The following is a 72,089-nucleotide window of genomic DNA, read 5'->3' on the forward strand; positions in this document are numbered from 1 at the left end:
TTAATAGAAATTTCTTTCATAAGTGTAGGTTTTGTTAGATTGAGACTTTAAATTGTTCTAGTTGTTGATTAAACCATGAAATAAATAATTCTAGAGTTCTCATTATATTGAAATTATTCGTTTACACAACTCATGTAAAATGTGTCGTGCCGTAAAAGATACTCGAGCGCATTGCACACTCGAAATACAATAGAGTCGCCATTGAATTGTATTTATTTTAAGAGAAATAGAAAATATAAATAAAATCTAAAGGGAAGAGAAAAATGGTAAGGAAGTCGGTTATGCAAGTGGAAGATATTAACATCCTTTACATTTGTTGTACTCAACGGGAACCATTTTGATTATTTTTTGCATGGATGAGTGTTATTATCTAAAGGTTACTTACGATTGATTTTAATAAAGGGGAAATAATTTTATAATTAATGTGCTCGCCAAGGATTCAAACCCTCGTGCCTACGAATTCTCATAGTGCAATGAGAAAATCAGAGTTTCGTAGTTCGTGGTTGAAAACTACGTATCTGTTGGTTGTTTTTATGCAACAATGTTATAATCTTATCCTAAAAGTGTTTTTACGTTAGCTGGTTCGATCCTAGTTCAAATGCTTTAAGCTTTTAGTCTGACTGCTAAGGAATAGATTATAGCAGTTCTTTTATGAAAATAAATTATTGTTTAGACAAAGAATTGAAAAGGTGATGAATATGGTGAAGGTGTTGTGAAGATGTTATTTGAACCAAGATTGTATTGTTTGAACCCGTAGAGTGGTGTCTGAGCCATGAGTGTGGTATATTAACCAATAAATGGTGATTAACTAATGCATAGTTGTAGGGTTTTGCCTAGATTAGGGGATCAAGACCTATAAGAAAGGTGGTTTTCCTAAGCTCTAGGACTCACAAGGCAAACATGCATAAGATGGTATGCCTAAGCTCTGTGACTCACAAGGCAAACATGCATGAGAAAAGGGTTTGCCTAAGCTCTGGGACTCACAAGGAAAACATACATGAGATGGCTTGCCTAAGCTCTGGGACTCACAAGGCAAACATGCATGAGATGGTTTTCCTAAGCTCTGGGACTCACAAGGTAGACATGCATGAGAAAAGGGTTTGTCTAAACTTTGGGACTCACAAGGCAAACATGCATGAGATGGCTTGCATAAGCTCTTGGACTCATAAGGAAATCATGTATAAGATGGTCTGCCTAAACTCTAGGACTCACAAGGAAAACATGCATGAGATGGCTTGCATAAGCTTTAGGACTCACAAGGAAAGCATGCATGAGATGGTCTGCCTAAGCTCTAGGACTCACAAGGCAAACATGCTTGAGAAGAGGGTTTGCCTAAGCTTTGGGAATCATAAGGCAAGCATGCGTGAAAAGGATATTTTAACCACAAGAATATGATTAACCCAAAGAGAGATGTATGATTTAGAGATGGGTATTTTAACTAAGAGAAAGGTAACTAACCTCAAGAGTGTATGGGTGTCCAAAGAGTATTATGTTTGGTCCAAAGATGATGGCGTTGTTGATGTGGATTGTTGAACTATTGGTCTAAGAATGAAGGTTGAAAGTTATTTTGATTTGAATTGCACTAAAGTTTATAAATGAAGGTGAATACTTTGAATACCTAGGGCATACGTCCCATATTCAAAGGTATTCAAAACAAGGGTAGGAATGCTTCTTCTCATTATTTTCCATTTCTCAAGGCCCCGACGCATAATTCGCATCATATTTAACAACTGTTTGAAATTTTTAAAAATGAGTTTTTATTTAAAAAAGGTGAGGCAATATGTGTTTGGAAGAGTAGAATGAAGCTTAGCACGATCATGTCTTGAAGTTTACCTATTTATAGGGTTTTGAATGGGAATGGACCCAGGAATGATTTAATGGATTAAGTGTAGGTGAAAGTCTAAAGATCTAATTCAATCAAGTGATCAAGGAACTTGTGATCACTTAATTGAATGTAAACCTAAGGGATCGTGCAAATTGTTTTTAAAGGTCATACAACAAAACATAATTCATAAATCTAATTAATTGATCAAAATAAGTTTGATCAACTAATCAACCAATAAGACGAACATGCTAAGAGTCATACATTAAACACATGATATTATGAAGAAAAATCAAAGGCACTAGAAATTGAATTTAACATGTTAAAACCCTAATTTCTAACCTACCACTAAGTGAGCTAAGAATATCAAAAAATTAAATCTAATTAAAAATCTAATCTAATGAATTATGTGTAGTTAAAATATCTATTTTTCACGTGTTTACAAAAATGTTAAAAGAAATTAAAAACAATAATTAAATAAGTTAATTACTCTGTCACGGGGTGCATTTAGTGGAAGATGATGTCTGAGTGGTAAAAGGGTGTTGGGCCAAGCATTAGAAGTCCCAAGGTTATTGTTGCTTAGTTTTATGTGTATGTATGTATTGTCATTGTATGCATGAAATGTAGGCTAAAAGTGTTGTGGCATAATGTATTTGGATGTATATACATTACTAGTGTTAGTATGTTCTTGACAGTTATGATGTATGGTCGGTTCAATGATGCTGACTTGGTTTAAGTTTTGTAGGGCTGCTGCAAGTCTTGGCATTATGAAGAACATAGTCTTGGTCATGTCATGGTTTAACATGGTCTGACATGGGACTTATATGGCATTGAACACCATGGTGGGATTCTGGAATGAATTTGAGGATGATGAAGACTTGGGGTCACAAAATAGAATAATCATGAAAATGAAGGGAAAAAGTAGCATTAGAGTTCAGTTTGACTTTGGTCAACCGTTTGACCAAAAGCCAATCTTAGGCCAAATTATAAATTTTTGTACAACTTGTCATTTTGTCTTCTGTAATGTATTTTTTGGTGTTTGAATATGGATTTGACATATATTGTACAACTTGTAACTTATTTCCCAAAAAATGAATTTCCCTCCATTTTCATGAATTTGAATTTCCTTGAACTTGAATTGTAATGCTTTAATCAAGATAACAATAGCCAATCATAACTAACATGTAAGACCTCATAAGAAATTGGTCACCAAAAAGTCAACCTTCCATGGTTGACTTTGTTGAGAAAAAGTCAAACTTGTGCAAATGGCTTCCAGTTTCATAACCAAATTGCCTTGACCATAATTAGGGATTCCAAAGACTTATGCCAAGAAAAGTGAACATCCAGAATTAGTTGTTCCCAAGAAGTCAAACGTAGCACCATGATCTCACCAATTTTCTTCACAAGTAAACACCATAGAAACCGTAGTCCATTAAGATTGATAACACTTTTGACATAATTCAATGTCTTATATCATAAATAATAAGAACCCTTTGAATCAATGATGTTACTTGTAAAATGCAAGTGCATATAAATAATCTTATAATGGTTTATTAAGGCAAGGGTATTGATCAGTGCATTTTCATGCACATTCTTTCATTATTATGTTGCAACAATTTTAGAGTGTCTTTTATTATTTCTACTATTTTAGTGTGTTTCTTTAGCTTAGTTTATCGTTACATTTATTTTGATTTTATATGGTATTTTCTGAATAAATAGCTATTTACACCCTCTCACTTCAGATGTCTTAACTTGGGCTACAAGAATCGGATTGACGCGTTCTAATAGGCCTTGGAAAGCTGAGAGGATAAGATAAAATGTTTATGTTACAGTAAGAAGCATATTCATAGTATAAAAGACTCAAATAAACCGTTCTAGTTTCATACTTTAGAAAATATTTAGTTTTGGGCCAGTTTTGGACCAATTTTTATGTTTTCCAACCCGATTAAGATTAGAACCCTAATTCCTTATTTCGTATAACCAAAAATAGTTGTGGAACTATTCATTCACCAATTCACTATTCACGAAATTCCTTGATTTGTACAATTTTCATGGAGAACTAATCCCGAAAGTAAATTCTGCTGATTACGGGTTCCACCGCTTTAAGGTTATTTTAATTCCATTTCGTTTTCTGTTCAATTCTGCCAATGAATCCATTTACTTAATTAGATTGCTTTCATTTTCTTAATTTGATTGCCACTCATAGGATATAATTGATTAAATTCGATTGTATGCATGTTCCTAGTTTTAATCGCGTGTTAACTTAGCTTATTCGTTAGCTTCGCCAAATCTTTAAACTGTCATGCTTAATGCGGTAAAAATGAGCATAATTCACATGGTATTGATAGCGTTTGTCTAATTAATTTCATATTAGAATAGAATCGAAGCCACTTATGGGATTGGATTTACAATAGCCAATGATAAGTCGAAACCCAAATCAGTAGGATTAGCCATTTTAGCTTATTCGTAACAAATCCTTTTTTACTCTTATTTTATTTGAAACTTGAACCTTAAAACCCCCATTGTTTTCAGTTGGTAAAATTAAATACAAGATTCCTTGTGATACGACATTCGAGTGTCGCTTCCCTAAGCTACATTTTTTAGTTACTCATTTTTGACTCGTGCATATAAATAATAAGAACCCTTTGAATCAATGATGTTACTTGTAAAACTAAAGTGCGTATAAATGATCTTATAATGGATGATTAAGACAAGGGTATATAGATGAATCATGAGCCATGAGCCAGATGAAATGGGAATATGTAGGGCAAATTTTAGGGTATGACAACTGCCCCTATTTAATCATCTTAAGCCTGAATGCATGAACGACGATAACTTTTCAGGCATTCAAGGTACAAGATGATTAAATACAAAGACCCAAAAATTTGTCCTTTTAGAAGGAATTGAATGTAATGTAAGGAGACTAGGTATACTACCTGGAGTTTGTTTGCTAGGGATATGGAATGGAAGATAAACTTTTGTAGGTTTATTGACTGAAATTCTTGTTTGGGGGAATAGACCAGTCACAAAAGAGATGTCTGTTATGAATTATGTATGCTTATGCTGGACTTATATGATGCATAAGACTATGCATGTTATGCAGCAATGTGGGCTATTTTTGTGAGGGAAATAACTGGTATCTACAAGAGTGAGACTCTTTTTCTATAGTGGTGAACTTGATTCCCCGATATTCCATAACTTAACCAATGAAATCGTAGCAAAGGAGAGAACTTCAAATTGCCACAACTGTTGGAGATTTTATTCTGATTCTTTCTGAGAGAGAGAGAGAGAGAGAGTATGACTTATGACCTGATCGGGCAGTCATCGAGTTACTTTCATGTATTAAGCATTCGTTGTAAGCTACCAATCTCCCTTTAGAATTTTTCAAGTAATCAAGGTAATGCAAAAGTTTTCCTTTTAGCTTTTTATTATTCTCGATATTTTGCAGTATTATATATAAAAAATAATCAATATTTTTGCAACTAAAATACAGGAAAATAAAATTTGATAAAAAAAGAAGAGAATTTTATTGGATGTGAAAAAGAGAAGTTTGTACATAAGATGTGAGTACAAAGATGCAAAATCATAGAAAAGGAAATTACAAAAATTGAAAATTCAGGAAAATTGCAATGGGAAATTTATATGCATTTCCATTGATTACAACATGTGATATTGCCCACTGTAAGATCTGAATCTCAATACTTTACTTCAATTGATGGTGACTGGACCGATCTTTGTCGTCTGAATTCTAGCTGTGATGAATTAAGCTCAAGTGTTGCAGTCAAATGCCTTTATTCCTAACTTTTACCTGGACATTTTTCCTTCTTTTTTTTCTGTCCACTGGGATATCCATTTTTGCCTAAGTCGCCTTTTTCAGGTTTTCGACTTAGTGAGCTTATTATCATTTTTTTATTTGATCCCTAATATTTGTCGGGACATCTCTTTTTTTGTCCATCGGGATGCCCATTTTTGCCTAGGTTGTCCCAGCAGGCTCTTTATTCATCATTTTTTTAGGCATAACATTTTTTTACTGCGTCGGAGTTCACTAGCAGGGGAAACTCCTCCCCATCCATGGTGGTGAGGATCAGGACTCCGCCTGAGAAGGAATTCTTTATGATGAATGATCCTTCATAATTAGGAGTCCACTTGCCTCGTGGGTCCAAATGTATTGGAGAGTATTTCTTGAGCACTAGGTCACCTTCTCGGAATACGCGAGGGCTAACATTTTTGTCGAAAGTGGTCTTGAGTCATCTCTGGTATAGTTGACCATGGCAGAGAGTAGCTAAGCGCTTTTCATCTATGAGATTCAGCTTATCAAATATGGACTTAACCCATTTTGCTTCATCAAGCTTGGCTTCCATGATAACCCTCAATGAAGGATTTTAACCTCAATTTGAAGGACAAATTCCATGCTATATACCATTGAAAATGGAGTTTCCCCAGTAGAGGTACGTACCGAATTTTTGTAGCCATGTAGAGCAAAGAGAAGCATCTCATGCCAATCTTTATAGGTCTTGACTATTTTCTGAACAATCTTCTTGATGTTCTTGTTTACTGCTTCTACGAAGTCATTCATCTTCGACCGATATGGTGAAGAGTTTTGGTGTTAAATTTTTAAGTCCTCACATAACTCTTTTATCATCTTGTTATTCAGGTTATTGGTGTTGTCAGTAATAATCTTATTAGGAACTTTGTAGCGGCATATTACTTCTGCATTAAGGGCAAAAGTATATTACTCCATTCAAGTGATCTATTAGGGTACTTGAGACATCAAGGATTCTAAAATTAATATGTTGACTGAGAAGTATGAACTATTTCGTATGGAACTCAGTGAAATCTTGAAATCCATGCAGACTCGTTTTCTCCACTTAATCAACAAGTTAGAAAATTTATGCAAGTCTCTTTTTAACAAAGATTATGCTAACAAAATTTTAAGGTTAATATGCAGGGAATAACAACCAAAGGTTACAACCATTAAATAATCAAACGATCTTAATAATTTAGATATCACGAAATTATTCGAAAAGCTGACTAAACATGAAAATGAATTGAAAAGACTCATTGCAAGCGAAGTAAATGCCTAAAAGAAAGGAAATGTTAAATAAAAAAATTGAGATATCTCCTTGAAAGCCTCGTTATCTAAGGCAGGTAAATTATAAGAAGATAATGAAGTTCTAACAAAGACTCTTCCAAAGAAGAATATATTGGGTTATTCGTCAAACGTTATAATCAATATATAAAGAAATATAAGCTCTAACACTCCGACAAGAATTTGATTAACTTTAAGAAATCTCATCCATATAATAAATAAGATAATAAAAAGGAAGAAAATGTTACATTCTACGAATGTGAAAAGTCAAGTCATTATCGTACATCATGTCTAAGTCTCAATAAGCACAACAAAAAGAAGGACAAAGACTCATACAAGATGAAGGGTAATCGTGTCAAAGGTCAAGAGACTTATATCACTTGGGAATAAGAAGATGAGAGATACTCTTCATCTTCCAGATCTAGTTTAGATGATGAATTTGCAAACCTGTGCTTAAGGGTGCACAAAAAGGCTAAAAACTCAAAGGTGTATGATTTTTATTTTTATTTTAAATCGTCTTACAATTAATTATTGAAAGTGTTTAAAGAAATGCATGCTTACGCATTTGGTGCATTTAAGAAAATCTCTCATCAAAGAAAACTTATTTCAAAACTTGAGAAAGATATTTGTGATCTTAATAGTGCCTTAGAAACCTTAAAGGAAGCTCATGCATCTCTCGTTAGTGAGAAATTTAGAGCTTCTGATATTTTAGTTGAAAAGGGAGTTAATATGGAATGCGTCACTTGTCCTACTTTAGAAATTTAGAATGAAAACCTTAAAGGACAATTGACACAAGATATTTCGTTGTCTACTATTGTTTCTACTTCTTCAAGTGAAAGAGATTTTTTTTATAGAAAAAGCATCGATTTTCTAGAAGATATAGAAATAACATCTAAAGCAATATGTCATTATTGTGGTGACAAATGTAACATTAGGCTTCTTTTCCATGTTACGAATGTCAAGGTTCGTAATGGTATCATGACTTAACTACCTAAGTGTCCTCCTCCCAACCCCCTGAAAGAGAATTGCGATCCAAAATGCAGTGGAAATTAAAATTTCTCCTTTAGTGATCCTTACAAATGGGCATGATTAGTGATAGAATAGTTACCTCTTGTGACGATTGAAACCTTTGATGCAGATCTACGGAGCGATCACGAATATTGAACAACGACAACGCCTCTACTCAGTCCACACGAACGGATTCCTTCAATCTCAGTGCTAGCTGCTACGAATGAAGGCTTTGAGTGAGAGAGAGAGAGAGAGAGAGAGAGAGAAGGAGAAAACGAAAAATGCAACCGTAATTAATGCTTCTGAACAAGGGTTCTATTTATAGAACCACTTGTGCGGGCTTCAAGCTAAAAAGCCCACTTAAGTGTAAGTGACCCATATTTTATAATATGCCCAAAATCACTTAAGCGCATGGTACCTTACCATATTTCGTATTCTACTTAAGTACACCGTACCTTACGATGTTCTATAATTCACTTAAGGGCACCGTACCTTACGGTGTTCCTTAGTTACTCTATCTCTCATCAATCCGTCCTTTGTGTGTGACCCTATAGGTTTTCGCGGCATTGGCAATTATATTAAATTACGTATTTAACATAATAAACAGTGAGCGGTATCTAGCAACACATCACTGCTACCCAAGACACGAAAATGTCATGTGATTTGACAAATCCTTATGTGATAATACTTATGTGCATAATTACCCTTTTGCCCTTATGTCTATATTGAACACAAGGCATAGACCGTGTCATCCTTATCCAGTTCAATATTGGACCCATAGACATTTATCCTGTTATGCAGGATGGGAAAATTCCATCTAGGTCACTCATGTCCCTCAGCATGCTTCGTGGAGTACCCATCAACTGTCTTTATGGTTATCCAGTTACGGACAACGTTTGATTAGCAATAAAGCACTCGACTCTACATCTAGGGTCCATAGTGGTTTCAGGTCGAAGGGTGGTATACACCATTATCACCATGAGAATAACTTATGACACTTTGCATAACATTCTATATAGTATTCTCATAGCGGATCAATCCAGTATAAATATTACTCTTAACATTCATACCTATGTTTAAGACTTGATAACTTCTTATCCATGATCCATGAGATGTGATCATCAGTCTATATACATAATAGTCTTAATGCTTTAATGTTATCCCACTTCATAATAAAGCTCGACTACGGATACTTTAAGAATAGTGTCCTTACGTATAATGTGATCTCATGATCAAGTCACACTTGATACATTAAACAGACTAGCTATTCTAGGGACTTTATTAAACAAACGTAATAAAGAAAAAGCCTTTTATTATTAATAAATAATTCGATACAAGTACCAAAAATATTGGCCTCTAGGGCTTACACCAACACCCCCAAGTACACGACTATAATTGGGTACCTAATTCTATTTATTGATATCTTATGCACAAGTGTCTAGAAATCTTAATGGATTCTCAAGACAAGTAAGAAAGATGTATCCAATCATATTTATGATTGTATTGTGTTTTTTATATATAAGTTTTAGTATTGTCTAACTTTACTTGTGCAATAAGTTAAGTCCTAAATCATAATAATTAGTATGATCGTTCCATTCTTCTCTATCTTCGTGTAGTTGCACATAATTTATCTTAGTTATTTTGCTTGCATCTTGGTCATTTAGTTATTTTTTCATTTGCATCAAAATTAGTTTTTATATGCATCAAAATAATGTTTTTTTTTGCATTAATCTTTTAACTCCCCTCACATTAAATGGTTTTCCTCATTAAAATTTTTAAGCATAAGAAATTTCATATTCTTATTAGTTCAGATTTATGTTGATAATAATATATTTGGAGCCACTAATAAATCTATTTGCAAAGATTTTTCTAGTATCATGAAGGGAGTTCAAAATGTCATTAATGGGGGAGCTTACCTAATTCTTAAGATTGCAGATAAAACAAATATAAGTTGGCACGTTCATAAGCCAAATAAAGTATTGCTTGGAACTTCTAAAGAAATATGATATGAAAGATCATAAAATCATCTCAACTCCCACGACTTCTGTAACACCCTAATTACCATGGCCATTTTTCTCTCTTCATTTTTATAAACAATAATTATTTGGAATAAATAAACATTAGGATATTACACTTTAAAAGCTCCATATATAGATCAAGTAAGGATAATAATAAGAATCTCAAATAAACATGTAACTAAATCGAGTTGCAACAATAGCAATTAAAAATCCCCGCTTGATGTTACAATATTTGAGCTACGAGTAACTACATCTATTAACCAACATCAAGGTTTGGTATAACCGAAAATAAATGAAATCAAAAGAGAATCATCAACTAGAAGCTGGTAAATTCTCAAACTCAATTTGAGAGTCACCTGTATAAATTCACAATTCAGACACGTAGGAACAACAAAGGGGTGAGAAATACGTTTGATAATTAATGTTAACATAATAACAACCGGGGTAGTATATTTCACACATTTAGTCATAAAACACAATACAAGATATCATCATGAGATTATCATTTATATTTATAATATAACTATATCACTCAATAATGCACAATACTCATCATCATAGTATGCACAATAATGAAAATGTAATGCTCATCTCCTCTACTCTCATGCATGTGGTACAATCGTTGAATCCCATAGTTATGTTACTGAAAATCCTACATCATTGTAGCGAAATCCATCATCTCAAGGCCAAGTCCATCATCGTAGGACCATCATTGCAAGGCCAAGCTCATCACGTAGGACCATAATTGAAACCTAAACTCCAATATATATGATGCATGATAATTACAAGTAAGATGCAATAAATTCATCCAACCTCCTACTCCAACATTCAAGTATCAATCACAATACTTAACTGAAGTCCTACATCATCAGGCAAAAGTCCATCAAAACAAGGTCAGGTTCATCGCTGTAAGACCCTCATCGTCAGTTCTCATGAACACATCTCAATAAATTATCCTTACGGATGTAACCATACAATAGCAATATTCCTCAATAAATGGATATTCCTCAACCTCTTATAAACAAGTACCTCAAATTCATCATTCATGGATATTCGTTAACATCTTATAATCGAATACATTGAAGTTCATCATTCAACATTTAGGCGTATTACCTCAATCGTAACTCTAGTCAATATAGTTGCCACACATTACTAATACTCTTATAAGTTTGATCGTACATAATTGCACAAGTCCCTAATTTTACAACACTAGTACATGAACTCGAATCTTATCAACCTCTCACACCGATATTTCTAAATTCATTTTTTAACCTCTACTTAATTTCCAAGTCACAAATTTATCCATACACCATTATTAGGACAATAATTAATCACTTATAACATCCACGATTGTAGTCACCCTAATACTTATTGAAAACTAGCCTCACGTCTTGCACGAGACCAACCACCTGCATAACACTAGTTACCATATTCGCAATTTTAATCACACATATGAAACCTATGAATCTATTATTACATAATAGTTTTGTGCGATATCTTTCCAACGCTTCAAACTGCGCCTCATTCAGAGTCACGAAACCCGAGTTATGGCTTTACGAAATAACTACCACCTGTGGAGACTTGGCTACGCATCCAGCCTAATAAATGAGAGAACTGCTACTTATGTATCACTCTTAGACCCAATTTTACTATTTCGACGATATTATTATTATGTTAGCTTTCCAATACAACTGACCACACCTTAAGCAAGCTTACAAAACTCAAGATACGTGTAAAACAAGACAACCAATACCATTGGAGACTCGACCACACCTATGGTATAAGAACCAGATAAGTGCTATTGTTGAAATGCTCTCAGACCCTATTTTCTCATTTTAATGGAAAGATGATTGCATTAGCTTTCCAATACCACTGACTATATCTCAAACAGACTTACGGAACTCAAGTTATGGCGTTTACAAATTCATTGTGTTCAAGATCATGATAATGTCACACTCACAATAGTTAGTACGACGACTCACTTACTCACATCTAACTCACGAGAAGCTCATAGGCTAAATTACTAATCACAACCTCACTACTCATCACTTCTAACTTTTAACGATACTTGAAAAGATGTCAGAACAACATCAATACGAAAATTCAAGTTAATCGCAAACGCAATACCAAAAAACCAGTGCCTATTACGTCCGCCCATAATGGCTATTATGGCCCGTAATAGGCAGACCTCGCTCCCCAAGTTGTTCATCTATGGTATAAAAAAATCAGGGGCTGCTACGGCCGCCCGTAATAGCTGTTACGGCCCGTAGCAATTCCTAAGACCTCATTTTTCCCTTTTGCGATTTTCTGCGATTTTATGTGATTTCAACCCCAAAACCCTCACTTTTCATTAGTTAAACCTCCCAATTACATCAATTCACCACATACACAAATAAGCATATATTAAAACATCAATATAACACAATTTTCACACATATAAATATAAATAATCATAATCATCATATTTTTTGATACCAACAATCAATGCTAAAAGGGGTTAAGGAATCTCCACTACCCCATAGCTACAAGTCAATTACCAAATAGTTCCCCTACCTTAATTAGAAGCTATTCCTAGAATTCTTAGGGATGAGAGAGCATATTCCTTGCACTTATTGTTTTTAGGTTTGCCTCATTTTCTTTCTTTCACAGAATGGTACGCGAATTCTCAACTTCTCTCTATTCCCTTTATAAATTAAAGGCTTAATTACAATTTTGGTCCCCCTGTTTTTTTTTTGTTCACTCCATTTTAAAAATCATGATTTTTGTCCCTTTTTTAAGTTTTGAGTTGGATTTTGATCCCTTTTGGGGGACTAAAATCCAACACAAAAACTTAAAAAAGTGACCAAAAATGTGGTCTTTAAAATGGGGGATCAAAACCAAATATATATATATATATATATATATATATATATATATATATATATATATATATATATATATATATATATATATATATATATATATATATATATATATATATATATATATATATATATATATATATATATATATATATATATATATATATATATATATATATGGGGATCAAAGTTGCAATTAAGCCTAAATTAAACATATTTTCTTTAATTATAATCATTCCCACCATTTTTCATATTTTCTATTTAAATCCTTTTTCCTCCCTTTCTATTTTACTAATACCAATAACAACCCAAATTTCGATAGTTTGTTATTACCACTCATATTACTTTATAAACCATATATTTCTACATCAAACCTCACCTATATTCAATTAAATTCTATTTTATTGCTCAAAACCATAATTTCTCATATTTTTCATTAAATTGAATATTTAAATTATAATTATATTCTCCTAATCCTTATTAATCTATATAATAATAGTTAATCAAATAAAATACACTTTACAAGATTAAAATAAAAATACTAGAATAAAAATTGGGGTGTTACAACTTCAAATATGCTAATAGATAAGGATGAACAAGATGTAGAGATTGATATTATCAAATATAGAGGTATCATATGATCTTTACTCTATTTAACTGCGAGTAGGCCAAATATCATGTTTAACATGAGTATGCGCCCTCAATTTCAAACATCATCTAGGGAATCCCATCTTAAGATCGTAAAAATAATTTTGAGGTATCTTAATTAAACCTCGCATTATGGTCTTTGGTTTCCCAAGGAACGTGAGTATAGCTGAATAAGATTCTTTGATTTTGATTTTGCTGGTTGGAAGTTGGATAGGAAGAGTAGTAGCGGTACCTGTCATTTGTTTGGAAGATGTTGGGTTTCTTGGCACGGTAAGAAGTAGCATAATGCTGATCTTTCTACTGCTGAGGTTGAATATGTAGCATCCGATAATTGTTGTCTACAAGTCTTATGGCTAAAACAACAATTATTGGATTATGATTTAAAATATGGTTGCATTATGATCAAATGCGATAACATTAGTGCGATATTTCGTACTAAGAATCATGTGCTACATTCACACACTAAACATATTAAAATTCGACACCACTTCCTGAGAGATCATGTTGAAAAGGGCGATGTTATTTTAAAATATGTGGATACAAAAAATCAACTAGCTGATTTTTTTTAAAATCGATATCTACGAAACCCTTTCATAAGATACATGGGAATTAGGAATCTTGGATTAGTCGTGTTATAAATAAATTTATATATATTTTTTAACATTTGTGGAAACATGTTTTTGTAGAATATGAAAGACAAACGATCAAATCCCAAGAGATTTATGATTTGCCCTTGTCATTGTGCTTTTGATGATGACAACTTGTTAATGACAAGGAGAAGTATTTGATACAACCTTAAATGTAATATAGCAGTTAAAGATCAAAGAACACAAGTTAAGGTTAATCATGTTATGATGGTACATAATTGAAACAAATCTCAAACCTTATATCCACTAAGATTCAAGCAAGTGTATACATGATTAGTTTAATTGACAAGTCTTGAAGCTTTAAAGAATGAAAGAGAGGAAGTGTGAAAACTCACCCTATCGTCTCTGAGTGAACCATCTTTTGTAAAAACACAAAGGGCTTTTTCTTAAAATTATACAGATAAATCAACACAAATTAAAACATATTCTCAAGCCTCTATTTCTTAAGAAAATATCTCTTAAAATGTTTTAGAAACGTGTCAGTTGAATCAGGTGTTGGACAAGTGACTTCAAGTACATAATATAAGGGGGGGGGGGGGGGGGGGGGGAATTGTGGTATTTAAAATTTGTGATTAATTTTATACTTTTCTGGATTAAGATCGTGTTAGTAATTTTGTTTGACTAAATTGCAGCGGAAATAAATAATGAAAGTAAATAGCAGAAATTAAAAGGATGAGGTTATAGAGATTGCACCAGAGATTTATAAAGGTTTGGCCACATGTTGACCTAGTCCTGATGTAGCCATATTACATAAATATAACACTAATTTCATGTAATTAGACTTTATTAGACTTTGGCAATCGAAGGAAACTGCTAGAACATCAAAAGGTGAGAGAAAGTAGCTCAAAAAGAAGAGATCTGAAGCTGACTTCTGGTATGCTGCGACCACTAATGGCCATTACGTCTTGATCGTAACACCCAATGGTGTCCACTAAGGCGCCTGGAAAAGGGAGGGAAGGGATCCCATTGTGGCCTAGCCGTAATGGGTTGTGGTTTTTGTACCAGAGGCCCTTCTCTTCAACAGTCTTCACACATTTGTTCCTTTTTGGCTCCAATTTTGTCATGGTTAGTCCTTTTCATCCGAAACACAGAGAAAACACACAAACGAGAGTAAAAGTGCACAAAAAAATATTAAACAACAAAAATTAAAATATAAAAACACTGTAAAGGCAACTGATCAATCTCCAACCCATATATAAATCATTTTCTAAAAACCCACTCACAATGTTGAAAAACATGCATATCCACTTTTGATTTAGAATTCACAACACATTTGTTCTCTCAATTTACAAAAGAGTTTTGAATCTTATTTTAAGTTTTTCAAACAAAATCTTTTCATCTTCAACCTTTTGCCTAATCCATTTTAATTTGGATTTAGATATCATCTTGGGGCGTGAGATATGTGAGGATGATTGTTATTATTGTTAGACTATGACACGGATCTAGAAGGGGGGGGGGGGGTTGAATAGATCCCAATTAAAAATTGAGTCGGCGCTACCAATTAAAATTGGTTTTGAAAATTTGTTTTAAGTGCAAAAGCGGCCGAGGAAAAATAGTCTAAAACGAACGGTTATTGGAAAACCGGATATGCGTCTAGCCTATGGATTAGTGATAATGTAGAATAAGAATCACTACACCAGTCACACTATCAATGATTTATTTCACTTGCTAGGATTCCTAGTTCCAATGATTCAAAGATCAACCCAAACTAGATACACAACTAAGATAATTTTGGTTTAGGCAAATTTTCAAACACTTGGTGTGCAAAAACACTCCAAGTGATATTTATGTTGAGTAAGTGATTCCAATTTGTCTAGTACAATATCTTATTGTACTTTGGATTCAAAAACAGAGTTTTAACTTCTTACTCAATTAATATCAAGGTTTGATAAAAGTGCTTATACAAAAATCACTTATTTTTAAGCCAAAAACAAATATGCTGAAAAAATAGAGAAGACAAAGATTTGATGAGGCAGTTCCCCCGTCGTCCTCGCTTCGGGGTACGTCTGCCCTCAATTCTAAAAGTAGAATTGAGGTTGCTTTAATAGATATCACCTGTTGAGTATAACAGTTTATACAAGGATTGAAAAGCAAGTATATAACAGAATTCTCAAGACGTTGAATGTAGCTTCCACTCCTTGTTCCTTGATTCAAGGTGAATCAAATTCTTCGATTGTTGTTGATAGACCTCCGATTCCAGCCCCTTTGTTGAATAACTCTCAGTTCTTCAAACCCTCGGCCCGACTGATCTCCACTACAACAAATCGAACCCGAAATCTTCCCTTCAATATCACTGAATACGCTACTAGATTGATGAAGACTTCCTCTTCTCAATCACCTTCGCTCAGCTGAAAATTGATGAAGAACTCATCCAAACCCCCCCCCCAAAATCAAACCAATCTTGGAGGACAAAACCCTAAAGGTTTTATTCAATAAAAAACCTGTCGCAAGCTTCAACCCGAACCGGATTCCCCAATCTCGGCTTCGAATGTTATCACCTTTAACCAATCACAAAGCACTTCAAAAATGGTTGTGTGTAATTGATGTGTTGTGAGATGTTGAAGATGAAGATGAAGAATCTTGGACACCTATTTCACTTTTTCTTATTCTTTGTACACTTGAATCAATTTGCCAAATGTTATCAGATACAAGTAACTGAACTTCTATTTATAGTAACAAACAACCAACCCACTTAACAGCTTTTCAAACAAAGTGGGAATAACTTAAAAACGGTATTTGCGCGCGAACGGTCGACCATAGCAGGTCTATGCGTCGACGCATAGCCTGTAGTTTTGGACAATCTGAAAAAAAACACATCAGTATGCGTCGACCATAGGTCGGCGTGCGCTGACCCGTGGTTCATGCGCCGACCCTGCGGTCGACTCAAGCCTTCGTGCGTTGAACCGTGAGGAAATGCACTATGTTATGCGCCGACCCTGCGGTCGACTCAAACCCTGCAAATCTGCAAAAATTCAGATTTTTGTGGTTTTCATGCATTTTGTCATGACCACATTTTATCCACATATGTTGTATGAAATATAATAGTTTAGATGAGCATAGAAAAGGATATGATAGACGATATGTTGCATTTGTTTTGTAGAGGTGGAATCGGCAATGTCGATTCATCCATGGTGGTAATTTGTCATCATCAAAACCTATGATCGTATGTTGTATGACAATTTGCCCTTACATACTCCCCCTTTTTGATGATGACAACCTGTGTGAAACCAAAGAAACACAACATGCAATATTTACACACACTCCCCCTTTCTTTTGTAATCTAAGGCTGGCTGCAAAACAAACTGTTAATTGTTGTGAATATCTTGGCTTGGCTTTGGTACATGCTCTTCTCCCCCTTTGACAACATCAAAAAGAGAAAGAGAACTAATATTCAACATAACATGATATTCAACAAGAGATAACAAATCATAAAACAATACCACACCAAATATTATTACTGAACAAATTGAAAAGGAGATAACATTAAACTAGATTAACAAACAAGCATAACAGATAATAAGTTCAGTCAAACAACAAAAGTACAGATGCACATGCAGTTTTATGCCCTAATAGCCTCGTCCTCGACCGTAACAAGCATCCGGGTTTCTGTAAGGATCTGCCAAAGAAGTCATTTGGTCAGCAACATTACTTAGATACTCGAGCCTCTCATTTTGTGCTTGAAGCTGGCTGCTTATATGAGCATAGCGCTCATCCTGAGTTTGTATGAAAGATTGTTGAGCCAGCTGCATATCTCGCATCATTGCTAAAAGTTTAGAAGAATTTTCTTGCTGCGGAGGAGACGGTGGAGATTCTTCAGCACCATATTGATACTGCTGATAGAATTGGCGTTGTGTTGACCAACTCATATGTTGCCATTCACCCCAGCCACCACGGTTGGGGGCATCTTCTTTAGTCGAATAGGTATCCTGAACCCAAGCGGTGTTTGTGTAGTCGTGTGTGTCAGCTTGTGGAGGACTATCATGCTGCTCAAATGCTTGTCCTGCTCCTTCTTCTTCGTTTTCCTCTTGGTCTTCTTCTTCACTTTCATCACTTTCATCAGACTCTTCAACAATCCTAGGAATATACCCCCTTGCGAACAAATTTGTATGTTTTCCGCTCATCACACCAAAAGTATCCCATCATAGAGAAAGTTTTTGGGCTGAATTCTTTATTTGAGGAAATGGAGGTATAAGGAAAGGACGGATAATCAACGTCGGCTGCAGTAAGAACCTCTTGAATAAAAGATCCATAGGCAAGAGTAGTGCCTCGTCCGGAGTCTCGTAAACTGAACATCCTACTAGCAATGTAGTAGGGCCAGTTTATTCTGCGCTGATTTTTCAGGATATATATGAGATGAACCTCAGCCTGTTCAACTCGGGAAAGACCACCCTTCTTAGGCCGTAGGATGCGCGCCACAATCCACTGGAGAATGCGCTCACCTGTTTTCAGCTTACCGGCAGTGACAGTTCGTGGGAACGCATCACTGTTCACAATGTGGTCTGGGTAGGGTCGTTTCAGCATAGCGTTCAAAGCGCTCTTAAACTCATATCCTTCTATTGTGTGAGAATCAGTTACCTCATGAGGAGGATTTTCATCAGTAGCCAAAGTCAGATCAAAAAATTTATTCCAAACATCAGACTTAAAAGATACCTTTCTTGTGCCGATCCTGGAGTGAAACTTTTGACCACGAAATTTGTCATGAAGGCAAGTGTAGAACACACGGACCAGGTCTTCGCTATATTTGGCATTGCATTCCAGGAATTTAACAATACCGTGATACTGTAGCAGAGTCATGATGTCTCTGAGATGCATGCGTTCTGCTGTGAGTTTGTAGAAGGCATGTTCCCTCACAACTCCTCTTTGACCAATGTCTTTGTTGAAGGTGTCAACAAGAGCCGGTGGAACTAATGAGACAACGGTAATGGGTAAGGAGGCAGAGGATAATCCCCTTGATCTCTTACCGGTAGGTTTGCGGGATGAGGAAGCCATGGGTAATGATTCTTAAGCTTTTTGTAAAGGTAGAGAGTGAAGCTTGATGTAAGATTTTGAGAGTGATTTGCAAGAAGGAGGTTTGCCCTTTTTATAGATGAAGATTTAGGGTTTTGGGAAGAGGAAAGGCCAAGAGATAATAGGCACTAGGTAGGTGCAACTCACAGTGTAGTGGGTTAAATGCACACTTAATGAGAATTTGAAATGAAATGCATAGGAAGTTTGAACGTTTTATGCAGAAAAACTAATTTTTCGCGCGATGCGTCGACCATACCCTCTGCATGCGTCGACGCATACTGTTTGAAATTTTTGAAAAAAAGGAAGTTTTTAAGGTGTGCGTCGACCATTTCCCTGTTATGGTCGACTCATACAGGCAAATTTTGCAGATTTTCACTGTTATGCACATATGCTCACATGTTTGATGCATAAATAGAGTGCCACACAACATTAAACATCCAAACAGATATGGTATAAGAAACAAGTCATATATATGCAATATTATCATGTAATACAACTATTTAGCCATGAAGGTTAGGAGAGAGAGAAGGGTAAAGGAACAATATCACCTCGATGCCGGAATAACTTGATGAACAATATACTTGTGCTTGCAACAACATTAACTTGTTAGAAGTACAAGACTATAGTTTTAAATGAAATAAGATAAAGCAAGCAATTTATGACGCCCGTTCCGAAATGTCGAGAATACCAAGTTCTCGGCGAATATGAAAGAAAAGCTCAGTAGCTAGCGGCTTTGTGAAAATCTCCGCTAGTTGATTTTTAGTGTTAACATGTTCAAACACAACATCACCTTTCTCTACATGATCCCGAAGAAAATGGTGTCGAATTTCGATATGTTTTGTGCGAGAATGCAACACAGGATTTTTGGTAAGATTAATGGCACTTGTATTGTCACAGAAAATGGGAATACGTTCGAGTTTGAGATTAAAATCCAATAATTGTTGCTTAACCCATAGGATTTGAGCACAACAACTACCGGCGGCAACGTATTCCGCTTCGGCGATTGACAAAGCAACTGAAACTTGTTTCTTGCTATGCCAACTGACCAAGGAATTTGAAAATAAATGACAAGTACCACTAGTGCTTTTCCTATCCGATTTGCAACCGGCAAAATCGGAATCGGAGAAACCTACCAATGAGCAATCATTACCTTTGGAATACCATAGTCCATACTTCGGAGTGCCGGATAGGTATCGAAGTATTCGTTTGACAGCTTTTAGATGGGATTCCTTGGGACATGATTGGTATCTTGCGCACATACACACGCTAAACATAATGTCGGGACGAGAAGCAGTAAGATAAAGAAGTGATCCAATTATACCTCTATACCTTTGTACCTCTACGTCCTTACCGTTTTCATCTTTATTCAAGTTTGCACATGTTGGCATGGGGGTGTCAATGGCCTTGGCTTTTGCCATGTCAAATCTCTTGATAAGGTCCAAACAATACTTTGTTTGACTCACAAATGTTCCTTCTTTGAGTTGTTTAATTTGTAAACCGAGAAAGTATGTGAGCTCCCCCATCATACTCATCTTGAATTCACCCTGCATAAGATCCGAAAACTCTCTCACGAGATTCATGTTAGTAGACCCAAATATAATATCGTCAATATAAATTTGTACTAATATCAAGTGTTTTCCTTGACGTTTAATAAAGAGAGTTGTGTCAACCTTTCCTCTTGAGTAACCTTGATCAAGTAAAAATTTACTTAGTCGATCATACCAAGCTCTAGGAGCTTGTTTGAGACCATATAAAGCCCTTTTTAGTTTGCAAACATGATCGGGATACTCATGAGATTTAAAACCCAGAGGTTGTGCGACGTAGACCTCTTCACTTATGTGACCGTTAAGGAACGCACTCTTAACATCCATTTGGAATAGTTTAAAGTCTTTCGCACAAGCGAAGGCAAGGAGAAGGCGTATAACCTCAAGTCGGGCAACCGGCGCATAAGTTTCCTCATAGTCGATGCCTTCCTCTTGGTTATACCCTTGCGCAACTAAGCGCGCCTTGTTACGGGTTATTACCCCATTTTCGTCCAACTTGTTCCTAAACACCCATCGGGTGCCGATTACTCGATGACCTCATGGAGGAGGGACAAGGTCCCAAACCTCATTTCTAGTGAACTGATTTAGTTCCTCCTGCATTGACAAAAACCAGTGTTCATCGAGTAGGGCTTCTTTAGGGTTTTTAGGTTCCATTTGTGAAACGAAAGCGAAGTGATAACAGAAATTACTTAGCTTCGATCGAGTTGTAACACCCTTTGAGATACCTCCGAGAATGTTGTCAATTAGATGGTCTTTAGGAGACTTCCAAGCTTGAGGGAGATCATCGTTTGAAGGCGGATGAGCTACCTCGGTTTCCTCATGGTGTACATCTTTATCCTCCTCAACTTTGACTTTGTCGGGTTGATCAATCCCTGGCTCGCCACCCTTGAGTATGTCTTCCGTAGATGTACATGCACCATGAACAACACTACCCTTTCCAACGTTTCTCGGATAGGATTCGTCAAAAGTGACATGTACAGACTCCTCCACAACAAGTAATCGTTTATTATATATTATATATGCTTTACTCCATTGAGAGTATCCGAGGAAGATACCTTCGTCGGCCTTGGAATCGAATTTGCCCAAGTTTTCCTTTCCATTATTTAATACAAAACATTTGCAACCGAAAACATGTAAGTGAGAAACATTTGGCTTTCGCCCTTTTAAAAGCTCATACGGTGTTTTATTTAGAATGGGGCGAATGAGCATCCTATTCAAAACATAACACGCCGTACTAATGACGTCGGCCCAAAAATATTTCGGTAAACCACTTTCGTTAATCATTGTTCTTCCCAATTCTTCCAAAATTCGATTTTTACGCTCCACGACCCCATTTTGTTGAGGAGTACGTGGAGCGGAGAAGTTATGATCGATACCATGATTACCGCAATATTCTTCAAATAAATGGTTTTCGAACTCACCCCCATGGTCGCTTCTAATTGAAACAATGTTTGTATTTAATTTATTTTGGGAAAGCTTAGCAAACCTTTCAAAGGCGGCGAACGTATCGCTCTTGCTTACTAAAAAGATGGTCCAACAAAATCTAGAAAAATCGTCCACTATTACGAAACCGTAATAATTTCCTCCTAGACTTTTAATCCTAGACGACCCAAATAATTCCATATGAAGAAGTTCGAGAGGTCTTGTTGTTGAAACGATATTTTTGGATTTAAATGAGATCCTCGTTTGCTTCCCTTTTTGACAAGCATCACAAAGGTGATCCTTGGTGAACTTTATTTTAGGGAGACCTAAGACTAGATCTTTTGAGACTACTTTATTTAGTAAGTCAAAGTTAACATGTGTTAAACGCCTATGCCATAACCATGAATCTTCACTCATTGTTACAAGGCATTTGTCACTTGTTAACGATACTTCGTTCAAGTCTAACATATAGACATTATTCACTCGCAGCCATTAAACATACTCTTCTTGTCATCATTATGTACAATTTTGAAACAATTTTTTGAAAAAGATACATCGTATCCTTTGTCACATAATTGGCTGATGCTAAGTAGATTGTGTTTAAGACCTTCGACAAGCAATACATCAGAAATAGTAGTGGAAGAAGGGTTACCTACACTACCTTTACCTAGTATTGCTCCACGGTTGTTGTCACCATAGGTTACATATCCTTTCTTCTTAGCCACGAAGTCAATGAAGAGTGATATGTCTCCTGACATGTGCCTTGAGCATCCACTGTCGAGAACCCATCTTCTCTCGGTGGTCTCGAGGCATTGTACCTGTTTCTTTTTGTTCTTTTGATAAGCAGAGAGGCATAGGTTTACAGCTTCATCTTCATCACTAGAACTTTCATCATCGGAGGAGTCGCTATCGCTTTCCCAAGCTATGTATGCCCTCCTTGGCTTTGATGATTTCTTGTGTGATTTGGATGATTCCTTTTCCTTTGTCTTTTTGTTCATCGGACAGTCCGGTTTGTAATGACCGGGTTTCCCACAAGTGTAGCACGACCCTCTAGTCTTTTTACCTTTTGAGTCATCATTTTTAGAGTACCTCGATTGTTTCCGGAAGTTTACCAAGTTCTTCTCGGAATGTTGGATGTCGTTCTTTCTCACGTAACGATTGTAACGTTTAACGAACAACCCCATATCTTCGCTCTTGTCCTCTTCTTCTTCGTCGCTCGAGGAATAATCACTTTGCTATTTTGCTTGAGACTTCGAGGAGGAAGTCTTAAGAGCTATAGATTTCTTTTCACTCACCTTTGTTTTGTCCTTCTTTTCTTTCTTTTCGTGTTGTTCTAGGCTCAAGAGTACTTGTTCGTGCTCTTGTAGTTTGCCAAATAATGTTGTCAAGTCTAATACGGTAAGATCATTTGCTTCTTTGATGGCGGTCACTTTCGGCTGCCATTCCCTGTTAATACATCTCAAGATCTTATTAGTAGCAACATCATTGGAAACCGGCCTACCTAATGAATGTAATCGATTGATGAGATGAGTAAATCTCTTTTGCATGTCAGCAATGGTTTCCCCTTGCTCCATGAAAAGAGATCAAACTCTTGTGTTAGTGTGTTGATTCTTGCCAACTTAACATCGTTCGTCCCCTCATGGGCGATTTGTAGTGAATCCCATATGGCCTTAGCAGTAGGACAATGGGATACACGATAGTATTCATCTACACCTAATGAGGAGATTAGGATATTTTTGGCTTTCCAATCATAATTGTATTTTGTTTCATCATCATCGGTCAATTGTGCTTCGGGCTTTGGCACTAATTCATTATTCTCATTGGTTATGGTTATTTCAATTGGACCATTGAGAATAATGTTCCATATTTTTCTATCTATGGAATTTATGTGCACCCGCATACAGTCTTTCCAATAACTAAAATTTTCACCATTGAAAACGGGAGCTCTATTATAAGCCCCTTTAGGTTCGTTAGCCATTTTCTATCAAAGTTATATTTTGAAGCACAGAGTGAACTGGTGCTCTTGATACCACTTGTTAGACTATGGCACGGATCTAGAAGGGGGGGGGGGGGGGGGTTGAATAGATCCCAATTAAAAATTGAGTCGGCGCTACCAATTAAAATTGGTTTTGAAAATTTGTTTTAAGTGCGGAAGCGGTTGAGGAAAAATAGTCTAAAACGAACGGTTATTGGAAAACCGGATATGCGTCTAGCCTATGGATTAGTGATAATGTAGAATAAGAATCACTACACCAGTCACACTATCAATGATTTATTTCACTTGCTAGGATTCCTAGTTCCAATGATTCAAAGATCAACCCAAACTAGATACACAACTAAGATAATTTTGGTTTAGGCAAATTTTCAAACACTTGGTGTGCAAAAACACTCCAAGTGATATTTATGTTGAGTAAGTGATTCCAATTTGTCTAGTACAATATCTTATTGTACTTTGGATTCAAAAACAGAGTTTTAACTTCTTACTCAATTAATATCAAGGTTTGATAAAAGTGTTTATACAAAAATCACTTATTTTTAAGCCAAAAACAAATATGCTGAAAAAAAAGAGAAGACAAAGATTTGATGAGGCAGTTCCCCCGTCGTCCTCGCTTCGGGGTACGTCTGCCCTCAATTCTAAAAGTAGAATTGAGATTGCTTTAATAGATATCACCTGTTGAGTATAACAGTTTATACAAGGATTGAAAAGCAAGTATACAACAGAATTCTCAAGACGTTGAATGTAGCTTCCACTCCTTGTTCCTTGATTCAAGGTGAATCAAGTCCTTCGATTGTTGTTGATAGACCTCCGATTCCAGTCCCTTTGTTGAATAACTCTCAGTTCTTCAAACCCTCGGCCCGACTGATCCCCACTACAACAAATCGAACCCGAAATCTTCCCTTCAATATCACTGAATCCGCTACTAGATTGATGAAGACTTCCTCTTCTCAATCACCTTCGCTCAGCTGAAAATTGATGAAGAAATCGTCCAAAAAACCTCCAAAATCAAACCAATCTTGGAGGACAAAACCCTAAAGGTTTTATTCAAGAAAAAACCTGTCGCAAGCTTCAACCCGAACCTGATTCCCCAATATCGGCTTCGAACGTTATCACCTTTAACCAATCACAAAGCACTTCAAAAATGGTTGTGTGTAATTGATGTGTTGTGAGATGTTGAAGATGAAGATGAAGAATCTTGGACACCTATTTCACTTTTTCTTGTTCTTTGTACACTTGAATCAATTTGCCAAATGTTATCAAATACAAGTAATTGAACTTCTATTTATAGTAACAAACAACCAACCCACTTAACAACTTTTCAAACAAAGTGGGAATAACTTAAAAACGGTATTTGCGCGCGAACGATCGACCATAGCAGGTCTATGCGTCAACGCATAGCCTGCAGTTTTGCACAATCTGAAAAAAAACACATCAGTATGCGTCGACCATAGGTCAGCGTGCGCTGTCCCGTGGTTCATGCGCCGACCCTGCGGTCGACTCAAGCCTTCGTGCGCTGACCCGTGAGGAAATGCACTATGTTATGCGCCGACCCTGCGGTCGACTCAAACCCTGCAAATCTGCAAAAATTCAGATTTTTGTGGTTTTCATGCATTTTGTCATGACCATATTTTATCCACATATGTTGTATGAAATATAACAGTTTAGATGAGCATAGAAAAGGATATGATAGGTGATATGTTGCATTTGTTTTGTAGAGGTGGAATCGACAATGCCGATTCATCCATGGTGGTAATTTGTCATCATCGAAACCTATGATCGTACGTTGTATGACAGTTTGCCCTTACAATTATGATTAACTTTTTTTGAATATTTCTTGGGATTTCATAGGTTTGTAATTGTGTGTGTGGTTGTGGCTAGGGTTGACAAATCCAGCGAAAAAATAAGAAGTTATTCTCTTAATAATTACTTTGGTAGAGTTGTGTAGAAGCCTATAGAAAAAGTTTGAGTTTTTGTCATCTTCAGATAGGATAAGGCTCATGATACCGATAGAATCGAGTAAAGATCGTTTCAAAACAAAGACTTGGAGCATCATTCTTGGAGTTAGATGATTTAAGTCAATTTCAAGTGAAGATTTTGCTAGAGCTCTGTGTCAGATGCTATGCACAAGTTAATGAGGATTCAAATTGAAGATTTTTGTTTTCAACATTATTAAAATTGTGATTTTACTAAACAACTCTTTAAAATTTCTTAAAATCATAATGGAAGAACAACAAATTTTCAACGGGAAACCATTGAAGATTGTATTAGGCTCGGGCAAAGACGAAAGCGTTAAACTAGTATAAAACTTGATGCAATCTTCTCCATGCCTCTCTTTTTTAATTTTATGTATCGTTACATGTTAGTGTTGAGAAACAAGTGTAAGTTGTGTTGAGTATTTGACCTTTAGGAGAGTGTTTGACCCAATGTGAATGTTTCCCCCTCATGATGACCCATAAGTGGTATCAGAGCCTGGTTCAAGTAAGGGACCGACTCGTTGCGTCGAAAGTCTTCCTGACATGATAGTCAAGCGACATGTTCCTTTGAAGTACCCATGACGAGATAATGATGTCTCTCAATGGCGGTACAAGAATATGGATGAAAGTGCTTCTGCTTGAGGGGGAGCATAATGGATGAACTCACACTTAAAGGAGAAATTATTGAGAAACAAGTGTGAGTTGTGTTGAGAAACAAATGTGAGTTCTAAGTCTCACATTGCTTAGAAAAGTGGAGGTTGAGCATATTATAAGTAAGAGGACCTATACACCTATCTCCTTAAGGTTTTAGGTGAATATATGGTGTCTCTCTCACTTGTTTGGGTGAGTCTTTAACTTTTAGGTGAGTGTTTGACCCAGTGTGAATGGTTCCCCTCATGATGACCCATAAGTTGGATTTATTGCTTTATCAAAATCATGTGTGACTAGGCTTATTACGTTAAAAGCAATTCCATTCATAAGTGTAGGTTTTGTTAGATCGAGACTTCAAATCATTCTTATTATTAATTTAACCTTGAAACAATAATTCTAGAATGCTTACTGTATTAAAATTATTCATTTACACAACTCGTGTAAAATGATTGTAATTTAATAAACCGTATTGATTTTGAAAATTATGGTCCGAGAAGTAGATGGAGGACCTTCGGGTGTTGGATTTTGAAAATTTCTGATTTTCCACGTCAGTTAGAAGCATTTACAACTTTTGGACAGTCGGATTCTCAAAATTTGAGTCGGCATCATCCAGTGATGAAAAAAGTCAATCAGGAAGGACCATTTCTATTGGAAGTCATCTAAATTATGGTCCAGGAAGTAGATGGAGGACCTCCGACCGAGCACAACAATTGTTATAAGTTACCTATTTCGGGAAGTGAAGTTTTTGCAAAAGTTGGTCTATGAATCAATGCTCCTGTTAAGAGGAGATTTGAACCAGATCATAGTCGATATGGTCAGTGTTAATGCAAAAATCTTACACTTTGCAGCCTCATCAACATGATAGTAATCTAGACGACCGTTAACATGTTGCATATGCTCACATTGACCCCCATTTCCGTCATAACTATTGAGATTTGGAGATTTCTCTGGCGATATTGAGATCTGACTATTTAATATAAGAGAAGAAAAAGGATATTTCTTACGTTCTTTGACCAGGGGTCGTTCCTCTGGTTCTTCTTATCTTTGAGGGCGGCAGACCTCAAGATGAATGTGATTGCCTCTTCCTCATTTAGGATCGAGAGGAGTTTGGTGTCTTTAACTTCTTCGACGACTTGAAGATCTCGAAACTACTTCCTAACAAGACACTTTCAGTTTGTGGACAATAGTATGACTACTCAGAAAATGGCCTTTTGCATCGCGTTGCCTTTCGGGTTTGCGTTATGCAAGCTTTATTCAAGGCAAAGTAACCTTTCCTCAAATGCTTGTGAATTCTATGACCGAACCATGTTATAAACATTATTTAATAGTTCATTAGCACCTTGTAGACCAAGGTTGGCTTCAAAACCAGGTAATGCTTTAGGTTTACGATGTCGGAGGTCTGATCGATGGTTCACCTTGTTGAAATTGTGGAGTAGATCCTAAGAACGAGCGAGTCTGGAAGACTTATCGAGACGTTCTAGGTTGAACATGATCTTGATGTTACATTGTGATTGGAAAATTCACTAAGACTTGATCACTACCGTTTTGAGAAGGAGGTAATGGATCTCTTGCCGCTCAAGCAAATGCGTTTGCCTCACGTTGTGTAGTGGAACGAGTAGCTCTGGAACCTGCCATTGTTGACAGATATAGACAGAGATCTCATGAGCAATATTATATTCGATCGAAGAAAATCGAGAACAAAGATCTACATTTTAGATTCAAGAAATCTAAATTTATAGGTTGAGGAAGTTTTAGCTTAGTGAATCGAGAAATGAATGTTCAAATGTAAATAAGTGTGAGAATCAGATGTCGATTGCCACAAACGGCGCTACTGTTCCGTACGGGAACCATAGTTGATCAGTGGTCGGTGGATGTGAATTGTAACAATGGACTTGAACTTCCAATGTAATGGAAGATGGACTGACATGCAAGACTAACAAGGCGGTTATAACAAATTACAGATCTATTAACATGAAATACAAAGATATATCTAATGGATATTAGATTGAGATCACCTATATTCTTAACTAGGATAACATACTTGCTTCAGATGCGATGTTGTATATTGTTTAGCTCTTTAGATCATAAATGCCGAGCCTTATGACTGACCCAAAATAAAGATTAAATTCACTCAAAAACTATTTTAGACATTTGTTAGCATTAAACTTTAGACATTTGTTAGCATTAAATTTTAAAAAAGTTACATCTACCGTGAAAGTTGTCTTATGTTAATAAATGTCTTTTCAAAGAAATTTTGATTTCTCTTAAAATAACCATCAAAACACAAAGAAAAAATATATATAATCAAAATGGTTAAAGAAACGAAGACAAAAAAGAAAAAACGTTGTTCTTCTCATTTTTTTAGATACCTCGTTTGGTTTGAAACTTTGGATAGCACTCTTTGGAATATTTGTGAGTTAAAAGGCTTTAAAAGTGAATTTTGGAATGTGGGATATTATATCTCTTTTTTGACTCAATATAGAATTTGGAATATTATATAAGACCAACTTTACAAACTCTATATCATTTTGAATATGCACTAACAAAAAAAACACCAATTCCGTCTTCAAAAAATACCAATGTTATATTATTGAATACATTTTCAAACAAATATTGTCCGAAATTACAATTTTCAACACGTGATTTTTCAGACACGGGATTTTCTTTGCAATTAATTTTTAAAACCATTAATATATGTTATTTAACTAAAACAAATATTTAATTTATACTATATCATTATAATTAAAAATTATTTTATTTTTATTCATTATAATACAATTCCAAGCATTGACTTGTGTTCATCTTTCTCTTCTCTATAGCTCCATTCTCTCCTTCACTCACAACCAGATCCACACTCACTCACACTCATCATTTTCTCACGACATTTTCCCGAGAAATTCCCCATTTCCATGAAAATCCCAAAACCCTAAGAACGAACAATTTCTCGCATACAACAATGGCAGTCACCACCGCAACACCAACATCGCCACCACCACCACCATCAATGGCGCAAGATCTGCTGAATTCCCTTCCCAAAACCCTAAAACTCAAAACGAAACAACAAGAGCTTCTCCTCCGCGTCACAACGCTAGGTTTAATCTACATCCTCGCATTCATCACTCGTCTTTTTAGTGTTCTCCGTTACGAATCTATGATCCATGAATTCGATCCGTATTTCAACTACCGTACAACTGTTTACCTAACGGAACACGGTTTCTCCGAGTTTTGGAACTGGTTTGACTCAGATTCGTGGTATCCACTCGGTCGTATCATCGGCGGTACGCTTTATCCCGGTCTTATGCTCACCGCCGCCGCACTTTATAAAATCCTCCATTTTCTCAGATTTGCTGTACACATCCGTGAAGTCTGTGTCCTGACGGCCCCGTTCTTCGCTTCGAATACAGCCATCGTTGCTTATTTCTTTGGCAAAGAGGTGTGGGATTCCGGTGCTGGAATTGTTGCGGCGGCTTTGATTGCGATTTGTCCTGGCTACATTTCGAGATCTGTTGCTGGATCTTATGATAATGAAGGAGTTGCGATTTTTGCGTTGTTGTTGACTTTTTATTTGTTTGTGAAAGCGGTGAATACTGGATCGTTGTCGTGGTCTTTGGCATCTGCATTTGGTTATTTCTATATGGTTTCGGCTTGGGGTGGTTATGTGTTTATTATCAATTTGGTTCCGCTTTATGTGTTAGTGTTGTTGGTAACTGGGAGATACTCTTTGAGACTTTATGTTGCTTATAATTGCATGTATGTTTTGGGAATGTTGCTTGCTATGCAGATTAGGTTTGTTGGGTTTCAACATGTTCAATCTGGAGAACATATGGCTTCTATGGGTGTCTTTTTCTTGCTCCAGGTTGCCTCCTCATTCATTGCATGGATTGTGTTTATTTTAGTTGTCTGATTAAATTCATATACACCACACCGTCTATGAATATTTTTTTACAATGTCTAGCGATCATAGCTGTTAGATCATTAATCGTGTTTTATTTTAATCTTAGTTGTTTTTAAAGTTAAACATGACTTGATTGTGATTTGCTGAGTGTTAAACCTTTTACACTATCACAATCAAACTCTTTCTTTTTTTACTGATGAACACATCAATTACAAGTTTGTTGAGGTGTCTTAAATTTATTTTCTACAATCATTTATGAAAGATTAGATGCAAGAGAAAAGGGGACATGCACTGTTTTATATCTATGTGTAATTAGAATCCAACATATTCTGGTTATTTTGAAATTGTTGTTGCATAATGGCTTATATGGCAACATCACGAGTTCTCATTGGATATCAGCGTAAAACTATTTTACATTGACGATGCATCTCCATTAAACTCTATGTAATAACTAATGTTTTTAGACAATAGTTTTCTTGTGAGTTAAAATGAGCCAATATGCCTGTGGGGGTTAAAGCTGTATGCTTTTGCTAGACTCCACCTGTTGGTAGTCTTGTGCACTGAGCTTCCCTTTTAAAATTAGTACCTAACTATTGATTTTTTGAAGCTCTGTTGTTTAACTATTCAGTGAGCACTTTTAAGTTTTACGAATACTATATTGTGAATGAAGAATCATAAAACTACTTTTATTTGATAAGATCCATAAGCTAGAAGCTAATTCAAATTTGGATAGTTTCAATGTGTGTTGGTTAAAGGTTAATGGTTTTCTTAAGCATGCTGTATTATTGGGTTTTATATTTGGATTCATGAATGTGGAAGAAAAAATAATTGTTTGGATGGAACCTTGGTTACAGTATTTTCTCATCTACCAAATAAAGATAATTATAATTATTTGTTAGTAATATATTGTTTCCTTGTTTTACATTTTCCAGGGTGGGTGTTTTATGTAAGTTAACAAATATATTTTCTTAGGTGGGTGTATTTGCCTAGTTTATTTGCTTTGTGGCATTGGAAGTTGGGTTCTGCTGTTACAAAATATTGTGATGATGTTGTTTGTTTACCGAGGATGCCTCAATATCATTGCTTCTCTGTTGATTAGCTTGATTAAGTTAGCATGCTGTCTCTTGTGGCTCTGACTTGGATTGTGTTTTCCAGGTGTTTTTCTTTTTGGATTGGGTAAAGCATTTGCTTGGAGATGTAAAATTGTTTCAAGCATTTTTGAGGATTACTGTAACTGGTGCAATTAGTGTTGGTGCCATTGCCTTAGGAGTCGGCACTGCATCTGGTTACATATCACCTTGGACCGGAAGGTTTTATTCCTTGCTTGATCCAACATATGCTAAGGATCACATTCCAATTATTGCTTCTGTCTCTGAACATCAGCCTACTGCTTGGTCATCCTTTATGTTTGATTTCCATATTTTGTTGTTCCTTTTCCCTGCCGGGCTCTATTTTTGCTTCAAGCGCTTGTCAGATGCCACAATCTTCATAGTTATGTATGGTCTTACAAGCATGTACTTTGCTGGTGTTATGGTTCGATTAATTCTTGTTGCTACACCTGCTGTATGCCTCATTAGTGCTATTGCGGTTTCTGCCACTGTAAAGAATTTGACTCGGGTTGTGCGAGCAAAAAGCCAAACCTTACAAAGTGGTTCTGGTAAAGGAACTAGTGCTTCAAAAGGTTCTTCTAAGGTTAGGATTTTTGAAGTAACTAGTTGACCAAAATGCTTGTTCACAGTTGTTGCATTCTACTGTTTCAATTTTATTTTATTCCTCTGCATAGTTTATTCATATGCCACTAGTTCTTTCATGACAATTGCTATGCGATTTTTTTTACTACATTAGTTCTTTTGTCAACTAGAGTATTAAATATTGCATTAGATTTGTGTTTTTGTCTCTTGATTTCAACAATGACTGGTTTTCAATTTGGTTATTGTGGTAATACAATTTTAATAGTGTATATGACTTATTTACATGCAGGGTGTAATTGATAACTCACAGCCTTTCCAAAAGAACGGTGCTATTGTGTTACTTCTCGGTGCTTTTTATCTTCTCAGTAGATATGCTATTCACTGTACCTGGGTCACAGCTGAGGCATACTCATCTCCCTCAATTGTCTTGGCTGCAAGGGGTGCCCATGGCCAGAGGGTTATGTTTGACGATTATCGCGAGGCTTACTTTTGGCTTCGCCAGAACACTCCACCAGATGCCAAGGTGATGTCGTGGTGGGATTATGGTTATCAAATCACGGCCATGGGAAACAGAACAGTTATTGTTGACAATAACACCTGGAACAATACACACATAGCAACTGTTGGGCGTGCAATGTCATCTTATGAGGATGAGGCTTATGACATAATGAGATCGCTTGATGTTGACTATGTATTAGTCGTGTTTGGTGGTGTTACTGGTTATTCCTCTGATGATATTAATAAGTAAGCCCATCTTAAGTTATATATATTGTACTTTTACATCCATCACTTTTACTTAATACATGTTCCCATTACTTTATGACAAATGGTATGTAGACAGACACCCATCATATTCACAGCACTTACACAAGTGGTTTCATTTGATTCTTTGAGTATATAAAAATATAAGTGTTATTGCTTCTGGCGCGACCCTAACTTTGAGCCACTTGCAAGAGTTGTGTAGGTTGCATTAGCTGTTCTTTTCTCTTCCTTATTTGGTTTGTATTAGTTTGTCATTTTTTGTCTTCAAAAGTGTGTATATTGTGGTATAGTCTGTCCCCATCCTTGATTTTGTCTCTTAAATCTTACCCTTTACACGTCTTTGGTGTAAGCCTTCATGTTTATCAGATTTTTTTGTATCAGCATGCTATCATCAAGTTTGTTCAAATTGACAGGCTATTTCAATGTTAGCAAGAGCAGGAGTACTAGGGACTAGTATATTTCTACCCCATGATTTCATAGTTTGTTGTACCGCTGTGGCATGCAAAGTTATATCTACGTTTCTAATTATTGGCTGATCGGAATAAGTCTTAATAGTGCGTGCTTTATTTTATGTCTTGCTAAATTTCTTCACTTCAAATGATGAAATTTTTGCTTACCAATCGTGTCTTGGGTATTAACATTCGCTTTTCCCTGAATTAGTATTTTTTTATCTTCCCTGCTACTTGCTTCCTGCAATTTTTGTAACATATTCCTCATTCTTGTTTAGATTTCTATGGATGGTGAGAATTAGTATTTTTTTTATCTTCCCTGCTACATTGCTTCCTGCAATTTTCGTAACATATTCCTCATTCTTGTTTAGATTTCTATGGATGGTGAGAATTGGCGGTGGAGTTTTTCCTGTAATAAAGGAACCCGATTACCTTGTCAATGGAGAGTATCGTGTAGATAAAGGAGCAGCTCCAAAGATGTTGAACTGTCTTATGTAAGTTTCTAAGCGCTATTAGTCAGGCTTGGCATTTAAATGATTGATGTCCCAGCAAATTTGTATTCATACAAGTGTATGTTTTCTTTTGGAGCAAAAGTAGTGTAGTGGATTAAACTTGACTAGGTACATGGTTTAGCACGGCAAATTTGTTAGGATCATGGTGAGTCATCGTGATCCTGACAAACTCCAAAGATCCTGACTAGGTACATGATACCCTGCCTGTAGGGCACTGAAGCTTAACAAGGTTGAAATTCCTAGTCATTTCACTCTTCTAAAATAAGTCAATGGCTAGTACTACTGCGGCATTCAGGTGCTAGTGTTTTCTAAGCACATAAAAAGGGAAATAAAATAGAAGATCTTTTATATTATATGTGTAGGCACATGATCAAGTGATACATTATGATTTAATTACGTCCTTTTTATCTTGATGTTAGGTACAAGCTGTGTTATTATCGGTTTGGGGAGCTGACAACAGAATATGGCAAACCAACTGGGTAAGCTCTGATACTTTACTGCTGGCAACTTAAAATTATTTTAACAAGGGCACACCATAAAATCTAGGTGTCCTTATTAACAGGAATGCCATACTATCTAAGTAATTATATATCAGCATGATAAAACTAGAATGATCAATTTATATACTCATATGCAACTAGCGTCTTAGTTTTAAAGTGTAAAATAGAATTACAACTGCTATCTCATAGAAGGGAATTTGATGAAACTACACTTGATTAACTATATGGGATTCATGCTTATTAAATTTAAAACACCCAATTAATGTTATCATATTTTTTGTATTTGGAGATAAGCTCTACATTGTGCATGAGTTTGGGGTATCCCAGATGGGATACCAAAACCTCATGTAATAACCGGTGCAAGTAGGCAGTAAGATTTAGATATCTTTGGATGTTCAGCCTTATTTCAAACCTTTTAAATCTTAAATCTTGGCTTTTCTTGCAACACTGTTGACCTTACCTTTCAAAGGCATTGAATAGGAGTATGACCATAGTTTGTTCCATAGACATGAATAAATATGAATGAAGCTTCAAATTGACAAGGCTGTAACATGTTCTGTTTGAAGTGATGCACCTCTCTTGTTTCTTGGATTTTTTTTTAATAACTTGTATCTTGGAATGGCAGGTATGATCGTGCTAGAGGAGTTGAAATTGGAAACAAGGACATAAAGCTGGAGTATTTGGAGGAGGCGCTTACTACTCAGAATTGGATAGTTCGTATTTATAAAGTGAAACCACCTAAAAACAGGTCGTAAGTCCAATCTTACCTCCCAAAACAAATCACATAAAAAAGCGTAAACAAGAAAGACCTTTTTTGTTCTTCTGCGGGAAATGGCAGCAGTCTAGTGAGAGCTGAAAATCTGTTAGCTATGATAGCATGTTTAGATTGTGGAGTATTTTTGAAGTATTTATATGTAGAATTCAGTTAAGGTAATTGTGGATTTTGAGAAAATATTTAACAGTGTCATTTGCACAATTTAACATATGCTTGGCGCTACTTGCACGGAATGAACCATACGGAGTGACTTGGCTAGCAGTGGAGGAAGCAAGAGAAATCACTACTATTTTTTAAGGAAATAAATGAGAATTATTCTTACTTCTTCCACCAGAGATAAGAGTACACACGATTTATTCAAAAATTTAATTCTGTATTTATTTTCTAAAATTGCTTTGAAATATAATATATTTATAGTTGAGGTGCAATGCATAACTCTTAAATCACTATTTAACAAATCGCGAGATTGCTTATTTCTAGAACTAAGAAAAACTTATTTCTAGTACTAAAAATAAAGAAGTTCTCTTTATTTTCAACTCAACGATTGGCTCCCAACTATCTTTTGCACATGAGTATATAATTCCTTCGCCTTAAATATAGTAAAAAAAGTTTTGATTGATAAATGTGAACTACTTATAACTTATATTTACTACTATTAATTTTAAATTAGCCTTCAATTAATTTAGAATGTGTTTTTTAATAATTCGTTTAGTATGAAATAAATTCTGATGAAGTAATTTGAAAAATATAATTTTTATTTTATTTTATAAGAAATCTAATGACACTAACCCTGTTTTTAAAAACAGTGTGATGTTAATCTTCATATAAAACTGGATGGAATAATATGTATTGGTTACCATAACTATACACGAACGGCGTAAAATTGTGTACAACATGATGCTTATGGTATGATAGTAAATTTTTATATTACTTTTCTTGTTTCAAACAATATTTCTTGTTATTGATGTATTTGTGCATATAACAGGCAAAAACTAGTACTAATTTTTATCAGAAAGGCATTTCCCGACAATATATTTTTGTAATCTCAAATTTTCCAACAAAATTGTGGACATGCTGTGTGGAAAAATACCAAAAGTCCAGACCACCCAATTAGAATCTGATGACTTTTGTGACATAAAATCTTCGTACAACAATTATTGAAAGCCAATTATTTTACTAGAACTACACATGCAAGTATATAACGTATACTACGGGTGAAATACCAATCCAACAACAATAACCTAGAGATTCTAGAAAACATCATTTTCAACATGTCGGCAATGTCACTCAATCATGTGCTTTGTCGCTTTCATATGCTAAAACAAAGGAGAAACACCCATGTGAGCTAAATCCTTACACTACAACTAGTTTCAAACCGTTGCTTCTCTCAACCATAAAAATAACCATTAATACCAATCACTCCATAAAATAAACCTCTATTAACTTGTTTTAGGGTCTAATAAAGCACATTTAATTGAGTAACATGTTTTCAAATTTAAATGGTATTACAGTATATAATATATATGTTTAGTCTGAAAGTAAAAAATTTCATAAATACTTACATAATGTATTCAACAATGACAACATGATACAATTCATCACTGAACAGAGTGACTTTCACTTGGCTGCTACTGTTGCATCCTTTTTTTTCTGGGAGGTCATCAGCCCCTTTTGCCCTATGCCTCAAATAAATTCCTACGCGTGTAATTTCTTTGTTTTTTTATACCTTTTTTTTTCTTTCTCCGGCTTACTAACCGAAAAAGAGTTGAAAGTTGATGCAATTTGTGTTTATGTAAATGTCAAAAAATAATTTGCTCGAAAGTAAACTAGTTTTACACTAATCAAGGGCAGTTTTGCTTCTGCGGCCGGTTATTGGGATAGGTAAGCCATCAAAGATAGGTTTAGAAATGGTTGGCCATGCTGTTGCTGCTGAATTGTACTTTTCCTGCTCTCTGAGGCTCGACGCGCTTGAAGATTTCCGCACTCCGGAAAGTCCTTCGGTGAATATTGATTCTCCAAACCCTACTGGAATAGAATCTAACCATCCTGAATCTGACTCAGAAAACAGCGAGGCTCGGCTAGCTGACTTTGGTCTAAGGGAAAATGATTTCCCGGTGGAAGACGAACCAGAACCGTTCGATCCATTACTATTATTGCCTTCTTTGAGAATCCTTTCTGGTGTACTACCTCCATTATCAACATCGGCTTTTTGACGTCTGCGGACGGATTTCTCGTCAGACTTGTCAGATACTCCGTCACCGATATCTGTAAAACTAAAAGGAACATACTCGGAGACTTCATCGTTTCCGGTCAGTAGATCAAATGTTAAATTTGTTGATTTGGAATGATGGTTTGGAATTGGTGAGGGTTTAGGAAGCCATTCGTCTCTGGAATGATCTAAAGTAGAAGATGTGTAAATCACCATTTCTGTTTCTCCTGATGTATCTCTGGAACTTGATGAGTCGAGTCCATAGTATTTCTGTAAAATGGTCATAGCCGGAGAAATCTTCTGTTTAGGTGGTTTCAGTCTTAAGGACTGAAGAGGTTCCTTCATCGCAGATTGACCTATACGCGGCGGTCTTCTTTCGCTGCTATTTTCTCTACAACATGTTTCAGAATAAAATGAGTTTCTATAATCTTGCAATTGTAAGATAAATCGCACGGACCGATGGTTTTCCGTTGTTGCATGATCACATGTGGAAACTAAACTAAGTGAATATGATAGTACCTCAACTTGGCAGGTTCACTGGGGACCGGAGATGGTGGATGTCGACCTGGTAATGGAATTCGCAACATTTGCAGTGCAAACATTTGGAGATCTGTCGCCAAACCATTCATCCTTTTGATATCAGCTACCTGAATTATCACCAGGAATTTAATTCGCACGAAATTACAAAATTTTCAAGATTAGCTAAAACAAATGAAAAACAAATGCACCAAACCGATAAATAATAGGCATCCCCGAATGTAACAAGTGCTTCAAAAAACCAATTCAGCGACAAATTAAGATTTTCGGTAGAACTATATAACCACTCTTATCGCAAACCGGAAACATGTGCATATCTAATAGAATTATGCATTGTCATTACCGGACATGGATTTCTACATTGCATGATTACTGCTCGTGGCGGATATGACGTTTTTTGGCTTTCGACCATGGCCCGCCATCCGCGATTGATAACACTATGTTACATATCTAACAGAACAACCATTAAAAACCAAAAAATCTTCATTCATATTCACATCCCTAATCCATAATCATTCCATTCATCACTTTCAATATCCTAAAAGTGGAGAATGGAACTCAAAAGGATTGAAATCATTGATCAATAGCTTCAAATAAACAATAACCATATCAAAAGATTAACACCTCTCATGTAGATGATTGTCTTGTTGATAAAGCATTACCAATCAATAGATAAATTTTTTGATGCATTTAATAGTCCTTTCAGATCAATTTGCTAGTAGATGAAAACAAAACAGGAAAAACAATGAACATAAAAAAGAGAATTTTGGAAAGCACAAAACAACACACAAAATTTGCATCATGTTCATAAACATCCAACTCAAACCCTTTGAACCAAACATCAATTTTGCAAATTGAAAAAAAAAAACCTAAAACCCCTAAAGAAAAAAGATAACAACTTCACAATATCAAAGTAAAATTCAACTTCAGATTCAGAAAAACCCAAAAGAAAAAAAACAGTTATTTCAAGTTTTATACCTCAACACCATACTTAATAGCTACACCAGCAAGAGTATCAAATTTCGAAACATAATGTTCAATATAACTCAGCCCATTACCACCACCAACACCACCGTTGCCGCCGCCGTTCTGCAACCCATTTGACGGCGACATCTACTCCGATCAACCACCGACAGCAAAGATCTAAGATCTAAAACACAAGAACATGAAATTGACTTGGAAGAAGAAGTTGGTGAAGAGAAGAATCGTTTCAGAAAAAGAAAGCAAAAGGGTCAAAGAAAAATCTAATCTTGAAGGAAGAAAAGTTGAAGATGGAATTGAAAATACTAATGAAGAAGAAGGTTAGTTATATATTTATTTTTTGGTATCTCATCACTGAGTTTTTATTTGGCTGAGAAAAATAAAAAATAAAAGATAATGAAAATGAAAAAGGGATTTTTTTATTTAATTGATTTTATTTTAAGCTTCAAGTTGAATTTGACTTTTTTTTTCATTCATTACTCATTCTCTCTGCTTATTATGGTTTTCTGTCTGTAGTACTGCCAACTGAGAATTCTTAATTCATTGCTGTTTGTTTCTTTCCTCACTTTAAACTCCATTCTACACTACTTAGGTAAAATTACAATTCTTTTGGTAATTAGTAATAATTTCTCTATTGTTTTGTATATTTAATTAAATTAAAGAGAAAAGACAAACAAATAATATTTATAAATAAAATTATTTATATAATAAATAAAATATTACTATATTTGTCTTAAATTATAAGTTATTTTGACATGTTCATAAGAGTTAAAAAGTATAACTTATTTAAAAATATATTTATTTTATATTATTATTTTATAAATAAATAAAAATTGAAAAAAATATGACATAGTTAATAATATATAATACAATTTTTTTACACAATAATATATGATATTATAGAAAGAGAATGATAAATTTCATAATATTATAAATGATTCGGTGGAGAAAACTATTTCTATTTTCTAAGGCTCTTTTGATCTTCCTTCCTTCTCCTCTTAAGATTAAAAGAGCATTGAAGAGTCTCAAAAGGGATAGTGGTCATGGTCCCGATGGTTTTGGGGCAAGTTTCTATCAATTATTTTGGGACATCATAATCAAGGATGTTATAAACGTTGGTACTCAATTTTTCAAAGATGATTGGATCTTACCTCATTTCAATTCCAACACCATTGTTCTCATTCCTAAAATCAATAAGGTTAACAATATTGACCAATACATACCTATAACCCTTACCAACTTCAAACACAAGATCATTATCAAGATACTGATCGACAAACTTGCATATTTGCTTCCTCACATTATCTCATATGAGTAAAAAGATTTCTTAATTGGAAGGAAAATCAATGATGGTATCTGCCTTGTATCTGAAGCTATCAACCTTCTTGAGAAGAAATCTTATGAGAAATTTTTTCCTAAACATTGATATAGCCAAAGTCTTTGACATTTTACATTGACTTTTTCTCCCCAAGGTTCTTTCCAAGTTTGGTTTTGCCCTTAGATTTTGCAGTTGTATTCATACAATTTTGAGACCGGCTCATTCAACTATTGGTATAAATGAAAAGCAAATTGGTTTTTTCAACTGTCTTAATGGTTTGAGATAATGATATCCATTTTCTACTCTTTTTTTCTGCCTAACTGAAGATGTTTTAAGCAGAGGTCTTACTAACTTGGTAACAAATGGGGATGTCAAGCTCATTGATGGTACTAGAAATTGTAAGATTCCTTTGCATTCCTTAATTGTTGATGATATAATAGTTTTTTTATAAAGGAGGTGCCAAATCTATAAGATCTATTGTTCATCTGCTCAAAAGATATGTGTAGCGGTAAATTCATGATCATCAAGCTATGGATAAGTTAGACATCAAATAACAAGAGTCGTCACCGCGCTTTTATTGTTTCCAAGGAAAAAGGGAAAAAGTACGAACAAAACCCAAAAGTAAGAAGTTTTCAAATCAAAACTAATAAAATGTCAGAGATTACAGGTAAGGGGGTTGGTTACACAAAGGGAAGGTGTTAGCACCCAAAGTGTCTTAGGTACTCCTAGGGAGCCCTTTTTGTGTGCATATGTATTTGGTACAAAATGATGTTTACAAACAAATAGAATGGGGGGATGAGAAAAAAATTCATTAATTATATTTTTGTGTTTGACAAGACCTTCGGATTTGTGCCTACGTACCAACATAAAAATGAGGGATCAAAACCTCGTAGTTCGTGATATAAATTTCAAAGTGGATGTATTGCTTTTAACAAAAATTAAGTTTGAAAGGCACAAAGGCCCAAAAATGGTTTGAATGAGTTAGTTCTTTTTGGCTTTTTGAAGGTTTAAGTCAAGTATAATTAAGTCTATTTACAAGTTTGATTAAGAAAAGAAAGTTTGAAAATTCAATGGCATAAGGCCAAAGTTTCTATCTTTTTGCAAAGTGGTCAAAGTTTTATAACAAAACTAGTTCAAACAAAGAAAATTTTAAAAATGAGGGAGAAAATTTTAAAATTAAAGAAATGGGGAGGAGATGAAGAGACTAATCCTATGCACAAAAATTAAAAGTTAAGGGTTGAAAAGATTTGACCAATGGGTAGCAATCCAATAGACAAGAATGTCAATAGAAACCCAAATTCCCTTGGACATTTAGAATCAAGCAACACACAAATGCACAATTATATCAATCTTGAAGAGCAAGGAATCAAATAAAGATAGCCACTCCATGATCTTCTTCGAGATAGCCCATGTAACATATGAATTCACAAGTCACAGGTTCAAAATAACAGCTTCACCATGATCATGTTGTAGATGAACTCAAATGGATCTTCAATGATGTATCAGATGAAGTTTCAAATCACAAGCACTTGGTTACATGAAAGTTGGAATTGGCCAAGTCCTTTAGCATATGAATGCTGCCTAAATTCTAAGTCCATTTGTCCAAGATCAAGTCAACAGTCCACACAAAAGTTTTTTAGGATTTTTGTTGTTATTATGTACATTAATGGTCAAAGACCACACAAACAAACAAAGTATCCACAAAAATTGAAAATATCACACAATATGGTCCAAGTGGACAAAGTGAAAATTGCATTAACATAAACAATTAGAATGGTATGAATAATGGCAAATGAATAAAGACTAAAATTAAATGACATTAAAGTAAATGACTTGAAATTAAAAGTTAGTTGTTAATGAGTTAGAAGTTAGTATTGTTTTGCTTTTGCTTTTTGTTTTTTTAGCCATTCTTTGGAGAACACTCAACTCACTTATCACAAGCATGGATCCTTGAACCAAGACATCTTCCAAAAGGAAGGAAAAAGGGCCAAGTTTCCACACAATACCATGAAAGAGGGGAGACTTACAATCTCACTAACTAGAATGCTATGCCTTTTTGTGTCACAAATTTAACACTATGTTAAGCAATCGTAATTGGACTTATGTAGAAGTCACAACTATTTGAGGTTGGGCAATAGAATTTTGGTGTTAATGCATGTCAGAGACATAATATAATGAACTATGCTCATGAAACATACCACACACAAAAAGAAAATGCAAAAGAGATGGTCTAATCTCATCCATACTTATGTTGATTTTTCAACCAACTAGCCTTAGGACTTTAAGATATCATAGGCCAAATGAGATGAACGCATAAAGAATGGGAATGAGATGAAGAGGGAGGGGAATGGATCAAAACTCAAATTGGTCAAAGGAGGACTTTTACCAAATTAATATCATCCATTTATTTTGGGAGATGGAATGTACATTCCATCAATCCCCTAAATCCAATGATATTAACTTGACAAAGTCAAATCAACCTTGACCAAGACCCAACAACAAGAGTCAAACTCAAATAAGTCATCACAATTGATCAACACAATTAATTGGCATTTATTCAAATTAAAAAGACTAAAATAATACATTTAAATTAAATATGGTTTGTCAAATTCCTAAAACCTCATCAAAACACCAAAGAAATGGCCATGAGATTTATCATAGGTTAAACAAGGTCAAAGGACCTTGGAGAAAAAATTTCAGAATTTTTAAAGACTTAAAAGTATTTTAAACAATTAAAAACAAACATAAAATTAATTAAATCATGAAAATTATTAATAATGATCCAAAAATATAATTTTAATTCAAAATATGAAAGAGGAAATTATTTGAATTTTTTGGGTGAAACTCTCATATTTTTTGGATCAGAATTAAAATTAATATGAATTAATGAAAATAAAAGGAATAAAAGAAAATCAGAAAATATCAAAAAAACGTGAGCCACTTGATCTCCCTCATTAATTGAGGTGGCAGATCAAGTGGCCTGAAACCCGCGTTCCACCAAACACACGAGTCAGCGCGCTGTAGGGATGGTAATCACAATGAGTGCTCAGGATTAAAACAAATCAATTGGATCTTATGGCTGGGAGACATGCCAACACACCGCCGGAGCTGTAACGCCGGTCTTCTTCTCTGGTGGACCTCACCGGATTGGTCCACCCTCAACCATCACCAAAATAAAAAAGGAGGACATGATCTGAAATAAAAAATGGCGTAGAGCACGAATCTGACCTCAATTTCAACTAATTCCAAATATATAAAAAGATATGAGGAGTTGAATTTTGAGGTGTGTCAACTGAGTTGCTTTGATTTGACCTCTAAGAAACTCAATCTTATTGCCTACATTGGTAGGACTTCAGACAACCAAAGATCCAACAGAATTGAGTAGAATTGAGTGAGAATCGAAGAGATGAAGTTTTCTGAAAATTACCTTCAATGCTATGCAGAACTTGATGTTGCTTGCTTCAAACACGATCTGATCACACTTGAGAAGCTAACAAGAAGTGATTGGAGAGGTTGCAAGGTTGTGGATCATGGAGTTCTTGAATCTCCAACAGTTGAGATTCAAACTCAAATTTCAAATTAAAATTTATCAGGTTTTCCTTTAGAATGAGAGGATTTGAATTAGGGGGCAAAGCTGGCGCGCAAGGTGTGATTCAAATGAGCTCATAATCCTTCTATTTATAGCCAAAGGGAATGATATTTGCACACTTCAAAATCTGTCCAAAATTGGCAATGTGAATGGCACGAGTGCATGGAAATGTACAGACCCATGATATAATGCATTAAGGTCCAAAATGATTCATGTTGAAGTCTGAATGAAGCTTGAATGGCAAGGCAATGTGAACTGAAGTTTGTACACTTGATTCTTTCCAATGATGCAGCCCTGTTAAAGCCATGCGCAGACCTAGCAATCTTCATCCAAACTGCATGAACTTGGGTTCTTTGGAAAGCTTGGATCAAGGAGAACAAGTTTGATTTTCAACACTTTTTCATTTGGAGCTTGGAACATGGAGAATTTTGAGGTGGAAGTTTGGAAATTTCAACATGTTGAAAAATTTACTAAGTGTCAAGCTATATACTTCAATATTCCACCTTGCTTAACTTTTTATGTGAACTTCAAATGAGAAAAGTGTATTCATCAGAGTTGTAACTCTTTCAAATACCTTCAAAATGGTCACCAATGTCATGTCATTTGGATTTAGAATGATAGAGTTATTCATTTTTGAAGTTTGGAAAAATCACTTGTTCAATGGTATAGGTCAAAAATGACCTATAATGTATCCTCATATCACATGCTCATAAAAGTTGAGTTTGCTTTCACACCAAAAATAAAAGTTGAAGTAGACATCTTTAATTTGATTGTGAAACTTGGAAATCTTTCATCTCATAAAAATTGAGGAAGTTATGGCCTTGGGAAGTTGACTTTCAAATTATGGTTTAGGCAAAATGACCTATAATGTTTCAACATAGAAAATGATTTTCAAAGAAAAAATAGCTCTAGGTATCAACATGAAAGTTGTTTAGAATCTCATTTAGAGTAACTTTTCTCTTGGAATCATTTTCATATGGTTAAAATTGTAGGAGATAGGGTCTAGGGAGACCCAGTTTTGATCAAATGAATTCATTTGGCCAACCACCATCAACCAACTTGCTAACCTTTAATTCTCTTGACTTTCTTGGCTCATGGTAGATCATATATGTATAAGATGATTAATTTGAAGTGTCCATTGAGAAATTTGATCAATTGGTGAGATAGCTTGTTGGAGAAGTTACTTAAGATACCCAGTCAAACTAGGGTTTCCAAGGAAAATCACTTCCAAACTCTTGAAGAACACTTGATCAATATATCATGTAGGAATCAATCGAACTCATATATGATGCTCATAACCATTCTTGGATCAATTCATGGTTGTGCTCTTTGTCATGAGGGTCTCAAACCCTAGATATGAACTTGATAAAACAATGGGGTCATGCCTTACCTACAAAAGAGTTAGGCAAATGCAAAGACATATTTTTGGTATTTTAGTAAAATGGTAATATACAAGTATGATACAATCACATAGTGCTTGGTGATCTCTCCAAAAACAAACCCAATGAAATATGGGTAAGGAGGATGCCAAGGTATGATCCCAATGTTAATGCTTATGATGAAATTGCATGAGGGATCTTAGGGTCAAAATCGGGGTCTTACAGTATGCAAATTGCTCATGCCAAGTGTATAACAAATCCAAATCCATAATCTATGTTAGGGCTATGAACAAACACAAATATCTAGTTTTTATCCTTGGGTTTGTAGTGGATCGACCTCTTTTCATTTGCATTGGTGTTCAAATCTTTATGGAAAAGCCTAAAGTTAAACATTTAAAATTCCTTACTGACAGGATCAAGCTCAAGCTCTCTAATTGGAAGGCAACACTCCTCTCCATGGAAGGTAGACTTCACCTAGCCAAATTTGTGGTACAAAGTATGAATCTTCACTCCATGCAAATTTATAGCTGGTATGTGAAACTTCTTCAAGATATTGAAAGGTAGATTAGAAATTTCTTGTGGAGTGGTGATGTAGAGAAAAGAATGACAATTAATATGGCCTGACATAAATGTTGTAAACTCATGACAGTCCGTTATTGCATGAATTTAGTCGAAGAATCATATCAAAACAAGTGAAAGATGAGATAAAATGAAGAAGAAAGACCAAAGAATGAGGAAAAAATAGCTAAGTATGAAGAAATTGGACTTAGTGAAAATTCAGGGGAAAAAGAGAGCAAAAGAGTGCAACCTCGGGAAAAATCACGTGCACCATCGCGCAATAGTGACATAAAGGCTACATCGCACGATGCAAGTCATCACGCGCGCGATGGCTCTTTTTTCTGGGTTTTTTCTGACGGGTCTGATCCATTCTGAGCTCTTTTTAAGGGGAAATTTTGCACTTTTATAAGGGTTGCAAATTTTAGAGAGTAAAACATGATTTTGACAACATCAAGGGCGATTTTGAGGGTATTCAAGGTCATTGGAGGCCATTACTTCAAGGTAATTCACATGTTATTCTCATCTATTATTTTTGGTATTATAATCTAAATTATAAGTAGTTAAACTCCTATAGATTAGGTTGTGTTATGATGAACTTATTTCACTATTATTGGATAATATGTTGATTTGACTTTCTATGAACCTTTTGATCTATAATCCTATTCAATTGCTTATTATTCTTAATACTTTTTAAGTTAGATACTATTTTAAATTGATTTTGGGCACATAAAGAATACTGACCATTAGTCTATGTGTTGGACCTAAGACAAATTTTGTACTTACGCTGGTTGAATAAGAATAGGGTACCCCGACTAGTGGCATATGGAATTAACATTTTGTGCATTGTCTAATCCTACATACGCTGGTGGACTAGGGATATGAAGCTCCAAGTGGTGATTAGTAAGTTATTTTGCGAGGGATCGGTTATAGCGGCTTTGTTAATTTGTCGTGGGGGTTATAGTGATATGATCATTCATATAAGGCATCAAACATAAACAATAGAGAAATAAGAGATTTTGAACATAACCTGACCACTTTCGTAATACTGTTTAAACACTTATTTACTTTTCGCATTGCAAACTCGAAAACCCCCCTTTTTACTATTTTCTATATATTGCACATATTTTATCTTGTTAAAAAGTAGTCCATATAGATTCAATATTTTATTACTAAGACATTATTGGTACACTTGCCAAGAAGTCATCACAAACCTTTTAAAGAATAGGGCTTGGTTTGAGGTCACTTCTATCTCTAAACAAGGCTACTAACTTGAAACTTTACTGGGATTTCCTTAATAGAGAAAGTAGTTGGTCCATTCTCTTAAAAGCTAAAATGTTAAGGTATGGTAAACCAATCAAAAATAATATCCTTCCATCAATCTGGTATGGTATGAAAACTCAATTCACAATAATCATTGATAATTCTTCTTGGCTATTAGGAAATGACATGAAAGCAAATTTATGACTTGAGAACTGGTGTGACACCCCTTTGGTAACCAAATTCAACATTTCAAACATGTATCACAAGCATCTCAAAGTTAAAGTTAGTAGATATATCTCATATGGGGAATGGTCCTTACCTCATAATCCGATGATGGCTTACCCTAACATCATGGATATCATAAATAATTACATTATTTATTTAGAGAACAAGCATGGTGTTAGGTCTTGGAATCATATTGAGATTGGTATCCTCACTTTTAAGCTTACATACGAGTTCATCAGTGGTCATTCCAACAATGTCTAGTTGAGCAAGCTTGTATGACACTCGAGCGTTACTTATAGGGAAATTCCAAGTCTATCCTTCTTTAGAGAATTACTCGTAAGGAGATTCCAATTGATGAAAATATTCATGTTTAAGGAATCCGTTTTTCTTCTTAATGTAGTCTTTTCCACATTCATAAGGAAACAACATATCCTATATTCTTTCATTTCAAGTTTGCATCATGTATTTGGAATTGGTTCTCTACCATCATGAACTTCAAAAATATCCAGTCTAATTGATTATTGGAAAGTCATTGACATAGACTGGTCCTCTCAATGCCCTGTGGTCATAACTGTTGGGATTCAATTTAGCTTGTCTGAGATTTGGCTAGCCAGAAATAAGGCAAGGTTTGAGGAACTTCCTTCTGCTTGGAAAAAGAGCAACAAATCTATTGTGGAAGCTGTTATATTGGTCGGTAATAACCCTTTCATGTCTGTTGGAGCTTCAATAACTGAATTCGTTTGAAGAATATAAATTCACCTTCGTATTATCATTTGAATGTTGATATTAGAGAGACTTTATTGTGTAAGAAGTTTTTTTCCCTAAGCTTAAACGAGCTTCCCATTTAGGGGTTTGGTGTTTGCCCCCGTTTCTTTTTTTATCTCTCTTTCCCTTTTTTTTCTTATATATACGGGCTTGACCCATGTTTAAAAAAATGAAAGGATTCAATCTATTTTTTAATTAATGCATTGTCTATTTTGGTAATAGTGAAAGACAATTAATTAATTTGCAAAAAATATTTTAACTATACTTTAGTTTGTAAGAAAATATTTTTGTTTGGTGAATTGTTTGTTGTTAATTTACAAGATGAACAAGTTTTTACTATTATGTGTGAAGTTTTAAGGTGACTATTTTTTTAAAGATGTACTAGTATGTGATATGTAGAGGATAGAATTTATGTTATTTTTGTCTTATGATTAAAAAGTACCGTTGATTAGTTTTTTTATATAAATATTGTTGTATTTATGGTATGTCTTCTGGTCTTATCTTTATGTTCATCCTTATTTGACCCATATGTCATAGGGTTTCATCGAGTTTTTGATCAGATTAATCTGAAAAATGGTCAAAATAAATGTTACGACCGAATTCAATTACTTACATCCCGACTTAACTCGTCATTTGTACATTCATACAAATAAGATACCAAATTTTGATATAGCTTATTATCTTATAATTTATTCTTTATTTAAAATTTTATGATTTTTTAGAAAATTAATTAATCAATTTAATTTTTTATCTATATATCTAAAGGAAATATAAAGTTTTAATATAGTTGTTTGTTATCAATTTTAGATTTCACTTAAAAAAATTATTTATTAAATAACTGAAATTTTCAGAATTTGAAAAGATGTTCTGGCGATTAAAAATGCACTAGAGATCAACCTTTACGATTCAAACATGTTGACCTAAAAGTTACTGAAGGTGAGAAAAACACAAGAAAGGGTTGAATTGTGTTTTCTTTTTCTCTTAAAGCTTTTTTTGCTTTTGCTTCTGCTTCTAATGGTTCTTAATTAGATTCTGAACACTTGGTTCAGAGTCTGACTTCAGAAAACCTTGGTTTACTTCTGAGGGTCCATATCAGATTCTGAAACAGAATCTGACTTAGAGTATCAGAGTTAACAACAACAAAATATTAAGTGCAAAAGAAAGGAAAGTAAAAGCAAAGACATAAGAAGTTATATGGGTTCCTCTCATAACTTAAGAGTAGTCCAGTCCCCTTGTACTTTCAAGAGATTTTCACTATAACCAAATATGATTACAAATGCTCAAGCACCAAGTAATAGATTTCCAATGCTCAAACCTACAAGTAAGAGGCTTCTATGCTCAAGCACACAAGCAAGAGATTTTCAATGCTCAAACCCACAAGTAAGAGACTTTTATGCTCAATCACATAAGAAAGATACTTCAAATGCTCAAACCCACAAGTAAGAGACTTATATGCTCAAACATATAGGCAAGAGAACTCAAATGCTCAAGCACTAAAGAAAGAGACTTCTGACTCTATAGCAAACTGTTAAAAGATTGGGTAAACACTATATTTGATATACAATCAAAGGTGTAGACAAAATACAACTTAGAAAGAATATAAGACTTAAGAACTTCTAAAAATATACACAATGTTAATATTTTCTAAGTCTAACTTGTTTTTAAGATACTTCTCTTTGAAATGTCAAAGTTCAGAGTCTATAATGCAGTATATTGTATTGTTGTAAACTTCAGGCATGCTGCTCCTTAAATAGAGAGGAGACAAAGAGACATTGAAGGCTTTCACAAAAAGGATGGATAAACTTTATACTTGATTAGACACATCAAGAAAACAAATTTCTGCAAGGAGAATTATCCATTGAAGCTCATACACTCATGAAGAGATTTTTCCTTAAGTTTCCACGTGATCAAAAAGTTTATGAGTATGTCAGAGTTGCCTCAATTAAAGAGACTATGCTTTAGAGGTTGTCTTTCTTCAGACTTCACTCTTCAGTGTTCACTTTTTGGCTTCTGAAGCTTCAGAGTCTAGATCACCAGATACTATCTTTCTTCAGAGTTGGCTTTTTCTGAGTCTAGATCTCCCATCAAAGCCAAAGTCTTCAGAAATGAGCTTCATAACCTGAGTCTAAAATTCACATGCAGAATCCTCAAGCTTCTCTTCATATGTTCTTAATCATATAATCCTGCATACTTGAACAAATGTTAGAATACCCAATTGTTCTTTAAATACATTGTTATCATAAAAACCCAAGGGATATAGTATCAAACAATTATGTTCCAATAATCTCCCCCATTTTGATGATGACAAACATAAGTATTGAAGAACAATGGTTATTGATTTAATTAACATGTTGACTTCAGGGTCTGAGGTTTGTAAGCTCCCTCTGAGTCTGATAGTCCAGAGGGTGACATTCGTAAGCTCTCCCTAAGTCCTATCTAGGTTAATTAAATTCTGTTAACAGAACAATAACATTAATCTTCAGAAATTAAGTAGCAGTAATAATAATCATCAGATTCGGGTGCTTAAAATACTCTTTATTTCTCCCCATTTTGTCATCAACAAAAAGATAAATGAAAAAGGACAGAAAATAAACTGAAGAAAAGTTTATATTAACCAAAATAGATACTTAGCAAAAGTTAAGAAATATAAAACAAGGGTTAACTAAATCCTAGAGCCTAAGGTTTCTGCTTCAGAAGCTCCATAACTTCTTTCAGATCAACACCCATGTCATCTTGTCTAGCAGTCATAGCCTTCATCTGGTCATCCATCTCCCCTTTTTTATTAGCCATGGCTTCTATATTAGCAGCAACAAAAGCCAACTTTGGTTCTAGAAGTTCTTACCTCTGATTGGAAGAAACAACATACTCTGAGGAGATGTACTTCAGACTTTGAAGAACTGATACCATAGAGGCTGTGAGAGAATCCCATTTTGCAGCATAAGTTACTGGGTCAGAAGTTGTAATTCTCTCAGCAACTAGATTATGCAATCTATCAAATAGAGCAGTTTTGTATTCTTTCATTTGGACTTGGATATAGGGTGGAGGTGGTGGAATATCTGTTTTTGGGATGTCAGTTCGAGAGGGAATGCCTATGATTGTTGTGTCAGATTCTGACACATCATTTGTTCTTTTGGGAGAAGAGTGATGGTCAGATGAATGGTTTTCTTAGACAATTTGGTTTAGGTTAATTTCTGGTAGAGGTTGGTCCAAAGAAACTTGTTCAGTTTCAATATGAGGTTCATATGTAATTTGAACTTGAGATTTATTCTGAACAAGACTAGGTTATGGTTAGGGTGTAGGTTCGGGTGAGGGTTGAGGTGTAGGTTCAGGTGAGGATTATGGTGTAGGTTCAGGTGAGGGTTGAGGTTTAGGTGAAGTATATGTTCTGGTTTATCTTAGGTTACATGTTCAACTTCAAATTGAACATAAAAGTTATTTTGGTCAAAAGTTGTTTCAGCATAACATGCTTGGTCATTTTGTGGTTTTTATGGGGTGACGATTTTAAGAGGGATAACATAGATGGGTGTGCCTAATAGAGATTTCAACTTACTATAATGAGATTTAGAGTCTGAGCTTGAACTTGATGTAGCTTTGCCACTAGATACTTATATAGGGGTCCAAACATGATGTTTAGATATTGAGGTTATTCAGAATCAGACATGTGTCCCTGTTGCCTCTAACCACAAGTGCTTTCACCAGTTGGATGTTCAAAATCAATTGGATTCATTGCATTTTCTAAAATCTGAAGGATGGCTATAGGGTTAGGGGAATCCATCACATGTTCAGAAAGTTGAACTCTATTGTGAATAGGTGATGAAGTGTGTTCAGAAGATGGTTTAGGTGATGGTTTGAGTGAGGGTGTTGGTGATATATGATTTAAGATGGAAGAATCAAAACAATCCTCAAAGATAAATTTAATATTGTTACTTGTCACATTAGTCTCCATAGCATCTAGAGTAGCTTGCTCCTCTTCACCAACAACTTTAGAAGCAAGGTTGGTAGCAGCTTTTGATACACCTTCTTCTGGAACACTAGAAGCTTCAGCTTCAAAAGCACCCTTAGCAGTCTTCAACCATACTATAACTTCAACAACATGATGTCACATCTGCGAAAAACAACCGGCGGGCAAAAACAAAACAAACAGAGCCGCCACCGTGCGTTATTTATCCCAAAAGAGGGAAAGGAAACGCTCGAAGTAAACCTGGAAAAGACATGGTCTCGAGACCAAAGAGAGATGGGATCGGGAGTCGGTTATGCGAAGGGAAGGTATTAGCACCCCTACGCATCCGTCGTACTCGACGGGATCCACGCTCAAAAGAATAGAAGAAAGGTTGCTAAACACTGCTCAAAAGAATGCACACACACACACACACTGGAAACAACACAGGTGGGAGAAGAGGGGAACGGGCTCGCTAGGACATCGCATCCTATGCCTACGTATCTCATCTGGAATGAGAATCAGAGCTACCGTAGTTCGGCTCACGCACGCCGAAACAAAACACACGCAGGAAACCGACTACCAATCGCTGGACTTATGTCAGACTCCACACAAACAGGCAGACATGGAAACCGAATGCCAATTGCTGGACTTACATCAGACTCCGAACCAACAAACACACCCAGGAAACCAACTGCCAATCGCTGGACTTACGTCAGACTCCTACACACACAAAGGGTTTAACCGGACGCTGGATCGTCATAAGCAACAACAAAGTTGAACAAACAAGCTAACAGGGAGTCTGGTACTCGAGCCTACTAGCTGTCAAGCAAACACACACAAAAAGAAAAAGGGTGCCCAGAGAGATCTCGCACGATCTCCTGCCTACGTACCTCATCTGGTATGAGGATCAGGGCAACGTAGTTCCCCTTAACAGGGGAGAAACTTTCTCCTAACCAGAGACTGGGAAATGACAAACTAGAAGGGAGACTGACTCGAGCCTAATAGTTATCATGTAATCCACCATGGTCCTAGGTTGAGGTTTTTATCTAACTTGCACAGGCAGCAAGCTATCCTAAGCAACACAGGCAAAGCAAACATACACATAATTAGCACATACTATATACAAACAAAGTGGGCTCACACAAGGTTAGGCTGTGAAACACAAGCCAACTGGAATCGGGTGTAGTTAGCTCTTAACCCTAACATTGAGAGTTAGGGTGAAGCAGATGAAATGGGAAGTGAGGATAAGACCTCACAGCTCTTATCCCTGGCCTGGGAGAGCTTTAGACAAATGAAAGTGGGAGTTTAGAAAGTTGGAACTCTTCTCCACATATGACTGACACAACAAAGATCTTGGGTTGATATCCACAATGCATCAACACAAGGTGTGAGCAAAGTGGATGACACACTGAATAGTAGGAGATGGATTACACATCTCTTTTATCTGCCAATTGCCTTATCAAAGGACTTTTCCTGCTTGGCACAAAAATAAACAAACACAAGCATTGCCTCTTAAGGAGGGCTTCAGACAGGTGCCTGCCCAAGTAACAGGACAGGTCTTCCAGACTACATGAAGTCAGAGAGTTATACCTATGTGGTTAAGCAACTAAGCAAAAGCAAGTTCAAAATGAACTTAAGCAACTTATGTACCTGTTGAAACATCACACAAGTCAGTTCAACTGTACAGACAAACAACCAACATTAATATCAACAGTCAAACCCAATAATCAAAGGCATAAGCCAACAAGTCAAACTCAAATGAGTTAACAACCCTACAAAACACACAATGTTAGTAGTCAAAAGCAAACACCAAAGGCTCAAGTGATAAAGCATCAACAACTATGGAACTTGAATGCTCAACCTGAAATCAAAGCTCAAACATAAGCAACCAACCACTAGGTCAAGTCCTAGGGTCAAAGATGGAGAAAAAAATCTAAAACAGAACATGAAATTTAACATGAACCAACTTCATTCAATCAAGAACGCAATCCAAAAAGTCCCACATCCATATCAATTACCAAAAGTATTTCATGAACCAAACATGGCAAGGTATGCACATTGTAACCACATTTTGACATCAGAATGAACAAATGCACATTAAATCAAAAATGATTCCAATAATTTTGGAAAAAATCATGAGTAAACATAACATACAACATGATTATCACACAAAAAATTAGAGCATTTGGACAACATTAGGCATGGTAATTAAATTGCATAAGTCAAGGTAAGCATAGTCAAGCACATATGTGACACAATTTGGTACACCAACTTAGCACAAGCCTAAAACAAAAATGATAATTGGTAAAAACCTCAAACCAAATCCAAGACACCATTCAACATGTCTAGAAATAGTGTGCAAAATTTCACATTCATTGGATAAAGAACAAGCATTTCACAATCACATGAAGATCAAGACACTTGAAAAGCTCACAAATGATCATCCAGAATGAAAAATCTCAATCAAATCAGAAATCAATCCAAAAATTCCACAAAAAATCATGAGCATTCACAACATCCATATCAAGCATCATACAAAAAATCAGAACATCTGGAGATCATTTGGCATGGTAAATGCATCAATCAAATTGAACATCACAAGGTGTGACACAAATTGTCATACCTACCTTAGAAAAATCATAAATCAACAATGGCAATTGATAAAAATTCAAACTCAACACCAAAATGTCCAGCAAGATGTCTAGTTTCATCATGTCAAATTTCATGAGCATTGGATTAACAACCATCATTTTACAAATGCATAAGAAAGGCAATGTCCAAATGGATACATGTATAAGAACCCTAGACAAAATATTTTTCAGGCCATGCACAACTTGAGTTATCATGATGATAAAAAACTAGAGAGAAAAAGAGACTCAATGCAAAATCCTCACATTTTTTGGATGATGACTTAATTTGTTTTGATTTTTTAAAGTTGAAGAAAAATGAAAAAAACCACATGTGAAGCAATGTACATGATAAAGGAAAAAAAAGAAATGAAGCAATTGCATATGGCCTGGGCTGGATTCGAACTTGGTACGTTTTGAAATCAAAATTGGCGCGCTGCATGGCAATCACATGCAGCCAATCAGCGCCCTGCCCTAGCGAACCTAAGAGAACGCTTTGCTGTTGCCAAAACCAAACCAAAATCGTTGCCTAAACCTCTGAATCATCTTCTTCAAAATTCGCGCGCGATGAACAGTAACATCATCATCATCATGATGAACAAATTTCTCAGTTTTTGCAATTAAGCACATGAACATGAAGATCTTTCATCACATAACAAGAATCCACAATCAATTTAACAAGAAACAACAAAACATGCATGAATCGAATCAATCAAGTTTCATCACCAAAACTTTAAACGCATGGTTCTCACTCAATTATGCACGAAATCGCTCGATTCAAAGTGCAGAATCATCACCATTAAGAGATCTACAAGAATATATCAACAATTTAGAGAATTAAGGAAGTCGAAAAAGTGACCTCTTAATGAGCAGCTTTGTAATTCGTGTTTTCCAGGCCGTGCAATGCTTCAATCTTCCTCTAGCAAGCTTGTACAAGTGTTTGGATGAAGGCTTGAGGTCCAATTGTCCTTGATTCAACTGGATTTGGATTTCACCATTGATGAGCTTCAAGCTTGAGCTGCTCCAATGTGCACGAATTCACTTGGATCTTGGTTCAAACATGCTCCATGATGATACTAGATGATGAATTAGGCAAGGAAAATGCAACTTGTTTGAAGAGATTTGAAGAAAAATTGAGAGAAAATTTTGATGAAAAATTCTAGATCTGAAAATTATGAGGTGTTGTTCTGAAATTCTGTTAGGGTTTTGGCTTAAATACTCCCTCCTAATCAAGCTCTAATCAAGATTAACCAAATGCTAATGAAAATTAGGGAAATTTGAGGTGTTTTGTCAAATTGGACTTTTCACCCTATGCATGGACATGGCATGTGAACAGTACGAATTTGGGATTGAAATGCACTCAAAATATCATTTTAAAGCCAATGGAAGTGGTACTATGTTCAAATAATGCACACATTTTGAATTTCATTTTTCCCTCCAAAAATCAATTGAATTTCCAAATATTTATGTGAATGTAATGCATGCCATGTAATGCCAAATTTGTAAACTAGAGGTTAAGACAAGAACAATGCAAAAAGAGCCACTTGATTTGGAGTTTTGGTTTGAAAGTTATGCCTCTTTGAAGTTCCATGTTCACTTGGCCAAGTTTGATCTATATCTCCTTAACCACACATGAGAAATTGATGATCTTGGACTTTTTGGAAATGGGAGAGAAATATCTACAACTTTCATGTTCAACAAAATTTCATTTGAAGCTTTCTTGATGATGTAATCTTAATGAGAAAACCTTTCCATTTTTGGCAATTTTGAATTAGAGGTCACTTTCTATTTTTGGAAAGTTTTGTCCTGACTTTATTTTCTTCAATGTTGATGTTTGAAATGTCAAATGAGACTTGTTTGAACATGAATGAAGTATTTCTAACCACTTCCCACCTCCAAATCCAATAGTTGACCATGCAGTTGACTTTTGTTGTTGATAGATGACTTGGTCATGCACAGATGAATTTGAGCCTCAATCTCTTGATGAAATGGCTCCAAAATGAAACCCTAGCTTATACAAGCTCAACAAAATCATATGATGATCTCCACCTCATAAAAGACCTCATCTCCTTGAAAAACCCTGATTGGCATAATGCAACTGATTAGGGTTGACCAGAGGTCAAAACCCTAATCCCAAGGAACTGATCAGGAACAATGAATCTTGATGATGATGATGAGACCATGATGATGATGATGTACCATTTCAACCAAGATAATACCCAGTCTCCTTGAGGAACCAAGAAACCCTAATTGAAGCACAAACCCTCAGATGGCCAGTGATCAATTCATGAGACCCTCAAGCTTGAATCTCTTAACCTCTCTTTCTTCTGAGCAAGACTTAGGAGGATGACTTGTTCACTGTTTCCACATGATATGCAAATATGCAATGACTAATGTCCTAAAAATGAAATGCAATATGCTAAGCTAGTCCCAAGAGAGGAGGGCAAATTTTGAGGTGTTACACATGAACTTCATCAGTCTCCATAAATTCTTCTCCAGCAGCAACTTCTTCAGCACCTACAACCTTTGTCTTTCTGACCAAAAATACCTCAGTTTCCTCTTCCTCCTTTTCCTCTTCTTCTGTAATTTCAGAAGGAAGAATCATCTTTCTTAAATTTTTCTTCTTCACACGTGCATCAGTGCTGACAAAAGATGAAAATGTCTTCTAAGGAGTCCTTCCACTGCTTGTCTTAGTGGGCATGAAGATAGTGGAGACAACTATCTCTTCAATCTCCTTCTGAAACTTCTTCTAATGTACAACCTTCTTCTTAGGAGGCCTGTGAACAATTTTTTTATCAGAATCCACGTGTTTTCTTTTCTTAGAAGTTTTGTGTGCATCGGTTGGTTCATCTGGTAAATCCTCATAGGTCAGAACCACACGATTTTCTTTTATTTCCATCTTAATGTACATCATAATAACTCAGGATTGTCATGCTTGGTAATTGTAGGATAGTCCTCAAGATAGGTAGATTTTGAACTTCTGACTCTAAGAGGTTCTGTTGATAACACCATTTCATTCTTCTTCAGAAGCTTCATGTTAGCCAGAACTGAAGCAGAAATAATGTTCCAATGAATCTCCTCCAGATCATCATAAGCAGAAGCATCTCTCAAAGAGACAATCAAACAACCCTGATAGAATAATTCAGACAAAAGTCTGACATAGGGTACATTCTTATTTTTATGCTTCTATTCATTGACCAAATACCATATGAGGTGTCTATGGTCCCAATAAATTTGATAAGTGCTACATTCTCTAGGGATTAGACAGCCAATGAGGATCTTGAACAAAACTTTGTAAGTAGTCTTCATGTTCTTCACCTTTCCCAAATCTGAAGAAGTTGATGTATTTTCTGACTACTCAAACAACCTTGTTTTGATAACATCAACTTCTGGACTGCTTTTCTTGGTGTTCTGAGTGAATCTTCATGTATTTGACATACCAAGAAGCTTGGAAATAATTTTCTGTGTTATGGTGACATCAACTTCCATCACAGTTGACCTTATTTCCACTTCTTCAAACTCTTTCACACCCATTCCTTTCTACTTTTCCCTCTCAAGGAGCTATCTTTCAACACCTTCTGATTTTCTTCCACATAAGCAGCAAGCTCATCATATACTTCAACTCTTACTCAGAAGTCCTTGACCAGATGGGGATAAGTTGGACCATTTAAAATATCCAATAATGAAGACCATTCTTTCACTCTGAAAAAACTCCAGAGGGAGTAACCATTTAGATTTAAGGAATCAAAATCCATAACCTGCTTCACAATGAGCTTCAAATCTTCCTTCTTGATATCAATGGTTTTGGGTTTAATGTGCAAACTTTGACCAGATTCGACATTCATGGGTGCTTGTTGAGAAGATGATAACACCATTACAAACGGGGTTTAGGGTTCTTAGGGTTTCTTTTGAAATGGGTAGTTTTCAGAGAAGGCTTGAGAGACAAAAGTGTGAGAAGTGATAGAGAAGTGTGTGAGTCTGATTAAGTAGCGTGTTTTGAGTGATCAAAACAAAACTTAAAGATAAAGGAGGCGGGATGCAAAACTTTTAAGACACATCATCATAATTTTAAGGGTTTTTACCCAGCAGTTACAAGCCACGTGTCAGAAGACATTTCAGATTTAGGACACATAAGTGGACAGATGTCAAAGGCGGTTGAAAAGTTTTTTCCTCTTGTTTGCATATAAGACGAAATTAATCTGATTCAAATTTTCAGAGGTTGAGATTCTTAAAAGGCTACTATTCACCAGAATCTTGTTCAGAGCTTCTGATCACAATAGCTTTTAATCATCATCAAACTCTGACTCTCCAATGAGATGCAAACACATAATTTTTAAAATAATTTTAAAGTGCTTGATTCTGATACAAAATAAGATTCTTTGCAACTAATATAGAAGTAGTATTATCACAGTGAAGTGTAATTCTAATTTTATAAATATGAAGTTCTATTGACTGATATTAGAATATCAGGATTAGAAACTATTGAATAAAGACAAAGAAATTTCCATACCTTTCTTTGTGCAGCTTCTGATGTGCTAATGAGATTGTTCTTGAGGAACCATCTTGTTCTAAAAATGATTTTCCGATAGCCATCATGAACCCTTTTCAAAGGCCATATCAACTGGATGTGATTTAAAGGTTTATTAAGCATCTAAAGCACCAACTTCTGATTAATCAGCTTTAGTCCTCCCAGTACCAATAATCTTTTCTTATTGGTTTCTTCTAGACTCCACGCTTTCTTCCCCCTTCTGAGTTAGGATTTGGAACATAGGCTTTTCTGTTGTTGTATGTTGTAAGCAGCCATTGTCCTGGAACTGAATTTGTTACTTTGTTCTTCCTTTGTAGCATATCTGCAACAAAGATAATCTCACTCTTTGGTACCCATACTCTTATGGGTATTTTGAGGTTAGTCTTACTAGGCTTCCTCTTATTTTGAGCCTTAGCTTTGTAATAGGGCTTTGGATCATTCAAGACTTTAGATTAAAAAGTTTGGTGTCTTGAATGAATCCTAGCCTTAAGTTATGGACCTTTCAGAACCTTGTAACTTGATACCTTAGGTTATGTCTTCTTTGAAACCTTTGACTTAAGAATCACTGGTTCTGATTTCTTTAGAACTTTTGACCTTGAGGTATCAAGTTCTGATTTCTTCATAATCTCTAACTCTACAATTATAGGTTATGATTGGTTTAAAACCTTAACATTAGTAGCAGGCACAAACTGAGAGTACAACCCTTTTTTTTGCAGAGCTTGGATTAAAAATGTCTTTTATGATAACCAAGACCTCCTATTTTTATTCTACTTACACCATAGATCATGAATACAAGTTTTGTTTTGTTAAAGCCAATTATGGAAAACTCTTGAAGATCCAACTCATACTCATCAAGTGGTTTGTCAAACATATCCCTTATTAAATCAATTTGATCTCTTTCTAGTTTTTCAATCTTATTTTTAGATAAATTTAATTCATCTTTCATATGAACATATTACTTTTTTATAATTTTTATATGTATGGCTTTCTCTTGGCATCTATCCATAAGATCTTAACATAAGGTAATTAAATCATATCTAGAGAGTTTAGAGAATACCTCATATGCATCCTCTGAATCTGAGTCAGAACCAACTTCTAATTCTGTGTCTGAGAGTGTTGAAGCCATCAAAGCTAGACTGACTTTTTCTTCATTCTTGTTAGCTTCTTCTTGATCATCAAGTTCATCCCATGTTGCCATGATACCTTTCTTGAACTTACTTATAAAGTTGTTCTTCTGGGAGGTTTTCTTTTTAGCTTTATCCTTTTGAAGCTTTGGACAATTAGATATAAAATGATCAGGCTTTTGATAGTTGAAGCATCCTTTTTGATCATCTTTGTTAGCTCTGGAGCTTGTTCCTCAGAATCTAGGTCTTTTGTTAGAGAACCTCTTGTTCTTGTTAGCAAGATACTGAAATCTCTTTATGATGAAAGCCATTTCATCATCATTTGAATCTTCGTTAGAGACTTCAGTATGAGTGGATTCTTTTTTCTCCCAAGTCTATGAAGATGTAACAAACCTCCCAACAAATTTCAAATCTAGAGACTTTGATTTCTTTATTGATTCTTCATCTCCATTGAGTTCTAACTCGTGGCTTTTGATATTACTGATCATACTTTCAGGACTAATATTGTTCGGATCTTTAGCTTCCTGAATAATTGTCACCTTGGGTTTGTATCTGATAGGAAGACTCCTAAGAATCTTCTTGACATGATCAGAGGTGGTATAGCTTTTGTTCGGGACTTGAAGTCTAGACATAAGAACTTGAAATTTTGAGAACATGGATTCAATGTTTTCATCCTCCTTCATCTTGAACAACTCATATTGCTGAACTAGAAGATTAACTTGGGTTTCCTTGACTTGTCGGTTTCCTTCATAAGTAGCACATCTACAAGAATGCCTCTCACCCTGTGATATTTTATGTAGATCTTATTTAAGGCATGTGTGAGGGTTTTTATATTAGCTATAATCCCTACTCCATTCCCTAGAATATCAATTCCATCTGCAAGAATGTCCCACAACTCATCACCAAAGCTTATGGTATGTGTGTACATCTTGATTTTCACCATTCAAATTCAGTAGAGTATCCACTGAAAGTAGGAGGTCTAGTTGTATAATTATTTTTCTTAGAAGTATTATACTCATGATTAATAGTACCAAAAGGATTAAGAGTACCCCCCACTAGATCTAGATACTCCAGAATCATTAGCCATGATAAAATATGTATTTTTATCAGGACCTTTTCTGTGCCATTGTTAAGTGATTAGCACAAACCTTACTCTGATGCCAACTGAAGTTGAGAAAAACACAATAGAAGGGTTGAATTATGTTGGCTTTTTCTTTTAAAGCTTTTTCTACTTCTTCTTCTGATGGTTCTTAATCAGCTTCTGAACACTTGGTTCAAATTCTGAATTCAGCTTGGTTTACTTTTGAAGGCCCTTATCATACTTAGAAACAAAATTTGACTTAGAGTATCAGAGTTGACAACAACGGAATATAACATGCATAAGTAAGGAAAGTAAAAGCAAAAACACAAGAAGTTATCCTCGTTCGTCTCACAACTTGAGAGTAATCAAGTCCCCTTGCACTTCCAAGGGATTTCCACTATAACCAAATTTGATCACAAATGCTAAAGCACCAAGTAAGAGACTTCTAATGCTCAAACCCACAAGTAAGAGACTTCTATGCTCAAGCACACAAATAAGAGACTTCCAATTCTTAAGCCCATAAGTAAGAGACTTCTATGCTCAAGCACACAAGCAAGAGACTTCAAATGCTCAAACCCACAAGTAAGAGCCTTATATGCTCAAGCACACAAGCAAGATACTTTAAATGGTCAAGCACTAAACAAGAGACTTATGACTTTATAACAAACTATTAAGAGATTTGGGTAAACACTACACTTGATATACAATCATAGGTGTAAACAAAATACATTTTAGAAAGGCTCTAAGACTTAAGAACTTCTAAAAATATACATAATTTTACCTGTTTAAAGTCTAGCTTGTTTTTGACAAAGTAACTTCTCTTTGATATGTCAAGGTCCAGAGTCTGTAATTCAGTGTGTCGTATTATTGTAATTCTTCTTCAAGTTTATTGCTCCTTAAATAGAGAGGAGAGAAAGATACATTGAAGACTTTCATCAAATGTTTAGATAACCTTTGTACTTGATTAGACATATCAAGAAAATAAATTCATACAAGGAGAATTATCCGTTGAAACTCATACACCCATGAAGAGATTTTTTCTTAAGTTTTCACGTGATCGAAAAGTATTTGAGTATGTCAGAGTTGCCTCGATTGAAGAGACTCTACTTCAGAGATTGACTTTCTTTAGACTTCACTCTTCAGAGGTTGATCACTTCAGAGTTCACTTCTTGGCTTATGAATCTTCAGAGTCTGGATCACCAGAGGCTGACTTTCTTCAGGTTGGCTTCTTTAGAGTTTAGATCTTCTATCAAAGCCAAAGTCTTCAGAAGTGAGCTTCAGAACCAGAGTCTAAAATTCAGAAGTAGAACCCTCAAGCTTCTCTTCATCTCTTCTTAATCATATAATCCTCCATACTTGGACAAATTTTAGAATACCCAATTATTCTTTATATACTTTGTTATCATTAAAATCTAAGAGATATGGTATCAACCAATTTTGTTTCAACAGTTACAACTTTTTCTTCCTCATTTGTGCTCTCTCTATTAATCTTGAAAGCCATGAATGTTATTTCCCTTTTTTACCGAAGTGATACCTAATCCTTCTATCCCTTAAAGTGTAAAAAAGATTCCCACAAGGATTGGCAAATTTTTCATAGGCGTTGTCAACAACAATATTTATGATACCCTCAAAGTCAACTCCCAAATCCATCTTTTAAATGGGATAGGTTGGCCATCACTGTTCTTGAGGATGAATACAAGCTAGGTGTTGAAGAATGCAAACATCACCTTTATGGAAGAGTAGTATGGTCCAAAGGTTCTACCCCTCTTATAATGGTTAACTTAAGGCTCAAACTGTCAAAGTTATGATCCTCTATTGGAAAATCAAGGAGTTACTTCTTTAGGGAAATGATTATTCAATTACTTTTTCCCTCTTTTGAGATTTTTCACAGGGTTAGGTATTTAAATGCTTGGAATCTAAATCAGTTAGTGTTAAAGCTATTCCCTTGGACAAGAGACTTTACACCATCCATATTGAAGCAAACATCAACACAAGTTTGGATTAGAATACATGGCCTGTTCCAGGAATCTTGGAGACCAAAGATTATTTTTTCAATCAGAGGTAGTGTGGGAACTTCTATATGTGAAGATTTTACCTCCAACAAACTTGCCTTTGATCATCCCTCCAGACACATTTTTTAGGGTTTTGGTAGACTTGGATCTCACAAAGTATTTTAGTTATACGATTCTTGTAAAAAAGGGCAGGGTTTGCCTTCTTTGTTGATATTGAATATGAGAAGGTGTGTGAGTTTTGTACTTTTTGCACTTGTATAGGTCATTCAATTGGAAATTGCAAAAGGAAAGACCAATTGTTGGAAAAATATTTGGATTATATTAATCCTAAGTCAAAATTAGGGAATCAGTTTGTACTAAGTTCATATGGGGAAAAATAATGATTGGATAATTGGACAATGATTTTCCTTGGATAAGAAGAAACAAAATGTTGCTCTAAATATGGTGGAGGGAACCAATGGGGTGGACAAAACCATCACTCTTATTGTTAATGAGAATGAAAATATTATTGAGGTTAAGGAAAGTGAAGAGAGAAGTGATAGTGAATTTGTGGATGCCACACAAATGGATGAAAGAGTTCCAAACTCCCAAGCTATAATGGAACATGATAAGGAAAAGGTAAAATACTTTTTGGAAAAATCTTGGGCCAATATGGTTGAGATGGTTGAAGGTGAAACTCAAGGTGAGGATAATTCTCTTAATAATGCTTTCAAGCTGGTATCTTCAAGGAAACAGATGAAAAAATTGTTTAAAAGGTAAAAAAAATACTATATTCCTGTCTAGCTCTTCAAAACCTTCCTCATGAAGTGTCTTTATTGGAACATCATAGGTGTTGCCAATAGCTCTTCTAGTCTGGCTCTAAAGAGACTGATAAATGCTAGTAAGCCTGACCTAGTTATTATAGAATAACCATTTATGGATCTCAATAAACTCCCTAAAAGTTGGCTTAGACAGTTGGATCTTAAGCCTTTTTCTTTTAATAATCGGCCTGGACTCCTCCCCAACCTTTGGTGCTTTTGCAAAACTCATCTAGATCCTAAAGTGTTATATAGTGATGATTAACATGTGGCATTCTCCATCATTTATAAAAAAAATGGTTTCTCAGCCATATATGCTTCAACTAACTACTTACATATAAGATCTTTGTGTAACAAATGAATCCCTTTTAATCCAAACAATTCTTGGTGCTTCGTTGGATATTTTAATGCTATAGTTAGTGCCAAGGAATACAAAGGTCATCATGAGCCATCAAAGATTCCAATGGAAGAATTTCACCATTGGTTAGATTCAAACCACTTCATACATATCCCTACTACTGACAATAAGTTTACTTGGAGAAGTGGTAGAAAGAGAAGAGATTTAACTGAGAAGAGATTAGATAGAGATGTCTGCAATGTTAGGTGGCTTGATATGTGTTCAACCGTGGCCTGCAACACTCTTACAAAGATTAAATCATATCTTACCCCATCCTCTTGTCCTTTGATTCAGATGAAGTTAAATATATTTCTCAATTTAAATTCATGAAAGTATACTCCATGCATGATGAGTGTCTTGGTCTCATTGCTCACACTTTGAATACTAGAATATTTGGTTTCCCTATATACACTTTGGACAAAAACTTAAGAATCCTAAAAACTAGGCTCAAAGAGTGGAACAAAATTTGTTTTGGGAATGTGCTGGTCAAAGTGAAGGAGGCTGAGAGAAAGTTAAAGGGAATTCAGTTATAGATTGAGAATCAAGGTTAATCAGACTTTCTACAAGAGGAAGAAAGGAGGTGTAACAATAAGATTTGATTCTGCATCTAGCCTTAAGTTTTGATGATAATAATATATAGACTCTTAGAGAACAATTTTTGTAACATAATCATTTTGTTTAGTGTGTAGATACTAGATATAAGTTCTGACTCTAATAGAGTGACATGTGACGTCATCATACTCTAAACCTAGTGCACTCTGATTCTGAGATACATGTTTTACAAGATAATCCAGCTCTGGATTCTGTAGTCAATGCTTCTAAAGTCTACTCATCAAAAACTTTATGATTATGAAAATTCTGAAACTGTTAAGCTCTGAAGTCTTGCACTAAAATAACTTTGATGATCTGTGTCACCGGACTCTGAAGACCAAGTTCTGATGAACTGGATCAAGACTATGAAGACCATGTTTCTGAAGATTCTCTCAACTAGACTCTTACTTTAATTTTATGCATGGTTAATCATCTCTCTATCAGAATCCCCTGAATATTGAAGATAAGATAAAAAATGTTTTACGTGAGAAAATAATACACAGTACAAGATCAAATATTCCTTCCACTATACTTATTTTGTGGGCTAAGGATTGTACTATTGTACCATCTTGTCTCCCATTTTCACATACCGTTATGCAAGGACACAAATGCATTTATACATTCCAATTATACCCTCCAACGAATCGCTTCATTGCCTATATAAAGAAGATTTAGAAGAATGGAACAGTGTTATACTCTAAGATGTCATCATATACGTGAATAATGCATTTTGTAAATTATTCGAGAGAAAACAAACATACACACATGGAACTTTTGTTCATACTTTTCATAGAATATATTTTAGGTGATATACTTGTAATTCGTTTGTGTATTATGCTTTCTTAGAAGCATTTTTATAAAGACACTTTGTATCTCAATCTTTGTGATTGTATTTCCTTGAGTGACTAGGGTTTAGTCAGAATTACTCAAGAATACATTGACAGTTGATCTTTATGTTGTAATAAAGTTTGATTATATTGGATTAAGTCTTAGTGATAAGGCAAAATCACCTTGACGGGTGTACTAGATGTAGCTTTGTTAACAGTGAACCAATATAAAAATAATCGTGTTCATTATTTTTGTTCTTAATTTTCTGTTTGTATATTTGGGTTGCAAAAGTTTTATTTCTTGAAACCCAATTCAAACCCCCATTTCTTGTGTTTTCATTAACTTCAATTGGAGCTTTAATTCTGGTATTGATTACGTATCCAACACTTCACCGTGTCAGATAAAGATCTAGACTTATGAAACACTATGGCAGGAATTCCTCCACCAGCTGCACCCGCTAGTAACAATGAAATAGACCTCTATAGTGATAAAATCCCAGTCTTTGATGGAGAAAAATATGAGTATTGGAAAGATAGAATATATTTTTTTTACTGGTCATGATGTGGATCTATGGGATATGGTAGTTGATTGTTACACTCATCATGTAGATGGCAGTGGTAACAAGGTGGAAACAAGAATGATGATTGATCAACAAAAGAAAGATTATAAGAATCAACATAAAGAAAGAGCCATCCTGTTAAACTCTATATTATACTATGAGTATGAAAAGATGACAAATAGAGACACATCAAAATCTATATTTGATTCTCTAAGGATGACTCATGAAGGAAACACTAAAGTAAAAGAAACCAAAGCGCTTGCCTTGATACAAAAGTATGAAGCCTTCAAGATGGAATAAAATGAAACTGTTGAGAACATGTTCTCAAGGTTTCAGACTCTTATTGCAAGACTAAAGGTTTTGGACAAAGGTTACTCAACTGCAGATCATGTTAAGAAAATTATCATAAGCTTACCCAAGAGATGAAGGCCTATGGTAACTGCACTAAAACTATCTTATGATTTGAACAACATAAATCTTGAAGAACTTGTGAGTTCCTTAAGAAGTCATGTGATAGAGCTTGACGAGGATGATCCTCAAAGAAAAGTTAAATATGTGGCTATAAAATCCATGGGAATTTATGAAAAGACTAAAGCCCTTCAAGCTGGAGAAGAAGAGGATTATGAAGAAGACTCTGAAGAAGAAGATGAATTGTCTCTTCTTTCCAAACGAGTTAATCAACTCTGGAAGAAAAGACAAGGCAAGTTGAGAGGCTCTAGAAGGACAGGTGGTCGCTCTGAGTCTACATATGGACCAAAGAAGTTAGGTGTTGACAAATACGTTATCTATTTTGAGTGCAAGGATCCAGTTCACTACAAGAACGACTATCCCAAGCTGATGAAAGACAATCCAAAGAAGAAAGACTTCAGAGGGAAGAAGAAAGGTCTGATGGCTACCTGGGATGACTCTGAATCCTCAAAAGATGACTATGAGGAGGAGTAAGCTAATGTGGCATTTATGGAAAACCCACTAGCATCTAATGAAAATATCCAACCAGAATCAGAATATGAGTCAGACTCTGAAGAGGTATTTCCTAACTTATCTCGCTCTGAATTAGAATATTGTCTTTCTGAAATTCTGGAAAAATACCAGAAACTTCAGAATAAATACAAGGATTTGAAACAGGTTCAAGTATTTGAATAAGAAGAACATAGTAAGCTTAAGAAAGATTTTTCCACTTTGAATGAAGAGAATTTTATTGTGAAAAATGAAAACTCTACTCTTAAAAGTAAAAGTTCTAAACTTATGGAAGAAATTCTTTCAGAAGCTTCTGTGAATTCTGAAAAATGTCATAAAGAAATATGACAATCTTTTCAGGCATTTCTAGCTAGAAACATAGTATAAGTAAGATGGCTTCAATGATCTATGGATTTAGCATAAATTGAAGAAGAGGAATTGGTTATGTGCCTAAAGAAAAACCTATTTTAAAATCTAAGGCAAAACCAAAAGCTTTGCACTCCCATTTCTCTTATGCTTATACTCAAAATGATTATTCTGCACCAAGACCCAAGTTCTCTAAGAACTCTAGGAGAACTATCCATAAAGGAACCAAAAAGATGTGGGCACCTAATGACAATATAATATATGTTGAAGACATCCTTAGAAACTCAATTGAAACACCAATCATGGTACCTGAACTCTGGGTGCTCACGACACATGACGGGAAGAAGGCGTATGTTCCAAGATCTGGAACTCAAGTCAGGTGGCTTCGTGGGTTTTTAGAGGTGATCAGAAAGGGAAAATCGTAGGCTTTGGAACAGTTGGTAACGGTTATCTCCTTTCTATTACTAATGGTTATGATATAATCTTTAATCAAAGGTCTTGTAAAGCTATTAGTCAGAAGGATGAAACCATTATTTTGAGTGGTAAGAGGAAAATAAAATTTATAAAATTAGACTTTCTGATCTTAAAAATCAGAATGTAAAATGTCTCATGTCTGTTAATGACGAGCAATGGGTCTGGCATAGACGATTGAGCCATGTTAGCATGAGAAAGAATTCCCAGCTAAATAAGCTGGATTTAGTCAGAGGCCTTCCAAATCTGAAGTTTGCTTCAGATGCTTTTTATGAATCATGTTAGAAAGGAAACTTTTCAAAAACTTATTTCAAAGAAAAATATATTATTTCTACCTCTAGGCCTTTGGAACTCTTGCACATTGACCTTTTTAGACCGGTGAAAACTGCTTCTGTCAATGGCAAGAAATATGGTTTAGTCATTATTGATGACTACAATAGATGGACATGGGTAAAATTCTTAAGACATAAGGATGAGTTACACCCTGTATTCTCTACCTTTTATTCAGAAGTGTAAAACGAGAAAGACTTTAGAATTTTCAAAGTCAGAAGTGATCATGGTGGTGAATTTGAAAATAAAGATTTTGAATATTTTTTTTAATGAAAATGGAATTTCCCATGATTTCTCATGCCCTATAACTCCACAACAAAATGGATTTATAGACAGGAAGAATATGACATTGCAAGAAATGGCCAGAACCATGATCAGTGAGACTAATATGGCTAAGCACTTCTAGGCAGAGGAAGTAAACACAACGTGCTATATTCAGAACATGATCTCTATAAGACCTATTATGGGTAAAAATCCCTATGAAATGTGGAAGAACATAAATCCAAAAATTTCATATTTCCATCCTTTTGGATGTACTTGTTTTATTTTGAACACTAGGAAAAATCTGAACAAGTTTGATTCTAAGGCACAAAAGTGTATACTATTAAGATACTCTTAACGCTTTAAAGGTGATAGAATATATAACATTGAAACAAGAATTGTCGAGGAATCAATTCAAGTTATATTTGATGATAAGCTTGACGCTGAAAAGTCAAAGCTAGTTAAAAAATTTGCAAATCACTTATTAAGGCTCTAAAGGCAAAGCTTCAAAAGCTAAAGATGTTAAGGGAAAAGACTCTGAAACTGTTCAACCAGAAGCTTTTGAAGCTCAAACTTTTTTAAGGAAGCACAAATAAAGATCCTCATACTCTGAAGAACCGATTCTAGGAGATAAAACATAACCAGTCAGAACCAGGTCCTCATTCAAACCTTTTGAAGAAACACTTATGGGTTTGGCATCCCTTATAGAACCTACATCTGTTGATGACACACTTCCGGACATTAAGTGGATTCTAGCAATGCAAGAAGAATTGAGCCAATTCTCCAGAAATTATGTATGGACTCTTGTGCCTAGACCTAAAGGAACTCATGTCATTGAGATAAAGTGGATCGTCTGAAACAAGCTGAATGAAAAAGGAGAGGTGGTAAGAAATAAGGTCATACTAGTTGCATATGGCTTTATACAACAAGAGGGGATTGACTATATTGAGACCTTTGCACCAGCTGCCAGGTTAGAGTCTATTCGTCTCTTAACTTTGTTGTTGTAAATCATAACATCATCTTGTATCAGATGGATGCTAAGAGTGCATTTTTGAATGGTTATATAACTGAAGAAGGGTATGTACACCAACCTCCTAGTTTTGAAAATCATAAAAATCTATATTTTATTTTCAAATTTAAGAAATCTTTGTATGGTCTAAAACAAGCTCCTAGAACATGGTATGAAAGGCTAAGCAATTTTCTTTTAGAAAGTGATTTTACCAGAGGGAAGGTTAATACAACTTTGTTTTGTAAAACATTCAAACATGATATTCTTGTTGTTCAGATTTATGTGGACAATATCATATTTGGTTATGCTAATGCTATTTTGTGCAAGGAATTTGGTGAGTTAATGCATACAGAGTTTGAAATGAGTCTGATAAGAGAACTCAAGTTCTTTCTGGGTATCCAGATTAATCAATGTCCAGAAGGAACGTATATCCATCAGATCAAATATACCAAAGAACTTCTAAAGAAGTTTGACATGTCAAAATGCAAGATAGCGAAAACTCCAATGCATCCTATATGCATTGAGAAAGATGAGGTAAGCAGAAAGGTAGAGCAAAAGGTATATAAAGGTATGATGGGTTCTCTCTTATACTTAACTTCTTCTAGACCTAACATTTTATTTACTGTCTGTTTATGTGCTCGCTTCCATTCAGATCCTATATAATCTCACTTAGCAGTTGTTAAAAGGATTTTTAGGTATCTGAAAGGTACTACTAACCATGGCTTGTGTTATAGAAAATCAAAAGAGTACAAGCTAGTAGGTTATTGTGATACTGATTACGCTGGAGATAGACTTAAAAGAAAAAGCACTTTTAGAAGTTGTCAATTTTTGGGAGACAACTTGACCTCATGGTCCAGCAAGAGGCAATCAACTATTGCACTATCAATAGTAGAAGCTGAATATATTGCAGCTTCTAGATGCAGCACTCAGATGCTCTGAATGAAAACTCAGCTAGAATATTTTCAGATATATGAGAGTAACTATGTGATAATACTTCTGCTATTTTCTTATCTAAGAACCCCATTTTACATTCTAGAGCTAAACATATTGAGATTAAACATCACTTTATTCGTGACTATGTTCAGAAGGGAATTTAAAATTTGTTGATAAAGACCATCAATGGGCTGATAGCTTTACAAAACCCTTTGCTAAAGATGGATTTGTTTTTATTATGAAGAATTTGAAAATGGATTTATGTCCAGAATGAAAATGATGAATGTCTCAGAATGTTTAATTTCTCATAATGATTTAATGAGACTATGAGATTTGTTGACTCTGAACATTGAGTCTTCTGAAGTGAGAAGGTTTCATTAGTTCAAAAGTATCCAATCAGAACCTCTTTGTTAAACGTTCTATCTTCTGGATACTGAATAGTTGCAACATTAATTAGCTGTCAATCAACCTTGGTTTGTGGATCAGTTTAAAGACAACTGTCTCAAAAAATGAAACGCTTCTAACGGCTGAGTGACGCATTAGGTGAAGTGATTTCTTAGGAATAAGTAAAATCTCTCTACGTCTTCCCCCCTGTCAGATTTACTGCACTATTCAAGATTTTTTCATGATTGAAAAACATTTATGAAATCCACTTCACTCATATTTCACACGCTTACGCTACTCATATCCTACACTTTCTTTCTTTTAAATCGTTTTCCCTGCAACCCTAAAACCCTTGTTCATCACAATTGCTTATTCTCAATAACAAGTTCAACAACAGTCTACTTCAGCTAATCAAGAACAACAATCTACTCAACAACAAGAGCAAGTGAAGGAAGGAATTCAAGAACTCACTCTCTCTACCCCTGTTACACAATTAGAAGTTTTCTTCAAACTGATTGTTGATTTTGAAAACCTAAAGTCAAATGGGTTTGACCTTACTGAAGGGGTGAAATCTAAAGGATGGGAATTAGTCTTTGATCATCTAAAAGGATTTGTTTATCCTGAATTGGTAAAACAGTTTTGGATTTTTTCAAAAGCTTCAAAATATACAAGTTACCTCTTTTGTGCTAGGGAACAAGATAATCATTTTTTAGAAGTCCATAGCTAAACTTATCAATCATGATGGTTCTAGGAAGAGATGTTTTGACATGCCTGCTAAGAATTCCAGGATGTATGAGATT

The 72,089-nt window shown here is 35.2% G+C and overlaps 2 protein-coding genes across 2 annotated transcripts; one reads left to right on the top strand and one right to left on the bottom strand.

The window, feature by feature from the left end:
* Positions 1-29,456: 29,456 nt before the first annotated feature.
* On the top strand, positions 29,457-35,452 carry LOC127132634 (dolichyl-diphosphooligosaccharide--protein glycosyltransferase subunit STT3B). Its single transcript, XM_051061597.1, has 6 exons — positions 29,457-30,545; positions 31,740-32,276; positions 32,565-33,019; positions 33,858-33,980; positions 34,418-34,477; positions 35,124-35,452. The coding sequence occupies exons 1-6, from the start codon at positions 29,646-29,648 to the stop codon at positions 35,251-35,253; spliced, it is 2,205 nt and encodes a 734-aa protein (XP_050917554.1). The 5' UTR covers positions 29,457-29,645; the 3' UTR covers positions 35,254-35,452.
* Positions 35,453-36,799: 1,347 nt separating this feature from the next.
* Positions 36,800-39,397, bottom strand: LOC127132642 (uncharacterized). Its single transcript, XM_051061606.1, has 3 exons — positions 38,998-39,397; positions 38,002-38,129; positions 36,800-37,873 (listed from the first exon to the last, which is right to left on the bottom strand). Exons 1-3 carry the CDS (start codon positions 39,130-39,132, stop codon positions 37,111-37,113), a joined length of 1,026 nt encoding a protein of 341 aa, XP_050917563.1. The 5' UTR covers positions 39,133-39,397; the 3' UTR covers positions 36,800-37,110.
* Between the last annotated feature and the right edge of the window lie 32,692 nt (positions 39,398-72,089).

The sequence above is a fragment of the Lathyrus oleraceus genome, chromosome 1 (assembly GCF_024323335.1).
Source record: "Lathyrus oleraceus cultivar Zhongwan6 chromosome 1, CAAS_Psat_ZW6_1.0, whole genome shotgun sequence".
Classification (NCBI taxonomy): domain Eukaryota; kingdom Viridiplantae; phylum Streptophyta; class Magnoliopsida; order Fabales; family Fabaceae; genus Lathyrus; species Lathyrus oleraceus.

Coding starts and splice junctions, on each gene's coding strand:
- LOC127132634 (XM_051061597.1), top strand. CDS start 29,646: ATGGCAGTCACCACCGCAACACCAACATCGCCACCACCACCACCATCA. Junction 30,546..31,739: donor GTGTCTTTTTCTTGCTCCAG/GTTGCCTCCTCA, acceptor TGTGTTTTCCAG/GTGTTTTTCTTTTTGGATTG. Junction 32,277..32,564: donor CTTCAAAAGGTTCTTCTAAG/GTTAGGATTTTT, acceptor ATTTACATGCAG/GGTGTAATTGATAACTCACA.
- LOC127132642 (XM_051061606.1), bottom strand. CDS start 39,132: ATGTCGCCGTCAAATGGGTTGCAGAACGGCGGCGGCAACGGTGGTGTT. Junction 38,130..38,997: donor CTATTAAGTATGGTGTTGAG/GTATAAAACTTG, acceptor GTGATAATTCAG/GTAGCTGATATCAAAAGGAT. Junction 37,874..38,001: donor AGTGAACCTGCCAAGTTGAG/GTACTATCATAT, acceptor AACATGTTGTAG/AGAAAATAGCAGCGAAAGAA.